This window comes from Narcine bancroftii, chromosome 5 (genome assembly GCF_036971445.1).
Source record: "Narcine bancroftii isolate sNarBan1 chromosome 5, sNarBan1.hap1, whole genome shotgun sequence".
Taxonomy (NCBI): Eukaryota; Metazoa; Chordata; class Chondrichthyes; order Torpediniformes; family Narcinidae; genus Narcine; species Narcine bancroftii.
In genome coordinates, this window is record NC_091473.1 from 131243621 (window position 1) to 131315709 (window position 72089).

At 43.3% G+C, this 72089-nt stretch overlaps 1 long non-coding RNA gene across 1 annotated transcript; it reads right to left on the reverse strand.

Annotated features, from left to right (window-relative positions):
- Window positions 1-20529: 20529 nt before the first annotated feature.
- Window positions 20530-45831, reverse strand: LOC138762808 (uncharacterized). The gene is made up of 3 exons (XR_011357163.1): window positions 45730-45831; window positions 28382-28465; window positions 20530-20781 (listed from the first exon to the last, which is right to left on the reverse strand). It is a non-coding gene; the product is annotated as an uncharacterized lncRNA (long non-coding RNA).
- Between the last annotated feature and the right edge of the window lie 26258 nt (window positions 45832-72089).

A 72089-nucleotide genomic window follows, 5' to 3' on the forward strand; every position in this document is an offset into this window, starting at 1 on the left:
TCCAATTCCTTGGCAGCACCAGAATTATCTGCAGTTGAATATTCTTGTTGGCTTGACGACCATCTCAAGCAGTAAATGAATCGATCACCAGGCATCGAGCAGTCAGTTAAGACCTTCAGTGGTTGCCAACAGTTAAAACTTCAGAAGTTGATTCAGCACCACGCATTCAAATAAATTCTTAAGCCGGAGACAGAGAAAAAAAATTCAAAAGAGTGGCTGAAATACAGAACCATTTATTTTGTTTTGTGTACTATTTGTCCCCAACTTTATTGTGTCTTCACTTATCTATGCAGTGGCTGCCCTGCAACATCACAGCCTTTGAGAAACACAAGGTGCACAGTCAAATGGTTAGATCTCATCCCCACAGCTCAATCTGTCTACCTGACAGCTGTCCCTGTTCAACAGAACAGAGACATGGACCCCAATTGTTTCAGCTCACTATTCTCAATTGTGCTGATCACTGATATAAATGACAGGCAGCACGTCAATAGAGAGAGAGAAAAAAACCTTTCTCAGCTCAATGTTGTTTGTGTCTTTAAATCTCTGGGCCTTATCAGTGGTGTGCAAGTGGCTCATTAAGGGCAGATCAGCAATAGTCCATCTCCCAGCAGCCTCTTGTCAGAGACATCTTCCAGATGCTACAGTATGTTACCTTTTCAAATGTCTTTAAACTCAATATGAGCAAGATTGACCTAACAGATTGTCTTGAGCTGTGATTAAATGTCTATCCTCCAGACCAAGGCAGAAGCCAGCTCAGCTTATTTTTTTACCCACAGCCAGGGATTGTTAAAGGAAAGAATCCCGTTATCACCACATCAATTGGTAAAACTAATAGAAAGATCTCACAGGAGTAAAATGCTAATAACATGTGTACATCATCTGAGTGGTTCTGCCTAAACAGTAAAGAGCCGAGGTATGCAAGCTCTGGTAATGAGAGGGACCTGTGCTTCGAATGAGTATCAAAGGCTGACAATTCATAGTTACAGTTCAATAGCCAAGTTGTCACAATTGCTTATTCCTGGCAGACCTGGATATCAATGCAAATAGTTAGCGTGGAGGCATTAAAATAAATTAGTCTCCTGTGTAAATAAAGTGTACATACTCTACACCAATGGCTCGTTGGTGAGACAGATGGATAATAATACAAAAACACATTACTAATTATTTCATTTTTAATTTTGTTTTTTTCCTCCTCCGGTTTACATTCTTAAAGGAAGATATTTTAGAAGCATTGTGTGATTGTTAAAAATGTTCTGTCGCTAATTGTGTTGCCCAGTACAGAACAAGTAATTTCCCCTCCTTGATTGAGTCGGTGGGGAAGGAAACTTGGTATTGACAGTGTTAGGTCTGCTTTGTTCATGAATGAGTGAGTCAAACACCAGACTGAGTCGAAATCAAGGTTCTTTGTTCTTTATTGCCGGATTGTAACACTTGCAACTAACAGTGTTAGTTGGAGAAGGCGCATTCTGCCGTTATCAGCAAGTGGTTTTTTTTTATACCTCAGGATACATACTTAGTAAATTATCACACCATGACATTGTCCAATGAATAAACTGTTGCTATCCTTCTCTGTTAGTCTGCTGCACATCATTCTTGTTAGTGCAAAGCTTATCTTGAGTGTACAAGGTCACATCTGCATTCTGTTACTCCTTAGTACTGGGTGACTCCTTCTCCGGTCCCATCTCATGATGTTTTTACCTTACAACAGTCAAGGGTCAGTTTAATAGTCATGCAAACTTTCTTTTTCTTTTCAAGTCACGATGATTTGTGTACCATTCCCTCATCCGAATATGCCTCAGTATTAAGGTGGGCCCCATCTCATCTCATGTTGATTCCGCTGCAGTCGCTCCAGGGCAACCATTGCTCAACCTCTGGTTTGTATTAAATCACGCCCCACCCCCCCATCTTCCTCCCCCGCCACCTTTCCTCCAGCTCTATGGCTGTCTCCCTCTCCCTCTCTCTCTTTTTCCCTCTCACTCCTTTCACAGAGCCAAAATCCATTTTCACCCTTCCACTTATCATATCCCATTGGCTCCCCCATCACCACCCCTTCCATTCTTCCCACTTAATCGCTGGACTTCAATTAAGATACCTGCCTGCTTTTTTGTTTTATTGCTTGAAGAAGGCCTCAGGCCTGAAATGTCAGTAATATATCTTTACCTGCTATGGACGCTGCGAGACCAGCTGAGTACCTCCAGCATTTACTGTGCGTTTACTCCAGTTCACTATTGGCTTGTTCACCAAAGAGTACAAGAGAATATAATTTATTTATCTATCCTTTGATATTTATTATTTCTTCCTTTGTTTTGGCCTATAGTGGTAATTGAATTTATGCTATTGTAGCTGACATATTTTACATACGTTGCTGACTGCAGCAAGTACAAATTGCATTGCATCTGTACTTGTACTTATATATATGACAATAAACTATCATTACATCTCATACCCCTCAAATTCTGTGAGCCCGCCGCTGTTATCAAGTGCCTCCCTCCAATAATAAAGATTTCCATTGAGACCCTGGAAACTTGGACCACTTTCAACCTTTAGGGAGCCATCTTTTAACAAAAGGGCAGCACAGTTAGCATGGCGATCAGTGCCATGCTGTTATGGTGTCTGCGACTGGCGTTCAAATCCAGCGGCGCTCTCTGAAAGAGTTTGGACATTCCACCCACGTCTGCATGGGTTTTCTCCAGGTGCTCCAGTTTCCTCCCACCCTTCAAAAGAACATACCAGGGTTGCAGGTCAATTGAGTGTAATTGGGCGGCGCGGGCTCATGGGTTGAGAGGGCCTGATACCATGCTGTACGTCTAAATATAAATTTTAAAAAGTAAACGCTGGTGATGAAATTCGCCACCACCTTCAGTGGGTTAGCACAGCCTTTGGCCGACTGATGAATAAGGGGCTTGGAGATAAAGTTCAGGAAACGGGCATCATGTCATTGATTACTGGTCCCTTAACTACTAATCCCTTGCTCTCCCTTGTGTTCCTGGAAGCACCGTCATTGCTCTGGTTCAGTGATAATACGTCACATTTGTGTCATCAGCCACCTGTAACACATCCCTTGAGACATATATTAACTATATTACATCCTGTTGATTGACTCTTTCTTCTGCTTCTGCCTGTAAATCTTCCTCCCATGACTCTCAGCTCAGCATGCTTACACACCTCTTCTCCAGCAATGTACTATATTAATAGAAATAGTTGCAGATGCAATTTCCCCTTCGTTCTAATTCATCGTATTGCCAACCAATCTCCTGCAGCTTTCTATGGTTTTTTGAAGAGTTTAAGTCAGGTCCCTCCTCAAAAATCACAACTCCAGCAAAATAAAAGGTTTGAACTTCTTAAAGACTTACTGATACCGGATCCCTTCCAATACCCTCATGACTCTACATCGCTGTTCTTCCATCCCGTAAGCCTGAGATCAGCCAGTGTTAATAGTGCAAGGTGATGACAATTGCTGTAATGGTTGGAGCTGCTTCTCTTTTTCATTATGGCAGAGTAGCAACACCTTAAAAATTAACCAAATCTTTTCTCATTAATAGCAGTCGGCCCAATGTTATTACGGTTCCAGTGATCCATGCTAGAATCTGGCACTTTCTGTGAGGAGTCTGTACATTCTCCCCGTATCTACATGGGCTTCCTGCAGGTACTCCAGTTTCCTCCCATCCTCCAACTATGTACAGACTTTGTGGGTTAATTGGGGTATTTGGGCGGCATGGGCTTGTGGGCTAGAAGACCCTGTAACCATGCTGGATCTCTAAATTAAATTAAAAAATAAAACATTTGACCACACGAGATCATTTAACAAACCAAAGGGCTTCACCTGATGGATTATTTGAGGAGATTCTAAACCCATCCCTCCACATTATGAGGAATGCCAATAGCCAAGTGGATTTCAAATCTCCACATTTCTTTTTACTTTGGATTTGCACAACTTCCTCCTCCTTGCCCTTCACTCTTGGCAGAGTTTGACTATGCATCAAACTGTATAGTCAAGCGCTGAAGAGCTGGCTCTGAATGGGCAACTAAAGCGGCATCATCTGCAAAGAGTAGTTCACGGACAAGTTTCTCTTGTGTCTTGGTGTGAGCTTGCAGGCGCCTCAGATTGAAGAGACTGCCATCCGTGCGGTACCGGATGTAAACAGCGTCTTCATTGTTGGGGTCTTTCATGGCTTGGTTCAGCATCATGCTGAAGAAGATTGAAAAGAGGGTTGGTGCGAGAACACAGCCTTGCTTCACGCCATTGTTAATGGAGAAGGGTTCAGAGAGCTCATTGCTGTATCTGACCCGACCTTGTTGGTTTTCGTGCATTCAGAGCCAGCTCTTCAGCGCTTGACGTCCTGCTTTGCGGAAACTGCCAAAATGTTTGGCCTGGAAGTCAGCCTGAAGAAAACTGAGGTCCTCCATCAGCCAGCTCCCCACCATGACTACCAGCCCCCCCACATCTCCATCGGGCACACAAAACTCAAAATGGTCAACCAGTTTACCTATCTCGGCTGCACCATTTCATCAGATGCAAGGATCGACAATGAGATAGACAACAGACTCGCCAAGGCAAATAGCGCCTTTGGAAGACTACACAAAAGAGTCTGGAAAAACAACCAACTGAAAAACCTCACAAAGATAAGCGAATACAGAGCCGTTGTCATACCCACACTCCTGTTCGGCTCCGAATCATGGGTCCTCTACCGGCACCACCTACGGCTCCTAGAACGCTTCCACCAGCGTTGTCTCCGCTCCATCCTCAACATCCATTGGAGCGCTTACACCCCTAACGTCGAAGTACTCGAGATGGCAGAGGTCGACAGCATCGAGTCCACGCTGCTGAAGATCCAGCTGCGCTGGATGGGTCACGTCTCCAGAATGGAGGACCATCGCCTTCCCAAGATCGTGTTATATGGCGAGCTCTCCACTGGCCACCGTGACAGAGGTGCACCAAAGAAAAGGTACAAGGACTGCCTAAAGAAATCTCTTGGTGCCTGCCACATTGACCACCGCCAGTGGGCTGATAACGCCTCAAACCGTGCATCTTGGCGCCTCACAGTTTGGCGGGCAGCAACCTCCTTTGAAGAAGACCGCAGAGCCCACCTCACTGACAAAAGGCAAAGGAGGAAAAACCCAACACCCAACCCCAACCAACAAATTTTCCCTTGCAACCGCTGCAATCGTGTCTGCCTGTCCCGCATCGGACTTGTCAGCCACAAACGAGCCTGCAGCTGACGTGCACTTTTTACCCCCTCCATAAATCTTCATCCGCGAAGCCAAGCCAAAGAAACTGTATAGTGAACAGTTTTCAAATGAGCTGATGGCCTTTCCTACCCTTGTCTTGGTGCACCTCTAAATCTTGGCTATGACTTGATTTGAATAATTAGGTGACCATGACAAAAAAAATTACTATGTTCCAATGGCCAAAGTACAAATTTCATCCTCAATGAACATCATGAAAAATCAATCACAATTGGTAAAGTATTTAATGAACGTGTGAGGATATGAATTTCATATGTGTGTACATGTGTCCACATGTGGGTGTGCATGTGTATGGATATTTCTGAGCATAAATGGAAATACGCATCTTTATATATATGCAAAGTGCATTCTCACCCCTCATTCACACATTCACAACGTGCATATGAGTGGCTTGTACATTTATTATATGTGCAGGTTTATATTTTACATACGTTCCGGGCGAAGGGTAGACGGCGGCGGCCCCGATAAGGGCAGGAGCAAGGGGGAGACGGCGGCCCCGGCCTCGGTCGAGTGAGGCAGGCGGAGGCCCCGGTCCGGGCAGGGAGTGGGAGGCGGCGGCCCCAGTCCGGGCACAGGGAGAGCAGCAGCGGCCCCAGCCCCGGTCCGGGCGAAGGGTAGGCGGCGGCGGCGGCCCCGATCCGGGCAGGAGCAAGGGGGAGATGGCGGCCACGGCCTCGGTCGAGTGGGGCAGGCGGAGGCCCCGATCCGGGCACAGAGTAGGAGGCGGCGGCCCCAGTCCAGGCACAGGGTGAGCTGCGGCGGCCTCGGCCCCGGTCCGGGCAGTATGGACCGACCTAGGAAGGGAGGCAGGCCCCTCCAGCCCGGGTAAGAAACCTGCATAGGAGAAGGCCACTCCGATATAAAACCTACGACCCAAGGACCTCGCTGCCACATCCCAGATTGCTTGGCCACGGCACACGAACCATGGGTGTAAAGGGTGGGGCCAGTACTGCGCACACAGCACTCCACCTAAAAGCTCCTTTGTGCAGGCCAAAGGACAGGTCCACATCCTCCCCCTCCACGTCCTCCCCCTCCACGTCCTCCCCCTCCACGTCCTCCCCCTCCACGTCCTCCCCCTCAAAAGATGCTCACAAACTCAAGCTAGCATGCTGGAACATCAGAACCATGCTAGACAAGGCTGACAGCCACCGACCTGAACGTCGGTTTGCCCTCATTGCACATGAACTCCTTAGACTTGACATCGACATAGCCGCTCTCAGTGAAGTCCGCCTGGCAGATGTAGGCAGCCTCCAAGAACGCGGTGCGGGCTACACACTCTACTGGTCTGGCAAGCCTTCGGATGAACGACGCCTATCTGGTGTAGGCTTCATGGTCAAGAGCTTCATTGCTTCCAAATTCGAAAACCTTCCGACAGGCCTCTCGGACTGAATCATGTCCATGCGACTCCCCCTTCAAAACAAGCGTCACATCACCCTCATCAGTGTCTATGCTCCAACCCTCCAGGCGGAACCAGCAGAAAAGGACAAGTTCTACACCGACCTGCGCAACCTCATCCAACGCACCCCTACAGCCGACAAGATTGTCATCCTGGGCGACTTCAACGCTCGTGTCGGCAAAGACTCAGAAACCTGGCCAGGAATCCTGGGCAAGCATGGCGTCGGCAAGTGCAACGACAATGGGCGCCTCCTGTTGGAGCTCTGCGCAGAACAGCGGCTTGTCATTACAAACACCCTTTTTCAGCAGAGGGACAGCCTTAAGACCACCTGGATGCATCCCCGATCCAAACACTGGCACCTCCTGGACTACATCCTGGTGCGAGAAAGTGACAAACGAGATGTGCTCCACACATGCCTAGCGCGGAATGCCACACTGACCACCGGCTGGTTCGCTGCAAGCTCAACCTTCACTTCAAGCCAAAGCCCAGGAACAATAAAGCCCCCAGAAAGAGGTTCAATGTTAGAAACCTGCAGTCAGATGAAGCGAGAGGAAACTTCCAGGCAAACCTCAAAGCAAAGCTCGACGACGCAACCCGCCTCACGGACCCGTCCCCTGAAATCCTCTGGGATCAGTTGAAGACTACCATACTGCAATCCACTGAAGAGGTACTGGGCTTCTCCTCCAGGAAAAACAAGAACTGGTTTGACGAAAACAGCCAGGAAATCCAGGAGCTGCTGGCAAAGAAGCGAGCTGCCCACCAGGCTCACCTTACAAAGCCGTCCTGTCCAGAGAAGAAACAAGCCTTCCGTCGTGCATGCAGCCATCTTCAGCGCAAACTCCGGGAGATCCAAAATGAGTGGTGGACTAGCCTCGCCAAACGAACCCAGCTCAGCGCGGACATTGGCGACTTCAGGGGTTTCTACGAGGCTCTAAAGGCTGTGTACGGCCCCTCACCCCAAGTCCAAAGCACGCTGCGCAGCTCAGACGGCAAAGTCCTCCTTAGCGAAAAGATCTCCATCCTCAACCGATGGTCAGAACACTTCCAATCTCTTTTCAGTGCCAACCGCTCAGTCCAAGATTCCGCCCTGCTCCAGCTCCCTCAACAGCCCCTAAGGCTAGAGCTGGATGAGGTTCTCACCCTGGATGAGACATATAAGGCAATCGAACAACTGAAAAGTGGCAAAGCAGCAGGTATGGATGGAATCCCCCCAGAGGTCTGGAAGGCTGGCGGCAAAACTCTGAATGCCAAACTGCATGAGTTTTTCAAGCTTTGTTGGGACCAAGGAAAACTGCCTCAGGATCTTCGTGATGCCACCATCATCACCCTGTACAAAAACAAAGGCGAGAAAACAGACTGCTCAAACTACAGGGGAATCACGTTGCTCTCCATTGCAGGCAAAATCTTCGCTAGGATTCTACTAAATAGAATAATACCTAGTGTCGCCGAGAATATTCTCCCGGAATCACAGTGCGGCTTTCGCGCAAACAGAGGAACTACTGACATGGTCTTTGCCCTCAGACAGCTCCAAGAAAAGTGCAGAGAACAAAACAAAGGACTCTACATCACCTTTGTTGACCTCACCAAAGCCTTCGACACCGTGAGCAGGAAAGGGCTTTGGCAAATACTAGAGCGCACCGGATGTCCCCCAAAGTTTCTCAACATGATTATCCAACTGCACGAAAACCAACAAGGTCGGGTCAGATACAGCAATGAGCTCTCTGAACCCTTCTCCATTAACAATGGCGTGAAGCAAGGCTGTGTTCTCGCACCAACCCTCTTTTCAATCTTCTTCAGCATGATGCTGAACCAAGCCATGAAAGACCCCAACAATGAAGACGCTGTTTACATCCTGTACCGCACAGATGGCAGTCTCTTCAATCTGAGGCGCCTGCAAGCTCACACCAAGACACAAGAGAAACTTGTCCGTGAACTACTCTTTGCAGACGATGCCGCGTTAGTTGCCCATTCAGAGCCAGCTCTTCAGCGCTTGACGTCCTGCTTTGCGGAAACTGCCAAAATGTTTGGCCTGGAAGTCAGCCTGAAGAAAACTGAGGTCCTCCATCAGCCAGCTCCCCACCATGACTACCAGCCCCCCCACATCTCCATTGGGCACACAAAACTCAAAACGGTCAACCAGTTTACCTATCTCGGCTGCACCATTTCATCAGATGCAAGGATCGACAACGAGATAGACAACAGACTCGCCAAGGCAAATAGCGCCTTTGGAAGACTACACAAAAGAGTCTGGAAAAACAAGCAACTGAAAAACCTCACAAAGATAAGCGTATACAGAGCCGTTGTCATACCCACACTCCTGTTCGGCTCCGAATCATGGGTCCTCTACCGGCACCACCTACGGTTCCTAGAACGCTTCCACCAGCGTTGTCTCCGCTCCATCCTCAACATCCATTGGAGTGCTTTCATCCCTAACGTCGAAGTACTCGAGATGGCAGAGGTCGACAGCATCGAGTCCACGCTGCTGAAGATCCAGCTGCGCTGGATGGGTCACGTCTCCAGAATGGAGGACCATCGCCTTCCCAAGATCGTGTTATATGGCGAGCTCTCCACTGGCCACCGTGACAGAGGTGCACCAAAGAAAAGGTACAAGGACTGCCTAAAGAAATCTCTTGGTGCCTACCACATTGACCACCGCCAGTGGGCTGATAACGCCTCAAACCGTGCATCTTGGCGCCTCACAGTTTGGCGGGCAGCAACCTCCTTTGAAGAAGACCGCAGAGCCCACCTCACTGACAAAAGGCAAAGGAGGAAAAACCCAACACCCAACCCCAACCAACCAATTTTCCCCTGCAACCGCTGCAACCGTGTCTGCCTGTCCCGCATCGGACTTGTCAGCCACAAACGAGCCTGCAACTGACGTGGACTTTTTACCCCCTCCATAAATCTTCGTCCGCGAAGCCAAGCCAAAGAAAGAGGTTTATATTTGAAATAGAGACTTCTTTTTACAAAATGTTCATCATTAACACAAGAATAATTGAACAAAATATGTTCAGGCATTAAATCAAATGTTGTACTTACAGGATGACTCTTCAGGTCACTAGGCAACAAATATTTTTTTCCCCCACTTTAAACAGAGTGTAAGAGACCAGTAGCCAATAGGTTTCTTTGTAAATGTATTCCCCCCCCCCCCCCACCCCCACTCAAAAGGTAAAAATCAGGACAAAGATCAAATGTGCTCTGCAAAGGATATGCTATAATCCACGTTCTGAAGTCTGGACAGAAGATCCTCCCTGCTTTGAGAGTACAAGTAAAAGATCTCTCATGCATTCATTGAAGAAGAAAATTAAATTGCTAAATAAGAAGGTATGTCCTATTGATAAAGATGTATTATTTGATGGCTGATAATTAGGAATTGCAAAGGATTTGTAAATGGATTATCAAAAGATCATCAATGGAGTATTTGTGAAGATGCGGATGGTAAACTTAAGATGCATAATATTAAAAGAAATAAGACAGCATTGGTGGAAATGTATTGCTTCAGTAATAATTGAAGGATGTTTTTCACAATAGGTGAGCCAGGTTTTGTGGACTGTTTAAAGAGGGATACCATGAATGTGTGGACAGAACACTTGAACATTTTCCTGAAGTAGCAAAACGTGTGAGGAGTCGTACACCATCTACTGGTGGAATTCAGTGGGTCACGCTTCATCAGTGGGAGAAAAATAATGATTGATGTTTTGAGCTCAAATTCTTCACCAGGACTGAGGAAAGTGGACAGGAGCAGTGTGAAGAGGACAGGAGGGGAGGGGCAAGGCCGGTGCACCACATGGGATTGGCCAACCAGGCAGAGGTGGAATATGAGAGGCAGAAGCAATAGATTGGCAAACTAAACGGAGTGGGTGGAAGAAGACAACAGGTGGAAGTGGGTGAATAGAGAGAGAGAGAGGAGGCAGGTAGACAGAATACAGTGGAAGATGGCGCCGGGAGGAGGGGAGAAGAACCAGAGAAAGATCCATGAAACTGGGTACAGGGCTGGTGCAGAAGAGTAAAGGAGTGCAAAAGGAAATAGAGGGACTCATTATCTGAAATTAGAACATTCTATGTTCATACCATTGGGCAGTAGGTTGCCCACAGGGAATATGAGGTGTTGTTCCTCAACTCTGGCAATGGAGAATGTCCAGGATAGATAGATAGGGCAGTGTGGGAATTGGAATGCGAGTTGAAAGAGCATGTATACAGGAGCTCAGGATGAACATTGCAAACAGATATAGATGCTATGCAAAACGCTCCCGAATTCTGCATTTGGTCACACTAATGTAGAGGAGGCTGCATTAAGAGCACCCAATGCACCAGATGAGGTTAGAGGAGGTGCATGCAAACCTTTTCCTCATATTGAAGGGCTGATTGGGACCCTGGATGGATGTGACTATAACCATATAACCATTTACGGAGCGGAAACAGGCCTTTCGAGTCCGCACCGGTTCACTGATTTTGTGCGCCCTCTTACGATGAAGGAGTAAGCTCAAAGGGTTCAAAGAGAGACAATCTCGGACAGGTGTAAGCACCAAATTGTAAACTTTTTTACATGTGGTGGAATACGCAACCACACACACACACACACACACACACACACACACACACACACACACACACACACACACACACACACACGACAGTAATGCACAAAACATGCACATCGGATACAAATTAATGACAGCTCAAGAGAGTTCAGCGAGAGTTAAAACAAACAGTATGTGCTACCCCTTCTCCAACAAGCAGGCAAGGTACACTGATCAGCAAAGAAACAAATAAACTAGCTATAACAGGTGAGACATGACAGAGAAATAGCTCTCACACTTTACAGGCACACACCTTATAATTAGTCCTCCAACATCGCCATTGGCTCACAACCTGGAGTGGAGCTCAGAAATGGTCCAAAGGGGAAAAGGGAGTCAACTACCCCACGTGTTGGGTTTTAATCCTGAAACTGGTCAGGGGGCCGTCCCAGCCTTCAATACGTCAATATTGGTCTATCAGAGATGACATATCATTAGAAAATGGTGTTCTACTGGCTGGATCAAGATAACACCTGAACCAATGCAGGAAGAGACTTTACTTACTGATGCCTTCCACCATGCCAAGAAACTGTTCACACACTTGCATATAAATATACAAATGCCCCACAGTGGAGCAATATGTTACTACAGTAAGACGGGTGTATTCTTACGTGGTTACAAAATAGTTCACATTGTCCTCACTATATAACATCCCTCCTTCTCAAGATAAAGAAAAAGTTAGCGTTCTTTATCACTTTCTTTCCAGTGCAACTCAGGTAACTGAACTAGTACACTAATTTATTTACAAAACTATTTTCTAATTGTTCTTATTGATATCGCACTGGTGGCAGTAGGTTGCTTCGCCATCTTGTGGATTTGGCTGTGACCGTTGGGCTCTGTGTTGCTGGTACACATGTAGATGATGTAGTTTGTCGTGCTTCACCTGATAACTGCTGTGTTGATGTTTCAGTATTAGTGGTTGTGGTCTCTTCACTTGATATCTCAATTGATATTGATGTTGCAGGCTTTGCAGGAATTAAACCTTTCTGCTTTATCACATCTTGTGTCGGCCGGATGTGAATTCTGTTCCTCCTCAGCTGATTGCCAGAGTCTGTCTCGACAATGTAAGATCTTGGTGTCTCAGCTTCTCTCATGACCTTTTCTGGGATCCAGGTTTTCAACATCAGCTCTTGAATATACTTATTCTGTCCTCTGAAGAGTTCTGTCAATGTTTGTCCATGTTTGTTATAATGCTGGTGTCCTTCTTCTTGTGTGTCAGCCAGTCTTCTTCTGGTTTCTTCCTGGTCTTCTGGAGGGTGTATTTTGCTTGGCAGAGTTGTTTTATATCTCCTGCCATTTAGATGTTCTGCTGGAGACTACATGTCAGCCCTTAAAGGTGTTGCATGTAATGATAGAAGAGTGGCTCACCATGAGGCAGGTGAACCAGCCCCACTTGTAAACCACGTGGCAGGGCAGCCGGCCAAAATGGCACCGTCAGGGGGGTTCCCTTCCTTCCAGCATGGGTCTCAGAAACCGCGCTGGGGACCACGTGACGCCCAGGTGACGACAGTGCCCTCCAGGGTGGTTCTCAGCCAGGTCCAGGCTGGGAGCATAAGTGCAGCCCAGCAGCCTGCAATAAACCAGTCTTCTCACTGAGCTCAACCCGTCTGGTTATGTGTGTTATTGCAGGAGCAGAGTAGCCACCGCTCCAACTGGTGACCCCGACTGGTTCAAATGTCTTTGAACCCATCATGAGTGAGCCTGGCATCAGCGCCATAGCCGTAAAGCTGCCTGAATTCTGGGTTCAGGAGCCAAAGACCTAGTTAGGCCATGCGGAGGCCCAGTTTCACCTCCGCCAGATTTCGTCTGACATGACCAAATTCTACTATGTGGTCGCTGCCCTGGACCAGGCCACTGCCAGACGTGTGCTGCACCTTATTCAACACCCACCCACCGAGGACAAAGACGAGACCATCAAGCGAGTGCTTACCGGGTCCCTTGGAATATCCAGATACCTATAGGCTGCTCGGATGCTGCACTTCGATGCCCCGGGGGACAGGTCCCAGATGGAGCTGATGGATGAGATGCTCGCGCTCAAGGGTAGCACTCCAACTGCCCACACTTTGAACGCATCTCCTCGACCATATGCCCAGGGACATCCGGCAGCTGCTGGTCCATGAGAGCTTCACCAACCCGAGGAAGGTTGCCCAGAAGGCCCAAGAGTTATGGCTCGCACGATTCCCGGAGGGCTCAGTGGTCCAGCAGGTCACGAGCACGACCATGAGAAGCCCGCCCCTAGTGCTGCAGTTGAGCAGCCGGCCTCTGCAGGGGCCCTCAAGAGCATAACCAAGGCCACAGCATCCGCTTCAGGCCTCTGCTTCTACCACCAGCGCTGAGGAGCCAAGGCTCAGAAGTGTTGTCAGCCCTGCTCGTTCCAGGGAAACAACCAGGCTGGCCGCTGTTATTGGCAGCAGCGGCTAGCCAAGGACACAGCTTCCTCTACCTGCAGGACTCAGTCAGCAGCCGGCGGTTCCTCGTTGACACTGGAGCCCAGATCAGCGTCATCCCGGCCACGGCTGTCGAGTCCAGGAACCGACCTCGTGGGATCTACCCTCTGTGTGTCCAATGCAATGGCAATCCGAATGTATGGAGACAAGGCAGTCCACTTCCAGATCGGCCAACGGAATTTTACGTGGAGGTTCACCGTCTCGTCCCTCCTGACTGCAATCCTGGGTGCAGACTTCCTCCTCACACACAGGCTTCTGGTGGACATTTGAAGTAGGTGCCTGATGGACCCCCGTACCTTCCAGGCCATTCGCCTCGATGCCTCCCACTCGGAGCAACCGCAGATGGCCACAATCAGCACGCCCAGAGATGAGTTCCAGCGAATCCTGGATGAGTTCCCAACACTCCTCAAGCCACAGTTCTCCGCTGCCTCGCTGCGCCATGAGGTATTCCACCACATTTCCACCAGGGCCCACTGGTTCATGCCAAGGCATGCCAGCTCCCGTCTGACAAGCTCCAGGTAGCGAAGGAGGAGTTTTCGCACCTATTGAAGCTGGGGATCATTCGGCAGTCTGACAGCCCGTGGCCTCACTGCTCCACCTTGTCCCAAAAGCATCCAGCGGCTGGCATCCCTGCAGAGACTATTAACGGCTCAACGAGGCAACTGTTCCTGATCGATACCCTATCCCTCACATCTAAGACATTACGGCCAACCTGCACAGTGTGAGGGTTTTCTCCAAGGTTGACCTGGTGTGCAGATATCACCAGATCCAAGTGCACCCTGAGGACATACCCAAGATGGGAATCATCACCCACTATGGCTTGTTTGAATTCCTGCGCATGCCGTTCGGGCGCACAAATGCCGCACAGACATATCAGCACCTCATGGACTTGGATTTTGTCTTTATTTATTTGGACAACATCCTCATCGCCAGCAAGGACTGGGAGCAACACAAAGCCCACCTATGTGCCCTTTTCTCCCGGATGGCCGACTTCAGCCTTACCATCAACCTGGCCAAGTGCCAGTTCGAGAAAGAGTCCATGCAGTTCCTGGGCCATACCATCATGGCTGAAGGAGCCACACCTGCTGTGTGAAGGTCGCCGCTATTAAGGAGTTCCCACGCCCGGACAGCCTCAAGGGGCCGCAGGAGTTCACGGGTATGGTCATCTTTTACAATCGCTTCATCCCGGGAGCTGTGCACATCACAGGCAAGCACAAGATGCTCACTTGGATACCAAAAGCCTGCACCGCATTCGAGGCCACCAAGGATGCCCTTGTGAAGACCGCCATGCTCGCCAACCCGAACACCGACCTGCATATGGCACTTTCTTTTGATGCCTCTGCCACAGCCGTCAGTGGCTTCCTGGAGCAACAGGTGAATGGACATTGGAAGCCCCTGGCATTCTTCAGCCGCCTGCTCCGCTGGCCAGAATGCAAATATAGTGCCTTCGACCGCGAGTTACTGGGCATGTACCTGCCGGTGCAGGATTTCCGCTATTTTTTGGAGAGGAGGAATTTTACCATTTTCACCAACCACAAACCCATCACCCAGGCGCTTGCGATGGCAAAGGATCCCTGGTCGACCCACCAGCAGCGTCACCTCTCCTTCATGTCGGACATTACCACCGACATTTGGCACAAGGCGGGGAAGGACAATGTGATTGCTGATGCACTCTTGCGACCGGCCATCTGCGCGCTGACACCCGGCCTCGACCGACCAGCTAGCCTGGGACCAGGAATCTGATGAGGAGACGAGGGCCTTCAAGACCGCCATAATGGGCCTGCGGTTCTGAGACCTCCCGACTCTGAGTGGCGAAGGCACCATCCTGTGCAATATCTCCTTGGACACCCCGCAGCCAGTGGTTCCCCAGCAGTGGTGCTGGCAGGTCTTCCGTCACACCCACAACCTTTCACATCCATCCATTCAGGTCGACGGTCCGGATGGTGGCAGAACGGTTCATATAGCATGGGCTGCAGAAGCAGATTGCAGGCTAGGCCAGAACATGCACCCATTGCCAGATGTCCAAGGTGCACAGGCACACCAGGGTGCCTGTACAGGAGTTCGATCACGTCCAGGAACGGTTCAGCCACATTCACATGGACATTGTTGGGGCCTTACCCGTTTTCTGGGGCATTACCTGTTTACGGTGGTGGACCACTCCACTCGCTGACATCCTGATGCCAGACGCCTCCACTGACTCCTGCTCCCGAGCACTGTTGCATGATTGGGTCACCTGGGTTGGCGTCCCGGGTCACCTCACCAGCAATCAGGGTGCCCAGTTCACACCTGCACTCTGGGCACAGCTCGCTAACAGGTTGGGGATCCAGCTACACTGCACCACGGCCTACCCACAGGCCAATGGACTGGTCAAAGGTCTGCACTGCCACCTTAAGTCGGCGCTCATGGCCCGCCTCATCAGACCCGACTGGGTGGACAAACTGCCTTGGATGCTCCTGGGCATCTGCTCCACTCCCAAGGAAGATCTGCAGGCATCATCAACTGAGCTGGTCTACGGTGCGCCGTTGGCACTACCTGGTGAGTTCGTCAACGCACCTCACAATCCCCAGTGGTCGCCGCATGAACTACTTCCTCACCTCAGGGCATGCTTGGACTTTTTCGAACCCCCACTGCTGCCCAGGCATGGCCCCCGCCCATCTCACATTCCCATCAAATTGCTTTCCATGGAGTACATTTTTGTTCGGCGGGGCCCAACCGTGGCACCTCTGCAGCGACCGTACGAGGGGCCGTACAGGGTTGTACAGCATTCCGGCTTGACGTTCACGCTGGACATTGGTGGCAGATGAGAGCTGTTTACCATGGACAGGCTGAAGCCAGCACACCTCGATCCCACCAAGCCTGTGGACGTTGCCCAGCCCAAGAAGCGAGGCTGCCCGGTGATAAAGAACATTGGTGCCGGTTCTGGGGGTGGGGGGTGTTGTGTGGTGGCTTACCACGAGGCAGGCAAACCGGCCCCGCTTGTAAGCCACGCGGCGGGGCAGCTGGCCAAAATGGCGCCGTCGGGGGCTTCCCTTCCTTCTAGCATGGGGCTCAGAAACCCGTGCTGGGGGACCATGTGACACCTGGGTGACGTCAGCGCCCTCCAGCGTGGTTTTCAGCCAGATCCAGGCTGGGAATATAAGTACAGCCCAGCAGCCTGCAATAAACCTGTCTGCTCACTGAGCTCAACCCGTCTGGTTGTGTGTGTTATTGCAAGAGCAGTGTAGCCGCCACTACATGCGACACTTAACTAGTGTGCGTTTCACAGTTTGCATTTGTCTTTCAATTAACCCATGCCCTTTGGGGTAGTATGGAGATGATGAAGTGATAACAAACGCATACTCTGCAGACAGCTCTCTGAATTATTGTGATGTGAACTGTGTTCCTTTGTCACATATTACTTGCTCGGGTATTCCTTGTTCAGCAAGGTGCACTCACATTTCTGAGGTGATAGTTGATGCTCTCAGATCTTTCACCCTTTTGACAAAAGGAAACAGAGTAGTAACAGGCCACTAATAAATACCACTCTTGATTCTCGGTGAACAAGTCTGCTCCCACTGTGTGCCATGGCCTGGAAGGGACTTCTGTGGAAATCATTTCCTCTTTTTGTTGTGTGTTTCTGTTGATCCTTTTGGATATCTTCTTCAACTGGATCTCATAATTGACAGAGATCAACTACAACTCCTGGCAGCTATTCAGACCTAGAATTGCTGGGCCATCTGCATCTACCATGTAGAATGTACAGAGGATGTTCTTTTCCTTATGGCAGTCATTGATTTTCGTTCTCCCTCTCTAGCTCCGAGAACATCTGGCCATAGAGTCTTAGTGGAAGGACAATGCTTTGTGATCCAGTATCCAGCTTCACCATTATGTTAAATATCAGCTTGTTCTGGATTGTTCTCTGTGTTGGGATCCTTCTGTGCAACTCGCTTCCTTCTTTCATCTCACCTGACATCTCGTGAATCTGTATGGATTCTATGTCCAGTAGCCGTGTGTTGGAGACCTTATAGCTGTTTCCTTTTATGTGATGGATCTTCTTCTTGTCTTTTTTCTTCACTGGTATTACTGTTCTCTTCATACTAGACTTGCACATGTTCGCCCAGTGGTTTGCTTCACCACAGGCTCTACATTCAGAACTGTATGCAGGGGATTTGTTTCGGTCTGTTGCACTTCCTGTAGGTCTTGGGGGTTTGCACTTTTCTGATTGTGTTCTTTATAGCATCAACCCTTCCTTCTCTTTGCTGTGGGTGGATCTGCATCTTGTGGCTTTGAAGGCTCTGACTGTGTCTACAGCTTCAAGCTATCCTTCCCTATAGGAGACTTTTGCACATTGGGATGGGCACTCCCCTATATTAGTTGATCAACTAATTTTTCCTCTATATCCTTAAATCTATGATTAGACCTGGGTTCAAGGTGAGAAGCAAACTTTGTAAACATCTGTTCTGGATCATTTTTTCTCCACCTCTGTAAGCTCCCAGCTATTAAATAAGTCAAGGCCTCACTCCCCTGTCCAGAGAAGGAGATAACTGACCTTCTCTGCTGTTGCATTTTTGAAATAGCTTTTGAATGTTAAATTGCACTTCTGGTAAAACTGTTAAAAGATTCAACAATGTCTTCAGCCTCCCAGTCCATCACTGAGTGAACTGTTGTTGCTCCAGCTATTTTTTTTTCAGTAATGTTTTTTTCTCTTCTTCCCCTTCATATTTCAGTGTCTTACAACCAATTGTACGGCTTTATTCTTGTTCTCTTCTACCGCTGCCACCATGTTATTTCTCTATGATACTTGGGAGGCTTCTTAAATAACTTAGAGATGCAAGATTCAAATAACAAAAGAGACTTTACTCACTGATGCCTTTCACCATGTCAGGAAACTGTTCACACATTCGCATATACATGCGCCCCACAGTGGTGCACTACAGTTACTGCAGTGAGAAGGGTGTATTCTTACGCGGTTACAAAATAGTTCACATTATCCTGACTATATAACAGGACCCTTGTAACCTGAGGTGGGGAGAGGAGGCCAATTGGAAGGAAAATGACTGTTCACCTGGGAAAATGGGAAAATGACTGTTGACCTGCCTCTTGTCTGGTTGGTTAGATGACCCTCCAGGTGCAAGCACCTGGAGTCTCCTTCGCTTTCTGACCTGTCAGATATTTGTCTGTCATAGTGAGGGAGGAGGTATAAGAGCAAGTGTTATGCTCCTTGCAGTTGTAGGGGAAAATATGATGAGTCACGGAGAGGTAGGTGGGGAGTGATGAGCGAATAAGGGAATTGTGGAGAGAATGATCCTGTGGAAGGTAGAAAGGGTAGATACGTCTAGTGGTGGGGTAAAGATGCAGCTGCTGGAAATGACGGAGGGTGATGAGCTGAATATATAGGCTGTTATGGTGAAAGGTGATGGTGATGACAAGAGGAACCCTATCCTTGTTTTGTCTGAATGGAGTGGGGTGGGGGGGAACTTCAAGAGATAGGGAAAAATGTATGAAAAGTCATACTTTTTTGTCTTTGTTTGTGAACTATGTACAATAAGGAAAATCCAAGCATTTATTGTCCATCCCTGTTTGTACCTGAACTGAAGAAGTAGTTGAAAGTCAACCACAATGGTTGGCTTGGAGGCACTTGTAAGGCCAACTCAGGAAAAGATGGCAGATCTCCTTCCATACAAGGCACCAGTGAGGAGATATTTTGAAATGTGGCTCTTTTCTCCAATACAAAGAGTTAAGGAGACCATTCACAACCATAAAACACAAGAAAATCTCACAACATTTATCTGGATACTTTTCAGAATGCTAACACCATGCTTAACTTCAATGGTGCCCCTAAAGCAATGTAAAGCTATTCTCTACAGGCGATAGACCCCTCATTGATTGGAGCAATGAGAATTGGGACATCACATTTCTGTCAGCTTGACCATCATTAGAATATAGAAAAGAGCTTTTATCCTCTTTCAGTCTGGAATATTCCCACACCCAATGTAAACACAGTTAGAGTACTGGTTAGTGTAACACTGCTACAGTGCCAACGATCGTGGTTCCTATCGGGTGGTGTCTGCATGGAGTTTGTACGTTCAGCGCATGTCTGCGTGGATTTCCTCCAGGTGATCTGCTTTCCTCCTACTGTTCAAAATATACAGGGGTTGTAAATGAATTGGGTGTAATTGAGCGGCATGGGTTCATGCGCCAAAGGCCCGTTTCTGTGCTGTATGTCAAAATTAAAAATTTTAAAACTGGGTAGAGCTCAAATGAAAAATCTATGTTAGCTAATTAGAAAATATTTCCTCAGATCCTTAGTCCTAAGGGAATATTGCTCTCTTTATGTCAATGAAAATTCCAATATTTTCCTTGAAGTAATCCAAATTTAAAATAGTTCAGAAAATTAAATAACAGAAAATGCTGGAAACATGCAGTAGGTCAGGCTTATCAGTGGGGAAAAACAGAATTCATGTTTCGAGTCAATAACCCATCTGTGGAAGATGGAGTAATGGCTAATGGATGTCTAGTGAACGTCTAAATGCCAAAGATCCTTAACCAACGACTTTAACTCTTTCGACACAAATGCCTGACCTAATATTTCCAACATTTTCCGTTTTCTCCTCACTATAAATATCTTGATTTAATTCAATTGCAAATTGTAAAAGTTGTGGAAGAGCTCAGTTTTACGTTTGAACATATGCAATCTGAATAAGCTATGACCTGACACTTCAGACTACCAAATGCATCTCCTGGCAGCTCACTTCAGTAACTGGAAACATTAGTTCTCTTTCTCTCTCTCTCCAGATGTTGTTTGTTTTCTTGAGAACATTTTCTATTTGTACTTAAGATTTGATAAATCTTATTTTTAGACTCCTAACAATGTCTCCAGGGCATTTGGTTAATTTATTTAGATTTTTTTTACTCCCTCAATCCTCTTGATGTCCAGGTAACCCACAAATGTCTCTCCTCAAAAATGTGTTTTATTCATTCTCAGAGACCCTTGACTCTATGAACTGGCTCTTCATACAGGAAGATGTAACTTCACATCCACAGAAGATGATCACTCCAGTGAGGAGAGCTGCCTCAGCCAGTAACAGCATGGATGGCAGGAGGTGTGACCAGTTGATACTCACTCACTTCCTGCCTGAAAGTAAAAAGGTGACAGCATGCTATCAATTTTTTTTCATATGTTTCTCTTTGATTCTACTAATGTTTCATCTAGGTTTCTGAAAAATGGTTTATTTGACCCGACGACTATGTATTGGAAATAAAAACATAAAATGCAGACAAGTTTACCAGGTCTGCTAATGTTTTAGGTCAAAGACACTTCAAGTCAAGTTTATTGTCATCTGATTGCAACCCAGCGAAACAGCCTTCCCTGGTCCTCGGTGCAAAACATGCAGACACAAAACCAGGCGTAACGCACGTACAAACAATGCATATGCAGAAGTATTTTATATATACAAATAAATAAATAAATTTTGTTTCATGTCTATGAGAGTCGTGGATGGATAGTGTGAGCAGTTCTTTTAGTCGTTCAGCATTCTCACTGCCCTTGGGAAGAAGCTGTTTAAAGCCTGGTGGTGCTGTATCTCTTTCCTGACAGAAACAGCTGAAAAGATGCTGTGAGCAGGGTGGAAGGGGTCCTCAATGATTTTGCGCACCTCTTCGGACAATGATCCCAGTAGATCACATTGAAAGGGGAGAAGGAGACTCCAGTGATCTTCTCTACAGTTCTCTGGATTGACCACCTATCTATTTCCCTGCAGCAACCTTACCACACTGTGATGCAGCCGGCCAAGGTGCTCTCGATAGAGTTCCTATAGAAAGTTGGCATAATGGTGACTGGTAGCCTTGCCTGCCTCAGTCTTCTCAGGAAGTACTTTGTGCCTTCCTGACAAGTGAGGAGATGTTGAGTGTCCATGATAGGTCACTAGTTAGTGAACTCCAAGGAACTTGATGCTCTCCACTCTCTCCACTACATAGTTGTTAATGTGTAGTGGACGATGGTCATTTCTGGTCCTGAAGTGCATGATCATTTCCTTCATCTTTTCCACCAGTTCTCTGTAGTGTCACTAACACTTTGATGGAAGTTCATCAACCAGAAGCATTACCTTTATTCCCCTTTCTACCTGACCTAAAGTCTTAGAGTCCCCAAGTTCTGCAGCATGAAAACAGGCCCTTCAGCCCAACTCATCCATGCTGACCAAGTTGCAAACTGAAGCCAATTTCATTCACCTGTACCTGACCCATATTCCTCAAATGTTTTCCCATCCATGACCCTGTCTAAAGGTCTTTTAGCTGGTAACTGGTAACTGCTGGATAAGTATATTTTCTGGTCTCTTGAGTTTTACTCTTTCAATTACTAACAAAAACTTATCTGCTACCTCATGATCCGCTAATTTCTGCTCATCAGACAAGTCTAATATACAGATTTTTTTCCTTGCCAGTAGCTTGAGGCTGCTGGTTGCTTGACAGTAGTTGTACCTTCCTCTGACAGCTCATTCCACGCATTGCCCACCATCTGTGTGAAATAGATGCCCTCAGTGCCCCTTTAAACCTTGCCTGGCTCAACTTAAACCAATGCAACTAGTTTTAGATTTCCCTACCCTGAGAAAAAAAAAATACTGTTCACCTTATCTATGCATCTTAAGATTTTATACATTTCTACAAGGTCATCCCTCAGCCTCCAATATTCCAGAGAATAAAGACCCAATCTATCCTTATCACTCAGGCTGTTCAATCTCAGGAATTTCTGCACCCTTTCCAGTGAATGACATTTTTCCTACCAGGAAGATTTTAAAACCATAAGATATAGGAGCAGAAATAGGCTATGCAGCCCATCATGTCTCCCCATCATGCAATCATGAACTTATCCATTTTCCCACTCGCCCCTACAGTCAAGCCTTCTCTCCGTAACCTTGAATGCTCTGGCTAACCAAGAACCTGTAAATCTCCTCCTTAAATACACCAATGACTTGGCCTCCACAACCACCTGTGGCAACAAATTCCACAGATTCACCACCTTCTGCCTAACAAAATCCTCCACATGTCTGTCCTGCAATTGAGTCTTCTTGTCCTAGACTCTCACACCACTGGAAACATCTACACTGTCCATACCTTTTAATATTTGAAATGTTTCAATGAGATCTATCTTCATTTTCCGAAATTCCAATGAATATAGGCCAAGAGCTGTCAAACATTCCTCATAGGACAGCGGTTCTCATCCTTTTTCTTTCCACTCACATACCACTTTAAGTATTCCCTATGCCATTGGTGCTCTGTGATTAGTAATGGATTGCTTAAGGTGGTATGTGAGTGGAAAGAAAAAGTTTGAAAACCACTGTTTCAATTGTACCTAATTGACTCATTATGTGCACAGTTTCATAGCTCCAAAGGAAATGGGTCAATAACAATTTTTCTCAAGCAAAGCATTTCAGTAACCATTGAGTCTAGAGCAGTGATTCTCAACCTTCCCTTCCCACTCACTTACCACCTTAAGAAATCCCTTACTAATTACAGAGCACCGATGGCATAGGTGCAGAAGGATATAGACAGATTGGGATTCGAGGCAAAATTATGGCAGATGAGATTTAACATAGAGAAGTGTACATTTGTACAGTTGTACATTATGGCAGTGGAAATAAACAGGCAGAATACTATTTGGATGGGGTGAAAATTCAGACCTCAGATGTGCAAAGGGACCTGGGTGTCCTCGTGCAGGGAAACCTAAAAGTTAATGACCAGGTGAAATTGATAGTGAAGAAAGCGAATGGTATGTTGGCATTCATTTCAAGAGGAATAGTGTACAAGAGTAAAGAGGTGTTGATGAGGCTCTATGGGGCACTGGTGAGTCTTCATTTGGCATACTGTGTGCAGTTTTGGGCCCCTTATCTAAGAAAGAATGTGATATTGTTGGAGAGGGTGCAGAGGAGATTAACTAAGATGATTCTTGGAATGCAAGGGCTAATGAACAAGGAGCGTTTGGCCGCTCTTGGGTTGTATTCATTGGAGTATAGGAGAATGAGAGAAGATCTCATAGAAGCATTTCATATTTTGAAAGGTTTAGATAGGGTGGATGTGGGTATGATCTTTCCCTTGGTGGGTGAATTGAGGACAAGGGGGTCATAGTCTGAAAATTAGAGGTTATCCATATAAAACAGAGATAAGGAAGAACTTCTTTAGCCAGAGGGCCGTGGATCTGTGGAACTCGCTGCCGCATATAGCAGTGGAAGCCAGATCACTGGGAGTATTTAAACAAGAAAAAATGAGGGCATCAAGGGATATCGGGTCAAGGCCGGAAACTGGAACTATCTTAGTGTAGATTTACAGAGCAGACTTGATGGGCCTAGGGGCCTGCTTCCCTTCCTTTGTCTTGTGATCTTGTGAAAGAAAAAGGTTGAGAACCACTATCACCCTTTCAGTCCCAGAATAATCCATGTAAACGTCCTCTAAACCCAACAATACTGCTCACAACACTCCAGGTAAGGTTCGCCATTGCTTTATAAAGCTTCAACATTACATCCCTGCTCTAATAATCTATTCTTCTTGCAATGAATGCCAGCGTTGCATATGCCTCCTTCGTCAGTGACTCAACCGGCTAGTTTACCTTCAGGCTACCCTGCATGAGAACTCACAGTTCTCTTTGCATCTGGATATTTTCAATTTTATCCTGATGTAAAAATAGTCTGCCCATTTATTTTTTTTCTACCTAAGTGCATGACCATACACTTTCCAACATTGCATTTCATTTTGCCACTTCTCTGCCTGTTCTCTGAATCTTCTTAAGACCTTCTGCAGACTCCTTGTTTTCTCAACACTACCTGCTCCTCTACCTACCTTCCTTTCATTGACAAACTTGGTCATAAAGTCATTCAGACCATTATTTAAATCATCAATACACAACATTGAAAAAAGATGCTCCAACACTATCCCTTGTGGTCACAGTTATTACATTTTTCCATTCAAATACTTCCTCTTAATTGCTATCTATTTATCCTACTCCTTCTAAACTCCAGCCATTGCTGCTCTGCCTTCTAGCGCCCCTTCCAATCTATTTTGACCAGTTCCTCTCTCGTGCCACAGTAATTCCATTTACTTCACTGAAATACCGACATGTCTGACTTTATTTCTCGTTAATTTCAAATTGAATTCAATCAATTTGTGATCACTGCACGCCCACCCCACACCAATGGTTCATTTACTCTGGTGCATGACTCAACAATCAATCCAGTCCGCCGATTCCTTTATGGTCTCATTAACAAGCTTCATTAACAAAATTCCCCCATGACTACCATAACATTGCCCTTCTGACACATCTTTTCTATTTGCCGTTGTAATTTGTTGCTCACATCCCAGATTCTGTTTTGAGGTATATAGCTGCCACCAGTGTCATTTTATCTTTTCCATTACTTAACACAACCCAAAATTATCCTATATCTTCTGATCCGATGTCACTTCTTTCTAATAATAGAGCCAAGCCACCCCCTCTGCTTACTTTCCTATCCTTTTGACATACTAATTATGTTTAGACATTCACCCCCCACCCCCCTCCAATAACATCAATCCTTTAGCCACAATTTGTGATGGCCACAATATTATACCTGTCAACCTGGAGCTGTATTGCAAGGTCATCCACTTTATTTCTTATGCAACATACATTTAAATATAAAACCTTTAGGCTTTTATTGGTTACTTTTTTTACCTTTGTGTCTCTGATGTATTGCAACTCATCCCTACGGGTGGAATATCACCCTATCTACCTTTCCTTCCACACAAACTCCCTACCAGTTATTACTATTTGTGTGCCAACCGTCTCTTCCTTTACCTCTTCACTTTGGTTCCCACCCCCCTGCAAATCTAGTATAAATCTTCCCACAACAACATTAGCAAAACTCTCTGCCAGGATATTGGTTCCCTTCCAGTTGAGGTGCAACCCATCTATTTGTGCTGTCTCACCAATATCTTCTACAGTTGTAACATGACATTCCAATTTTCACACTCACTTCCTTGACCGATGAAGCCAAGTATGCCAAATGCCTTTTTTACTAAATTCTCTGCTGCTTTCACCTCTCTCAATGCACTATAAACCGATATACCCAGATCCCTGTTCCACTACACTCCCCAGGGCTCTGCTTTAACTTAAATTGCATCGTATTTCACAGAGTTAGTTTCCAATTCCTATTTCTTAGTCCACTTCCCTGGTTGACCTAGATCTTATTATAATCTGAGTTAACCTGTCCACAATATCAATTTTGATGTCATCTACAAATTTATTAATCGTGCTGACTAAATCCTCATCCACATCATTACTACAAATGACAGAAGACATTTTCCCCCAAACTATTCCTCACAGCACACCACGAGTCGCAGCCTTCTAATCTGAAATACATCTTTCTCCCATCATCCTCTAACTGCTACCAGCAAGCCAATGTTGAATCCAATTGGCTAGCTGGATCCCATGCGACCTAACCTTCCTGATCAGCCGACTATGCAGGTCCTTGTCAAAGGCCTTGCTAAAGTCCATGCAGAAAACATCCTGCACCCTGCCCTTGCCAATTCTCTTGGTCACCTTTTCAAAATAAAAACTCTTATCAAATTTACAAGACACAATTTTCCACATGCCAATCCATCTTGATTATTCCCAAATGCACCTCGTTCCTTTCTGTCAGAATCCTTTCCAGTAACCTCCCCACTATTGATATTTGGCTCTGGCTTCTCCTTTTAGCCCTTCTTGACTGAAGGCACTCCATTAACCAGCCTCCAGTCTTCTGCTACCTCACCACTGGCTAATCACAATACAAGTGTCTCTGCCAGAGCCATGAGATTTCTACTCTATCTTCCCATGAGGTCCTTGGGTACATTTGATTAGAGATTCATGCACTTTAAGACCACCAGAATGTCCTTTCATGTAATGTGATTATCCTTCTATCCATCATGATTGTCTTCCTGAATCCCCTGGCTTCCATGGCCTTCTCCACATAAGATACAGATGAGAAATATTAATTTAAGACCACACCCATTTCCTGCGACTCCACATATACATGAACCTATTCCATCACAAGTTACCCTTTTGTTCTTAATATAGAATCCCTTGAGGTTCTCCTTCCAAAACTATCTCATGTCCTTCTTTTACCCTCTTGAGTTCCATCTTAAGTGTGCTCTTATATCCCTTATACTCCTCAAGGGATTCTCTTGATCCCAGCTGCCGAGACATGGTACACATCTCTCTTTTTTTCTGATCAGAGCCTCAATTTTCCTCTTCAGCCAGAGTTCCCTAATCCTACCAGCTTTTCCCTTCACTCTAATAGAAACACACTGGATGTTCCCCATCCTGTTTTCAAAACCCCCGCTCTTGCCAGACATCTCTTTACCTGCAAACAGCCTCTCTCAATCAACCTTCACAAGTTCTTCTCTAATATCATTGTGGCAATCCACTGTTGCGTGTAATTGTCTGGTCGGGCACATCTATTGGCTGATTGTACCTGTGGTCCCTCCCCACAGGCTCCTGTATAAAGGTGACTGCTCCACAGCCCCCTCCTCAGTGCAGGAGTATGGATGTGACTTTGTTCTTAAGTGAATAAAAGCCTATTGGTTTCTCTACAACACTCTTTCAATTAATTGATGGTGCATCAATCATTAAACTTAGCCTTGCCCAATTTAGGACTTCAGTCCAATCTTTCGTCATAGCATTTTAAAAACAAATCAAATTATGGTCACTGGCCCAAAGAGCTCCCCCACTGACAATTAAGTCACTTTCCATGCCTCATTGCCCAATAGAAGGTCCACTTTTGCCCCCTCTCAAGATGGACCATCCACATATTACTTGCAAAAGCTTTCAAGATATGCTTAATTTCCACCCCATCCAAACCTTTAGCACAATGGTAGTCCCAGTCAATATCAGAGACGTTCGAAACACCATCGATTGGAACACTATATTCTTACAGCTGGAGATGCTCCTCTAATTCCCACTGTCTATTGTAAAATTCCATCAAAGTGATCATTCCTCCTTCTTTCTAAGTTCCACCCGTGGAGCCTCATTGGAGAATCCCCAGGAAAATCATCTCCAAGTTCTGCTATTAAACATAGAAACATAGAAACATAGAAGATAGGAGCAGGAGTAGGTCATTCGACCCTTCGAGCCTGCTCCGCCATTCAACGAGATCACGGCTGATCTTAAAGTTCAGTACCCCGTCCCCGCCTTCTCTCCGTAACCTTTAATACCCTTATACTGAAGAAATAGATCTAATTCCCTCTTAAATAGATTTAATGAACCTGCCTCTACTGCCCTCTGTGGCAATGAATTCCACAGATTCACCACCCTCTGGGTAAAGAAATTCCTGCTCATCTCGGTCCTAAATGGTTTGCCTATTATCCTCAAACCATGGCCCCGGGTTCTGGATTTTCCCATCATTGGAAACATCCCATTTTCTTCCGTATCAAAAACCAAACTGCTGAACATTTTTGGCATTTTCTGATTTTATTTTAAATTTCCAGCGTCTGCAGATGTCTGGATTTGTTGAATTTGTGGTAGAAATGGACAAGCACATGCTATAATGAGGTCTTGCCCATCCAGTCATGTCAAATGCATGGTCTGAAAGCATGTAAATTGCTAACCCAAGTTAAGTTTACTGGGAATAGCTATTCTAACTTTTCAATTCTGCATTAATTTATTTGCTTGAAGTTTGTACTTATAATTTGAAAAGGATCTGTGCCCTGAATTATTATGGGCCAGATGTGCTTACCTTCATTTATTATCCATCATTCCCTGACAGCATGGCTGAGATTCAATACTCAGCTATTTCAGAAGCATGTTAATTAAACACCAACTGGGTAAAAAAAAAGAGTAGGAGAATTTAGCCAAATTGATATCAGAAGCAAACAAGCTATATTTTATAATTCTGCAAGTGGATTACACCACTTTCCATAAAAGACACTAAATGCTCAGAAGAAATAATTAATCTGAGCATTTTGATGAAATATGATTACACACAAATGACCAGCTCTATTGACAAGTGGCATATGTTTGGACAAGACAAATCTTGCTATAGAGCTTGGTCTTAGAATGATAATCGTGGAAAAAAAGCAAATTAAAAAAAGCCAATATTCAACAGGCCAATAGCCAATTAGTGCAGAATTCATTCAGAGGACGTTGAAACTCCAAAGACCTATTGATTTAATTTGTATGAATGATAAATAAATATGCACAAGGTCATCACCTGCTGAGAAACTCTTGTCAAGATAGTAACCATTGCTGAGTTCAATTTGTAAAGAGGAAGACAGATAATTGTGCTGGCTAATGAGAGACGTTAAAAGTTAAGACCTGTGGGAAGCAGATGGCATCCTCAACTTTCATCCTAATCAGAACACAACTGATATGACCCAAACACACTTGGCAATTATCAGTACAAGAGGTTGACCCTTACAATGCAGAATGAATATACCTGTTAACTTCTAGAGGTTCCTATGCTCCCCAGATCTTTAAGCTTAAGCAGGAATTGATTTCTCAACTCAAGAGAGCCAGGGATCCAATGGTGAATTAACCATTAGACTGAGTAAGATGAAGCCTAGGCCCCCAGAAGGTAAGGGGGTCCGTTTCACAACCACTGGTACACCAATGTAACCACTTGTCAATATGGGCTCGCATTAGATCTGGGTCCACCCGTCAATCAAGGCTCACAGAAGTAGCACATTCACCTGACAGTCAGCAACAGGGTCTCGGTCCTATCTATCAATTCAGGCCTGGCCGGTCCTAATGCTACCTGTCAATCAATGCTCGTGTTTGTACGTGTGCCTGAGATTTTTTTAAAAAAAAAGACTCTCCCTTCTCCTGCGTTATTTTGTATTGAAACTGTTATTTTAGAATTGATTTTATTTATCCTTTGTAACTAACAGACTTTTCAAATTATTCAGGGCTGGCAGATGGCTTCTGAAAGGTAAGGTTTTGTTTGATTTTAATGACATTTTTCCTCCCCTCCAACCAAACACCAACTGGTGTCTTCCCAGCAGATAAATTTAGAATATGTGAGGGTTTCACACCCAAAGGATAATAAATGGAACAATTTCACTTTACTCCATTCAATGAAGGTTGGGGGTCGTGTGGCAGGGGAGCAAGGTCGGGGTGGGGGGGGCCTTACTAATCCTCAGCCTTGGTCCCGGGTAATAGTTAATCCACCATTGCAGGGATTACAGTATATTTTCATCTACGGTGGATCATGGCCTGCCCCAGTTAGTCTTTTTAAAGAACTATGGAACACTACAGCAGAGAAATGGGCCCTTCAGCCAATCTAGTCTGTAATGGACTATTATTCTGCCCAGTCTGTACCTGGCCATAGCCCTGCATACCCTTTCCATATCTTTGTACCAATCTAAATTTTTATTAAAGCTCAAAATTGAGCCCACATTCTTCATTTCACCTGACAGCTCATTCCACACTCTCACTACTCTCTACACGAAGAAGCTCCCTCCAAATGTTCCCTTTAAAAATTTCACCCTTCACTCATGTCCTCTAGTTTTTGACTCAACTAATCTCAATTATTTTCCCCAAAATGTTCAAGTGCAACTTTTTATTTCAGATCCTAGCACTGCCCTCTCCTGGGCAGAGGGTCTGTTCACGTCATTCACAACATCACTTGGTATTCAAGAGGGAGCGACTCTAATTGGAAGGTAGAGGAAGTCAGATGGACTTAAATGAACCTTTTCCCCATGTTATCCCAATGACCATCGACATTCCAATAACTCGACTGATCTGTATTTTATAATTATGTACTTTACCGGCATCACCTACGGCTCCTAGAACGCTTCCACCAGCGTTGTCTCCGCTCCATCCTCAACATTCATTGGAGCGACTTCATCTCCAACATCGAAGTACTCGAGATGGCAGAGGCCGACAGCATCGAATCCACGCTGCTGAAGATCAAACTGCGCTGGGTAGGTTATGTCTCCAGAATGGAGGACCATCGCCTTCCCAAGATCGTGCTATATGGCGAGCTCTCCACTGGCCACCGAGACAAAGGTGCACCAAAGAAGAGGTACAAGGACTGCCTAAAGAAATCTCTTGGTGCCTGCCACATTGACCATCGCCAGTGTGCTGATATCGCCTCAAACCGTGCATCTTGGCACCTCACTGTTCGGCAGGCAGCAACCTCATTTGAAGAAGACTGCAGAGCCCACCTCACTGTCAAAAGGCAAAGGAGGAAAAGCCTAACACCCAACCCCAACCAACCAATTTTCCCTTGCAACCGCTGCAACCATGTCTGCCTGTCCCGCATCGGACTTGTCAGCCACAAACAAGCCTGCAGCTGACGTGGACATTACCCCTCCATAAATCTTCATCTGTGAAGCCAAGCCAAAGAAAGAACGTAGATTGCTGAAATCACACTGCCAAATACAACTCCAAAATGTTGGATAAAAATAATTAATCTGAACATTTTGATGAAAATATTTACACAAAAATGACCAGTTAAATTAATATTTGGACAAGACAATCCTTAGTAGAGAGCTTAATGCAGATCCAGTAGCACCTCATGAAGTAAAACACGAAAGTCTGCAGACGCTGTGATTGAACAAAATAAAACACAAGGCTGGAGAAACTCATTAGGTCAAATAGTGTACTTTATGTAGCAAAAATAAAGATATATAACCAATGCTTTGGGCCTGAGCCTATAAGAAAGCTGTAGGCAGGTGCCTGAATAAAAAAGGTGGAGGGAGGGACAGGGGGAGGAGCACAGACCCACAGGCAAGAGGTAATACCCGTAAATTGGAGGAGCAGCACCTGATATTCACTCTCCAACTGGATGGCATTAACATCAACTTCGTCTGTTAGACCACTCCCTCTCTTCCCTGTCCCTCTGTCTGCTTTCCACCAGCTTTTTCTCGACCCTTTCCCTTTTCATTCACAGAGTCATTCCCCCACCCCCCCCCCCCTTGGTTGTGCTTGTGCCCTCCCTTCCTCATCCACCTATTACCTCTTGCCTGTGGGCCTGTGTTCCTCCCTCTGACCCTACCCCACCCAATCATTTTATTCAGGCACCTGCCTAAATTTTTGCTCATGCTTTGATGAAGGGTGCAGGCCCAAAACATTGCTTTAGTATCTTTATCTTTGCTATATAAAGTATGCTGTTTGATCTACTTGAGTTTCTCCAGCACGGTGTTTTTACTGCACCAGGTTGCTGTTCTATCATCTTTGAGTTTCTCCAGCACGGTCTTTTTACTCCACCAGGTTGCTGTTCTATCATCTTTGAGTTTGATTTACTGCAATCCTGAAAATGGCACCCTCAGACACAAGGTTAAATATCAGATATCAGTTGTTGGTTTGATTGTAAGTGATTATGGCTGTTGAATATTACCCATTTACTCTGAAATTCTTACTGTGGCAATTCAAGTTGGTGCATTTGACCAATAAAGCCCAACCTCCAAGATTGGTCCCTGCTGGAATATGTTGCGGGCTGTAGCATTATCGTAGGGTAGGCACAGATTGTGATGTGTCTCACTCCCGTTGCTGGCCTGGCCAAAATCCAGTTCGTGGGTCCCAAATATCTCCTTCACAGGGGCAAGTTAATGTTTCCCTTCACAAAAGTTTTCAATTAAATTGCTAAAATTAAACACCTCCAGCTTTAGGATGCCCTGAATGTAAAGCAGGGGCAAGGAGGCAAATTCCTGAGATATGTTGAAATGCAATTTTCCTGGGGCCATATTTTTACTATCCCCTGAGAAACAAACACCTTCTCACCTCATGCAAACACCCACACTATATTAGAAACAACATCTTAAGTCACAAAAATAATCTGAACGTAAATATCAAATAGCTTCCAGCAGACAAACAATCTTTTTCTTGTGAATTATAGCAACTTTCTATTTCTATGGCAACATGCCCTTTCTATACAATGCAATGAAATGCAGTTGGCTAACAACCAGTTCCTTGATTTACCACACTTTCTATTGTGGCTCTTTCAACTTTGACATTTCACCTTGATTTTTTTTAAAATGTCAAAGCAAATGGAAATGTGTCTCTGAATGTTCATTACCATGTTTTAATTTATTCATCATATTGTTATTTTCCTTAGTTTTCAGAATTCAATATAGTCTCAACTAACTTCCAAATCAGGAACAACATCTCTTCCCACAGCCTAGAAATGGTTAATGCCGATGAAAACCTGGAAATGGAAATAAGAGTCTTGAAAAGAATATCTATATTGGAAATAGGCCAGGGGAGTTTGAAACATCGTAAATTAAGCTTAACCCGTAATTTAAAATATTATAACAGAGGAAACCTAATCAATCCCACCTGAATTAATTCATGTCATCTCATCTCCTTTTACATTTCTTGTTAACAGAATCCACTTTAAAAGCCATGACAATTTTAATTTCAAAAGAAATAACTCGGATTAGAGCTTATCATGAAAGGTGCAAATGTTCCTTTCAATGACTGATTAGAGAATGGAGAATATCAAGACCAGACTGAATTCTGGTGGAAAACGGCTGATAATGAAAACAGCTAAACGCGGGAATTGCTGGATGGGTAGTGAACAGCAATAAGCTTCAAGAAAGTATAGTCAGGTGAATAAAAGTTAAAAAAACACATGCAGCAAATGAAATATAATGCTGAGTAATTCAAAATGCAACACCTTGATGGGAAAATTAGAGGCAATACAAAGTAATATTTTTTTTAAAATAGTACCACAAATAAAGCAGTTTGTATGTTGTGTATCTACAGTGCAAAGACCTGATGAGCAAGTGGTTCAAAAAAAGGGCACACAGGATCATGGGTTTTATAACTACAGTCAAAGAACATGAAAGTCACAATGGACGGTATGGGTGGAAAAGCACAATGTTGTTACAGCGAATGAGACAGGTGTTCAAATCCTGTGCTGTCTGTAAAGAATTTGTATATTTTCCCCATGTCCGCATGGGATTTCTCCGGGGCTCCGGTTTCCTCCCACCATTCAGAACATACCTAGGGTGTAGGTTTATTGGGTGTAAATTGGGCAGCACGGACTCGTGGGCCGAAGTGGCCTGTTACCGTGCTGTATGACTAAATTTAATTGAATATTTGTAACACTGGTTCAGCCACACTGAAGATTCATGTTCCATTCTGGGCACAACATTTTAGAAAAGTTGTGATGTCCAAGTGAGGGTCCACATTAGAGACTCTAGGTAAGATGGGCACAGAAAGGCTGGAGGAACTCACTCAGCCTTGCAGGGTCCTTAGGAGGTAAAGGCGTATTAACAATCTTTCAGGCCTGAGTCCTTTTTCAAGGTACCTCAGGCCTGCAGCATCAGTAATATATCTTTACCTCCTGTGGATGCTGCAAGACCGGCTGAGTTCCTCCAATATTTCTGTTTTGACTACAATCACAGCATCCGCAGACTTTTGTTTTACTCCAGAGAAGAGGGTCTGCAGTTAAATGGATAGAATCTAGAATGGAGGGATCTGATGGAAATATTTAAATTCATGAAGGATATGAGCATAGCAGACTGTGAAATAGTTTCTATTCGTAGAACCTGGGATAAAGAGGAAAAGTGATCAGGAAAATAACCAAAGTGACATGAGGAAAAGCTTTTTCTTAAGAAGAACAAAGCAGGGAGGAGTCACGTGATGGAGTAGTGGCCGGACGGTGAACTCCAGCCCTCTCCAGAAAAGTCGGGAAAAACAAGAGAAAATACAAAGGCACAGAAATACAAGTTAAAGAAAAGTGAATATAAAGGTGGAAAGAAGATGGAGACAAAAGGAGAAAAATCAAAATCAACGGAAAGAAGAGAGGAAGAGAAGACAACGGAGGAAAAAGGTGAAGGCCTTACCTGTCCGAAGAGGCCCGCTGTGGAGAGAAGACCCCACTACCTCAGGTCGGTAGAAAGAGAACTACAACAATGGCTCACAGAGCGGAGTAAAAGTGCGCAACCGCGCATGCGCGACTCCTCGCGCATGCGCGATGCGCATACAAAAAAACACACCGACGGGAGGGGGGACCAGCTGGGGAGTCGATCTCCACAGCCGGCAACGACAGCTGCAGAACACCTGCAGCAAGAAGAGACCACAGAAGACAATAGAAACAAGAAAGAAGAGGAGGAAAGGGCAGCAAAGAAACAACAGATGGTCAACCTAGAGGAAGAAGAAGAGGAAGAGGAAGAGTACAGGGAAATAGAAGAAGAAAAGATAGGCAAGGTAAAGGAGGTACTTGCTCTTGTTAGAGGATACATGGAGTCATTTAAAGAATGGCAAACACAGGAATTCAATGATTTAAGAAGAAGAATAAACAACACAGAAAAGAAAATAAATAAAATGGATATGACCTTAACAGAAATGGGGAAAAAAATGGACAAGATGGAAGAACGGGCAATAGCAGCAGAAATGGAGGTAGAAGACTTAAAAAAGAAATTGGAGGAATCTAATAAAAAAACTAAAGAGACACAAGAATTACTAGCCCAAAAAATAGATATAATGGAAAATTATAACAGAAGAAATAACATAAAGATAGTGGGCCTTAAGGAAGATGTAGAAGGCAAGAATATGAGGGAGTTTATAAAAGAATGGATCCCTAAGGCCCTAGGATGTCCAGAACTACAGCAAGAAATGGAAATAGAAAGAGCACATAGAGCATTGGCCCCTAAACCACAACCACAACAAAAACCAAGATCTATTGTAGTAAAATTCCTAAGATATACTACAAGAGAAAAGGTGCTGGAGAAGACAATGGAAAAAGTAAGAGAGGGCAACAAACCACTGGAGTATAAAGGGCAAAAAATCTTCATTTATCCAGATATAAGCTTTGAACTCCTAAAGAAGAGAAAAGAGTTCAATGCAGCAAAAGCGATTTTATGGAAGAAAGGATATAAATTTACACTGAAGCATCCTGCGGTATTGAAAATATTTATTCCAGGACAACAAAACAGACTATTCTCGGATCCAGAAGAAGCACGAAAATTTGCAGAACAATTACAAAAATAGACTGAGGGATGAAGACGGGTAATGAGAGCAAAAATTATCACGATTGATATGTATGTGGGTAAAGACAAAAATAGACTGAGGGATGAAGACGGGTAAGGAGGGTAAAAATGACCACGATTGATATGTATGCGGGTAAAGAGGTATAAGAGTGAATAGAGACAACGGGCATATGTGAAAGTATCTGTAATTAGAGGAAAACATAGAAAGTATAGACAAGAATTAATAAGGGAAGGTAATGGAATAGAGAGAATAAGGAGGGAACTAAAAGAGTGACCTTTGTGACATATAAAAAACGAAATCTTTTCTGGGGGGGGCTGGGTGGGGGGAAAAGAGCGGTCACTGCAAAATCAGTTGACGCTTGCGAGTGGATTCGCAAATCCAAATGGAGAGGGGAGATGTGGTTGTCCGACAAGGGATAAAGGGCAACTCAGGAGGGGAAGGGGAGATTGGGGATAAAGAAGATAGAAATAGGAGAATAAGGAAAATGTTGGATGTTGTAGGAATGTTGTCTGGTAAAGAGTTGAAAATAAGAAAACAGAAATGGAAAAGGAGGAAAGGTAATGATGGAAAAACGGAAAGAGAAGATAAACAAAATATAAAATGGCTACGCTGAACTATATGACTCTAAATATTAATGGAATACATAACCAAATTAAAAGGAAGAAACTACTAAATTTACTGAAAAAGGAAAAAATAGATATAGCATTTGTCCAAGAAACACATTTAACTGAATTGGAGCACAAGAAATTAAAGAGAGATTGGGTAGGACATGTAACAGCAGCATCGTATAATTCAAAAGCAAGAGGAGTGGCTATATTAATTAGCAAAAATGTGCCATTTAAAATAGAAGAGGAAATAATAGATCCAGCAGGGAGATATGTTATGATAAAATGTCAGATATATTCAGAGCTTTGGAATCTACTTAATATATATTCACCTAACGAAGAAGATCAAAAGTTTATGCAAGATATCTTTTTGAAGGTAGCTAATACGCAAGGGAACATACTAATAGGAGGGGATTTCAATCTGAATTTGGATCCAAATATGGATAAAACGGGGAAAAAAATTAACAGGAAGAACAAAGTAACCAAATTTATAATTAAATCAATGCAAGAAATGAAACTTGTGGACATATGGAGGAAACAAAACCCAAAAGAAAAGGAATACTCATACTACTCGACTAGACATAAAACATACTCAAGGATAGACCTATTCCTGTTATCAGCCCACATACAAGGGAGAGTTAGGAAAACGGAATATAAAGCTAGACTATTATCGGACCACTCACCCCTGTTATTGGCAATAGAGCTAGAAGACATCCCTCCAAGAATGTATAGATGGAGATTAAACCCCATGCTACTTAAAAGACAGGATTTTAGAGAATTTATTGAAAAACAATTAAAAATGTACTTTGAAGTAAATACGGAATCAGTGGAAGATAAGTTTATACTATGGGACGCAATGAAAGTATTCATTAGAGGGCAAATAATAAGTTATGCAACCAAGATGAAGAAGGACTATAATCAGGAAACAGAGCAGTTGGAAAGGGAAATAATAAACATAGAAAAAAAATTAGCAATAAAGGAAGATACAACCAAAAGAAGAGAATTGGCGGATAAAAAAATAAAATATGAAACATTACAAACATATAAGGTGGAGAAGAATATAATGAAGACAAAACAGAAATATTATGAACTAGGGGAAAAAACACACAAAATCCTAGCATGGCAGCTTAAGACAGAGCAAACTAAGAAAATGGTATTGGCAACAAGGAAAAAAGACAAACAAATTACATATAATCCAAAAGAAATTAAGGAAAACTTCAGAGAATTCTATGAACAATTATACCGAACCGAAAACGAAGGGAAAGAAGGGAAAATAGATGAATTTTTGACTAAAATTGAACTACCAAAACTACAAATAGAGGAACAAAATAAATTAACAGAACCATTTGGAACAGTAGAAATACAAGAGATAATAAAAAATTTACCAAATAATAAGACACCAGGAGAGGATGGACTCCCAATAGAATTCTACAAAACATTTAAAGACCTAATAATACCGCCCCTCCTGGATGTAATCAACCAGATTGATGAGACACAAAACTTACCAGATTCATGTAAAACAGCAATAATTACAGTGATACTAAAACAAGGGAAAGATCCACTCTCACCAGCGTCATATAGACCAATATCTTTGCTAAACACAGATTATAAGATAATAGCTAAACTATTAGCGAACAGATTAGCAGAACAGGTACCGAAAATGGTAAATTTAGACCAAACTGGATTTATCAAAAAAAGACGCACAACAGACAATATTTGTAAATTTATTAACTTAATTCATGCAGTAGAAGGAAATAAAGCACCGGCAGTAGCAGTTGCTTTAGACGCAGAGAAGGCCTTCGACAGAGTAGAATGGAATTACTTGTTCAAAGTATTGCAAAAATTCAGTTTACCGGAGAAGTATATTAATTGGATTAAAGCATTATATAAGGGACCGTTAGCGAAAGTGACAGTAAATGGACATGTATCAAAGCAATTTAACTTAAGCAGGTCAACGCGGCAGGGATGCCCACTATCACCATTATTGTTTGCGCTAGCTATAGAACCACTAGCAGAATCGATAAGAAGAGATAATAATATAAAAGGAATAAAAATAAAAGACAGGGAATATAAAATCAGTCTGTTTGCGGATGATGTGATAGTGTACTTAACAGAACCAGAACTATCAATAAAAGAACTATATAAGAAATTGAAGGAATATGGAGAAGTGTCGGGATACAAGATAAACGTAAATAAAAGTGAAGCAATGCCTATGAATAACGCGGATTTCTCAAAATTTAAGGAGGAATCCCCATTCAGATGGCAAACGCAGGCAATAAGATACCTAGGTGTGCAAATAAACAAAAATCTAGGCCAATTATATAAACTCAATTACAATCCACTAATGAAAAAATTACAGGACGATTTAGAGCATTGGAAAGAGCTACCACTAACACTGATAGGAAGGATAAACTGTATTAAAATGAACATTTTTCCAAGGATACTATACTTATTTCAGGCATTGCCAATACAACTGACAGAAAAATTCTTCAAAGAGTTAAAGAAAATAATAAGGAGATTTTTATGGAGAGGGGGGAAACCGAGGATAGCACTAGACAAATTAACAGAATGGTATAAACAAGGAGGCTTACAATTGCCAAACTTCAAAAATTATTATAGAGCCGCACAATTAAGGTACCTATCAGATTTTTATCAAACAAGGGAAAAACCAGACTGGACGAGACTAGAATTAGATAAAATAGGGGAAAAGATACCTGAACACATATTATATAAATGGGACGAAAAATTGGTACAACATAGAACTTCTCCAGCATTACACCATCTCCTCAATATATGGAAGAAGATTCATGTAGAAAGAAATAAAATAAATTACCAAATACCAAAACTAATATTGACGCAAAATAAGCTACTCCCTTTTACAATAGACAACCTTGCCTTTAGAAAATGGGAAAAAAAAGGGATTAAAAGAATAGAAAATTGTTTTTCAGGAAGTAGATTCTTATCCTTTGAACAAATGAGAGATAAGTACAATATAACGGGAGATACAGCGCTGGCATATTACCAACTGAGATCCTACTTGAAAGATAAATTAGGAAGCAACTTGAGTTTACCAGAGGGAAGTAACCTTGAATATGTGATTACAGATACAATGTTAATCAAAAGATTTATAAAAAATATGTATATTAAACTGCAAGAAAAGGAAAATGAGGAAACAAATGGTAAAACTAAACAAAAATGGGAACAAGATTTAAATATAAAGATAAAAAAGGAAACATGGGAGAAGTTATGCTCTGGAACGATGAGAAATACAATAAATACGAGGCTGCGTATGATACAATATAATTGGTTACACAGACTATACATTACACCGCAAAAGTTAAATAAATGGGACCCAACAGTATCTGATAGATGTTTTCGATGTAAAAAAGAAAGGGGCACAACAATTCATGCAATCTGGACATGTGAGAGAGTAGAAAAATTTTGGGATGATCTCAATCAGATATTAAATAAAATAACAGAAAACAATATACCAAAGAATCCAGAGATCTTTCTCCTAAGTAACATAAAAAATAAAGAATTTGGAATTGACTTGGAGGATGCACAAAAAAGATTTGTTAAGATAGCCCTAGCTGTAGCAAAAAAATGTATTATGTCAACCTGGAAATTGGAAGATAATTTGAAAATACAACAATGGTATATAGAAATGAATAAATGTATTCCATTAGAAAAAATAACATATAGTTTAAGAAATAATATTGAAATATTCGAACAAGTATGGGAGCCTTACATTAAATACAATAGCGAAAACCTACCGGGAACAAACATTACCTAAGTTGATGGAAGGAGAAGAGAAGAAAAAAATGGACTCAGTAGAATTTCTGGTGTATTTTTGTTGAATGACAACATTGTCTAACTGAATTAATGCAACCTAGATTGTATAACTAAAATGGATGAGAGGGGGGAGGGATGGGGGGGTGGCTTGGGAGGAGGGAGGGGGGAGGGAGAAAAAGTCACTGTAAATGTGTGGAAAAGAAAAAGTGTATATCATGGCTATTGTGATTTATGGTGTGAAAAATAAAAAATTTAAAAAAAAAACTAAGAAGAACAAAGCAGGTGGCTGGAATCTAGAATGCACTGCCAGCGTGAGCCACCGAGGCAGATTCAACACGACATTCTAAATGACGTTGTGAAGTACATTTTTTAATTTAGACAAACACACAGAACCTGTGTGGTGCGCTGCCGTACAGAAAGCAGACACAAGACTTAAAGACTGATCAACGGGGTTTATTCCACTTAAAGTCCCTGTTGCAATTAGCTGTGGTTAGCTGTGCTGGCCCCGTGTGACTGACCTCGAGGGATTGCATGTGGCTTATAGCCCGGTGGATGATTGGCAGCCGACCGGGTGGGGTTTGGTCAATTCAGGTCGGCTGATTGACAGTCGGCCAGGTGTTGTCTTGGCCTCCAGTGCTCTTCCTGCAGGTACACAGGTCGCCCCCTGCAGTAGGCTAGTGGTGTATCACCACACCCTGTGCTGTGCAATAACACACAATTGACCTACAACCCCATACATTTTGAAGGATGGGAGGAAGCCAGGGCACCTAGAGGAAATCCATGAAGACACGGGGAGAGCGTGCAAACTCCTTACGGACAGTGCCAGATTTAAACCCCGGTCTCGCTAGCACTACAAGAGCATTGCACGAACCTCTATACTACACATACCACCCCAGTAGTTGAAAGATAAATTAAATAACAGGATTCTTAGGGGAGGGCAGAAGAATGTAAATGACCAAATTTCTCCCTGTGGTCTTTTTTCAATGCTCTTGTAGCGGCTACTATGGTAGAGCTACTAAAGTAATGTACACACATGCGAGATTAGTCAACTCAAGACTGACCGCAACACTGTAACCTTTGTGTGGGTGAAGCAAATTTAACCCTTTGGATATCACAGGGGAATGCTGGCAGTTCTGTATAAATCCCACTAAGTTAGACATTATTTTTAGGTTACCCATCGGTAGCCTTTTCCATACAGTTCTCCATAGCTAGAGACGTCACAGTGATCAGGAGTGGAGCATAAAGTTGCAGCAAATTTCCCCAGCACTAATGTCTACAGTACCTGTGCCTGTATATGGCCAGGAACATCCATTCATTAGAATCCAAATTTATTATCATGAATGTGTGTTGTGAAACTCATTGTTTTGTGGAAGCATTACAGATGCAAAATTGCTATAAACTACATTTTTTTTAAAATATGTGCAAAAAAGAGCTTGAGGTCGTGTCTATGATTCATTTTGCATTCAGAAATCTGATGGCGGAGGGGAAGAAGCTGTTTATGCTTTCTTTATTGATTTGTTTTTAATTACATCTTTCATTTTTTTAAAATTTAGACATCCAGCACAGTTACAGGCCCTTCAGGCCCACGTGCCTGTGTCGCCCAAATACCTCAATTAACCTACAACCCCACTATGTGTTGACGTTAAGGGAAATGAAGAAGAACTGAACAAGGAGGAATGAAGCTCATGAAAAGATTCTTGAATTAAATACTAGGTTACATATTTTTTGAATTATTCTTAATTGTTTTTAAGAGTTAGTTTCCTATTAACAATTGTGCTGAAGGGTTGCTGTTCACTGATTTGTGACTACTTAACCAACCTCTGTGTAGTTAATGGTGGGAGCAGTTAATTCAGTGGTTTTACTGGGTAGATCTATTTTTTTTCGAGCATTTCCATGGATTCTACATGATGTCCAGCCCCCCACATCTCCATTGGGCACACAGAACTCAAAATGGTCAACCAGTTTACCTACCTCGGCTGCACCATTTCATCTGATGCAAGGATCGACAGCGAGATAGACCACAGACTCGCCAAGTCAAATAGCGCCTTTGGAAGACTACACAAAAGAGTCTGGAAAAACAACCACCTGAAGAAACACACAAAGATCAGCGTGTACAAAGCCATTGTCATACCCACGCTCCTGTTCGGCTCCGAATCATGGGTCCTCTACCGGCATCACCTACGGCTCCTAGAACGCTTCCATCAGCACTGTCTCCGCTCCATCCTCAACATTCATTGGAGTGACTTCATCACCAACATCGAAGAACTTGAGCTGGCAGAGTCCGCAAGCATCGAATCCACGCTGCTGAAGACCCAACTGTGCTGGGTGGGTCACTTCTCCAGAATGGAGGACCATCGCCTTCCCAAGATCGTGTTCTATGGCGAGCTCTCCACTGGCCACCGAGACAGAGGTGCACCAAAGAAGAGGTACAAGGACTGCTTAAAGAAATCTCTTGGTGCCTGCCACATTGACCACCACCAGTGGGCTGATATCGCCTCCATCTGTGCATCTTGGCACCTCACAGTTCGACGGGCAGCAACCTCCTTTGAAGAAGACCGCAGAGCCCACCTCACTGACAAAAGACAAAGGAGGAAAAGCCCAACACCCAACACCAACCAACCAATTTTCCCTTGCAACCGCTGCAACCGTGCCTGCCTGTCCCACATCAGATTTGTCAGTCACCAACGAGCCTGCAGCAGACGTGGATATAACCCTCCATAAATCTTCGTCCGCGAAGCCAAGCCAAAGAAGAAAGAAGAAAAGAAAAAAGAAGAACATGATGTCCCTGCCACCAAACCATCCAACCAAAGCACCTTGATCCCCCACACCACCAGCCAGACACAATGTCATTTTTGTGCCTTGCCATTGCATTGATGCATCAGATGCATAAAAGATAAGTCTTTAGTTAACACGTACGTCACTGGCTACTGCAGAGAACTTATTGACGCATAGGATCATGCAGGTTCCTAGCCCAGGAGGAGGTCAGTGTTCCTGCACTGGCTCTTTGAATCCTTGCTTTCTGTCGGTAACCTTATAAGATATTTGACACTCTTTCAAAAAACCTTTTTCCATTGGTGGATTTTAAATTCCAATGGCTTTTTCCTGAAAGACTTTGTAGCCATGGCATCTACCCATTGGCCTATATTTTTTTCTGTAGGAATTCCATCATCTTGGCAATCTTAAGTTCAAGTTCAAAGGATGTTAGCGTCCCAGGGAGTGCTGTAGAACAGAGAAGACTTGGGAGGTGCAGATACATAGTTCCATAAAAGAGGCCACACAGGTAAACAGGTTGCGAAGAAAGTGTTTAGCATGCTTCTCTTAGGTCATGATGAGGGGAGCAAGAGCAGCAATATCATATTACAACTGTACGAGTCACTGGTGAGACATTATATGGAGTATTGTGCACAGTTCTTGTCGGGCAGCTCCAGGAAAGACATCAGGTTGCAAAGGATGAAGAAAAGATTCACAGGCATGTTCTCAGAACTGTTAGGCTTGAATTACGAGGAGAGGCTGGACTTTTCTCCTTGGAACGAAGGGACCTTATGGAGATTTATAAAATCACTAGGGGCATGATCACTAAACATTTTCCCCAAAAATTTACTTCCTGAAAAAAATATTGGGGATCATGACTGACAATTTCAAGTTGAACACAAAGATAATTTTGGATTTGCAGTATCATGTTGGAAGTCGAGGAACATTATTTTTACTTTAATTGAATTTAGCATTAATCATACACTCGCCACAAATGTAACAGATTGGATCACAGCTGTTGCGACATTGATGAGACATTTCTGCCGCATTGAATCATCCTGAAGACAGTAAGTATACTCACTATGATATTGCCTGAAGACCATGTGCATCAACATGCATTCAGTCTCTATTAATGTAATGCACAGCATCTCTATATGTGAGCTACTTTTATAGCCTGCCTTTCTCCGACATTTGTATAGTAGCTGCACTGCTTGGATTGACCAGAACAGCTTGCTTTTAGGCAATATACTAGTAGACTTAAAATATGACAGGAAATCACAAAATAGGTTATATCTAAAAAACAGTATGTGATAGGAAATATTTAAGATGATTTTTTTGTGATTAGCAGCCCAAAATCCAAAACAATGCACCCAAAAGTGTTCAGGAAACTTCAATGTCCAGTGTAATTAGTTTTCAGGCTAGGATCATCTAAAACTAGAAGGCATGATTGTAAGGTGAGAGGGGAAAGACTTAAGAGGGATCTGAAAGGTAACTTCTTCACACAAAGAGTGGTCAGTATATGAAACAAACTGCCAGAAGCAGGAACAATGGTAATGTTTAAAAGACATTTAGCCATGTACATGGATAAGAAAGGTTTGAGGGATATGGGATGATCGGTGGAAAATAGAACCATCTTGATTCGACTGTAAAGCCAGTTTCTATGCTATGGAACTCTATAACCTCAGAACACTGGTGCCTCACCCACCCATGGTAGAGACAATCCATCAGCTGCAAAACTATTGATGAAACAAATAACTCCAATCAGTAACATGAAGACTGAATGACTGTCAAACAAAATCTTTACTGCCTTATCCTGAGGTTAAACCAGTCAAAATCTATGAATTCCAAATTTTTCAAAAAAACTGATCTTTTTGCCTGAAGTTCAAAGAGTTGCCTGGAAAAAAAACCATTTTGATTTCTGCTTCACCAATCAAATCTAAAAGGGGTAAAGGTTCCATTGTTGTCAGTGTAATACTCCATTTAGAATCTAATATACATGAAATTCAAGATAAAGAGTTGCCACTTTGTCCAGCGCCCCTCACAGAAAATCTACAAAGGAGTAGAAACACAATGCTGTATTTACAATATAGGTGTGCCAGAAAATAGCTTGTTTATTCCAACTTCAGTGTTCACTTATCATTATGGTAATCCTTAATTACTTCTAAACAAATCCTAGACGCTGAAAATTAAATTTTGTAACAGTAGTGAAGTCTCACTCACATTTCAATTTTTGTTATAGGTTTTCAATTAAATGTATCTTTTACATTTTTCTGTCCTTTTTGATTTATTTCCCATTTTGTTTTTAATACCTAAAATGAACATGAATTAAATATTCGCAAAGGCATAGCTTAGAACAGTGGTTTTCAAAGTGCCTCCCCTAAACTCACATTCCAGATTAAGCAATCCCTGTGCCATAAGTGCTCTGTGATCAGTAAGGGATTGCTTACTGATTGTATGTGGCTGGGAAGGGAAGGTTGAGAACCACTGCTCTAGACCCAATTGTTACTGAAATATTTTGCTTGAGAAAAATTGTCATTGGCCCATTTCCTTTCGAGTTATGAAACCGTGCACATAACGAGTCAATTAGGTACAATTAAAACAGTAGTTTCCAAACCTTTTTCTTTCCATTCATATACCACCTGAAGCAATCCCTTACTAATCACAGAGCACATGGCATTAGATTGCTTCAGGTGGAAGGTGAGTTTAGAGGGTAGTTTGAAAACAACTAGTTTAGATCAAACTCAACATTGGTGACTAAGAATTCTTCAAACCATTCAATATCAGTTTAATTGCTTCATGTAAGGGACACTATGCTGTAGAATAATTATTTAGCAGTTCTGGTGGATGTGGTCTCACCAATGTCCTATACAGTTGTAAAATGACATTCATGATCCTGTACTCAATGCATAAGCATGTCAAACACCTTCTCTACCTGTGATATTAATTTCCTGAAATTATTTTCCTGATTCTGTCTCTTTGATGTACAACATTCCCTTACCATTCACCATACAAGTCCAGCTAAGTCTAAACCTTCAAAAGTATCACTCCTCTCAATTGCCAGCATTAAATTTTCTCTGCGATTGCTTGAAGCACTTTCGCAGTTTACCTAGATTTTGTGGTAATTGTAGAGAACACATTGTCTGCAATGCCACCGATTATGTTGTCATCCACAAACTTCCTAAATATGCTAAGTTCTTTATATAGATGACAAACAACAGTGGAGAGCCACCAATCCCTGTGGTACTCCATTGTTCACAAAGCTCCAATCTGATTAACCACCCTCCATCATCCTCTATCTCCTATTGTCAAGACAAGTTTGTGCCCAATGGACCAGAACACCCTGGAAACCTCATGATATGACATTGTGCCTACTGTGACAGATTATATGTTTTTGGGAGATAAATTAGGGCAGGTTTTTTTAGTGTAGGTCAAATACAAACACTTTAAAACAGATGTTATTTAAAATACTGGGGCTCTGCTCATGCTAGATCCTTTACAAAAGCTTTGCAGAGTATCAAAGAGACTTCACTAATGGATTGTTGTTTTGAAAAGCAACAAATGAAAGAACTCGAAGCAGTAGGTTCGGAGCCGCAGATTGTCTGGGAGTTCTAAGAGAGTCATGTGGTCTTTTGCAAGCAGAGAGAGAGTCAAACAGGTTTTTCTCTGAGAGAGAGAGAGAGAGAGAGAGAGAGAGAGAGAGAGAGAGAGAGAGAGAGAGAGATCAGTTCTGCAATTTTACGGTCAGCAGCAACAGCTAGGAATGGAACAGGACAAGCTGGCAAGCTTGTGGAAAAACCCCATTTGGAAGACAGGTTGTGAGTGCTTAGTTAAGCTTGGTCAAAGCCCTTGTGGTTCATATAAGAGGAGAGGATTGCCTACCTAATGTTTCATTTGAACTAAGAGAAACAAAAAGGAACTCTGTGGTGGCCTGAAAGAAAGAGGTTATCATCTGGAGAACCCTGAAGGGGCAAGTTTCTTCGGCAAGACACTGAAGTGGCTGATTAAAAGGGATCAGTTTGTGTCCAGTGAACAATAAATCTCTCTCTGAAAACCAACAAGAACCTTCCTGAGTGGTAACCATTTACCTTTCAAGCACCAAAGCCTGGTGAAATTCATAAATGTTAAATTCTGTGCACAGTATAAGAATTCCCTGCAACCAGTGAACTTGGATGAATGAGAAGTGAGATTGGACTGTGAATTAAAGAACTTCTCTAAACTTACACACACACATTACATACACATGTGTTTACAATTAGAAGGGGGTTAAGTTAAGTTAATAGTAATAAGTTAAAGTTTGATCCTGTTTTTATGTTTAAAGAAAATTAAAAGTAACTTGTGCTTAAGTAACCATTTGTCTTGGTGAATATCTATTGCTGCTGGGTTTTGGGGTCCTCTGGGCTCATAACACTACCATGGCAAATTATGACAAAGACTTTGCTAAGATCTATGTAGACAATGTCTACCACCCTACCCTCATTAAGCTTCTTCAAAAAACTCAATCAAATTAGTGAGATATGATTTCCATGCTGCCCATTGTGGCCAGAACTGCTGCCATTTTCATACTCCCTTGTTTAATCAGCCTGGAATGCTTTTCATATCAGTCTGATTATTTTATTTTCAAGGACTATTTACCCCTGGATACTTTCTCTTTTTCTGAGGTCAGTCAAACCAGCATCACACGCTTGCTCACCTCAGCTTAAATATTCAAATTCTCCCAATCATTCGTGAAGACATTCCCAAAATATTCATCAAGAAACTTGTCAATGACTTCTGTACACTAAACATCGCTAAGTCTTTATCACTCTTAACAATAATGTTCTCCCTCTGATGCGTCTTCCAGCTGCCCAACTTCATTTCCCAAAACTAAATCTGGACAAGTCTGCAAGATACGTCTCCAACTATCAGGCGACTTTCCCCTTGATATCCATTGACATCAGGCTATTTTGATGCTGTTCTCGGTTAAATGCTGCCTTGATGTTAAGGGGCCATCACTCTCACCTCACTTCTGGAATGCAGCTCTTTGGTCCAAGTTAAGGTCAAATCTGTGATGTGGTCGCGAGACGAGTGGTTTTCAAAAAATCCACATTCTTATTGGTTGTCAATCTTCTGACAATTAAGTGGATGTCCCTGGCTACATCTCCCATTAATTAAATGAAAAAATAAACTGCCCGGCTTTGCGATGTGTGAGTGCAGTTTTAAAGTCTTGCTCATGATCACAGTCTGTTAATTTTAGGCAGGATTTGCAAAGATCATTAGTATATGGCAGTTTGCAGAGAGCGAGGTGCTGAGGGTCAGAAATAGCTCATTAAAAATCAACATCTTCTACACACTGGTTGAAAGTACTGTTTACGGCAGGGGGATTAGAATGTCATGTTACCGGCTTTCTACTGCTCCACTATTTTCACTGTGCAGCCTAATTATTCTGTCCATGTTACCGACAATGAACATTTAAACAAACCTTCTCTTTTGTTTGGTTTTGTGCAGCGCAATTGTACTTTGGGAGAAAAATAATTCAGTCTGGTTTGTACCTGACCAGAATTGTCAACGATATGTGAGGCGACCGAGCTAATCAACTGAGGATTTGACACAGTGATCTCTCAGTGTGCACAAGCATTTCAGTAAACCTTTATGTTGTGTTAAAGCATGGTCTAACAGGGCACAACCTGTGCACAATTATTTCAGTACACTACATCTTTTAGCATGCTGATCTGTCAGAGAGAATTTATTTTCCCTTTAGTTCACTTCTGTGTGCATCTATTTGCATTTGGACATTGTTTGGGACCACCTTGTTACCCTTCAGGAATTTTGTTCATCGCTGTCTGATAAACAACGCGAGAACGCTCAAGCAGATGGATTCCTAGGATGGTGGATTGCTCATGTAAAGAGAGATAAAGTCCGCTGGTTTTTCTTTTAAATCACCAGAGTTTAGAAGAATTAGAGGGGATCCAAATGAGACTCACAAAACTCTCGTCAGACTGCAAGCAAGGAGGATGGTCGCAGTCTCAGACCAAACCAGTAGCACTTATATCAGCAGAGATGAAGTGTTATAAAAGGCTGGTGTTGAAGCAGATCAGTTCTTGTCTGAACAGTTCGCCCATCGTTGCAATGGATCTATGGCGGATGCATCTCACTGGCTCTACACAAAGCCCTGGAACCACTGGAGAGTAAAGATGAATTCATCAGGATGCTCTTTATCGGCAACGGCTTGGCATTAAACACCATCATCCCCTCAAAACTGATCACCAAACTCCAAGAGCTGGGACTCAACACCCCACTGTTGTAATTGGATCATGAATTTCCTCACCTCCAGACTACAGTCAGTGAGCAGTGGTAGGAACATCTCCTCCACAATCTCCATCAATACCAGAGTACCACAGGGTTGTACGACAATAACACCATCTACAAATGTGACCATGATACCACGCTAGAGGGTTGTATAAAAAGGGAAGGATGAGTCAGTATATGGAGGGAGATTGAAAACTTGGCTGAATGGTGCACCAACAACACCCTTGCAACTCAATGTCACCAAAACTAAAGAGATGATCGTTGACTACTGGAAAGGAAAGCCGGAGGAAGGCAATCAAATGATCATTGGGGGATCAGAGGTGGAGAGGGTGAGCAAATTTAGGTTCTTGAGTGTCACTATCTTGGAGGATCTTTTCTGGACCCAAATTACCAATGGCATCATAAAGAAAGCATGTCAGCGCCTTTACTTCTTCAGGAGTTTGCAGAGGTTTGATAGGGCACCATAACCCTGGCAAATTTCTACAGGTGTGTGGTGAATGTTCATCTCAGTATGATATGGGAACACCAATACCCCTGAGCATAAAGCCCTCCAAAAAATAGTATACACAGCCCAGGACATCCCCTCTATCAAGAACATCTACAGGGAACTCTGCCATTGGAGAGTAGCAGCAATTATCAAGGAGCTACCCACCCAGTACAAACTCTGTTCTCACTGCTGCCATCAGGAAAGAGGTACAGGTGCCACAAGACTCGCGCCACCTGGTTCAGGAACAGCTGCTACCCCTCCACCATCAGCTACAAATTCAATCCAACTACAAATTCAATCAGGGGCTCATTTAAGGACTCTTTGCACTTTATTGATTTCTTTAAAAATTCTCCCTGTATTGCAGTTTGCTTACATTCGTTATCTGTTTACAGTTCTTTATTTCTTTACATGTGTACGATGTGCACAGTTTTTTTTCACACTACCAGTAAGTGGCAATTCTGCCTCTCTTGCAGTGAAAAAAAGAATCTCAGAGTTGTATGTGATGTCAAGTATGTACTCGGACAATAAATCTGAAGTCATATCAAACGGCAGAGCAGACTCAAAGGGTCGAATGGGCACTCCTGCTTCCGGACACAAAAGTCATCAGGGCCCATATGGAGCGTAGTGATGTGTAATTACACCACAAGGTCACTGGGATGACCCCTGGTGACCTAGTGGTATAATTACAGAACAGTGTAATCACTAGAACAGTCGTCCATTGAGTCACCGAGGACTATACCACCCACCCCAGAAATCAGGACCCTGGGTACGCCCGCCCCACAAAATATCACCCCCCACTATGCCTTACGAAGAAACAACACTGCAGCCTGTCTGTCCTGAACATAGAACCCCCTCCGCTGTTCACACACCTGACCCCAGAATGCACTCCAGAAAAGAATTGGAGGAGTACTCACAGGACCCTGGGGCTGGGACAAACGTCACACAGCTGGACTCTCTAGCCCCACGAAAAGAAAAGTATGCTGCCTCACAGGAACCCACAGCAGCAGCACACCTTGAGGGTCCCAAGTGCTTTTTCTGTGGACAAAGAAAGCACCCCAGAGCCCTCTGCCCTGCCAGAGAAAATGTCTGTTCCAACTGTGGGAAACGTGGGCATTATGCAAAAGTCTGCAGAAGCCCCAAGGCCACAGCCAAGGCCCATTCTCATGCTAATGAGAGGCGGGAAAGCTCTTCTTTCTCCACAGACAAACAGAAGAAGAAGAATGCCATGTGCAGCCGGCCATCTTGGACAAATGCTACAGAGCAGAGGACACAGTCTTCAGGAGATGAATATGACGCCGAGTACTATCGGATGGAAGGACACGAAGGACACGCTTCCCTACACATGAATCAGGCGAGTCCACACAATTTATCTGATGCCAGTGTGTGCATCAAAATTAATGATGTGAGGGTGAATTGCTTAATAGATAGTGGAAGCACTGAAAGTTTTATTGACCAGGGGTTAGTCAACCGCCTTGCCCTCCCCACACACCCGAGTGAGCACCAGATCCTGTTAGCAGCCAGCAGCCTTGTGGCTGAGGTAAAACAATTTTGCAGGGTTACTCTAGAAATCCAGAGCACAAAATACGAAGGGTTCAAATTGCTAATACTCCCTCACCTCTGTGCCACGGTACTATTGGGGTTAGATTTTCAGTGCCAGTTAGAAAGCATTACAATAGTGCACAACGGGCCTCACCACCCCCCCCCCCCCCCCCCCACCGTCCTTCCCTTGTTTATAAAGCAGTCCAGAGCTACATTCTCATCTTGCAGAGAGACAAGACCTCTTAGTGTACATATTAGTTTATTAAAGCTGTCTTATACTCACACTGCTGGTGTGTTTATTGTCAGTACAGGGAGGGAGCAGCAATACAGCATGGATTGTATGGATGATCATATTGAATAGCAGAGCAGACTCAAAGGGACGAATGGGCCACTCCTGCTCCTAGTTTCAATGTTTCCATAAAACGCAAAAAAGAAAAGCATCTTCCTCCCAGTTGGGAAGAGAGGGGGCAGGGTGGTTGTGAGAGAAGCTGGCTGCAGATAACAAAGCTCATCTCAGTCGCAAAGACAAGCTGCTGCCGATTCTCGTTCTGCATGCTGCCTGAGCAAAGGCAGATATGAGACTGGGCACTGAAGCAGAACCTAAAGCCGGTTCTGCTGGTGCACTCTGTAGATGGTTTCACTTCCCTATCAGACAGCTGTATAAATGGAGGAACGTAATGCTGCAATTACATACAGAAGATTGAACAGGCAAAACTATAAATTCATTTTTTTTTAAATCTAGGCAATAGTTAAAAATATCTATTCTGCACTATAACCAAAATTTTGAACTCAAGAGAAAAATGCAGGGTGCTTTTGTAATTCTCAGAGCCACACCTTCTGCATCTGTAACTCCTGCTACCAAGGACAGCAGGAAATAGGAATCGATCACCACTTCTTTTGTGTCATATACATTCCTTCGCCGAGATTGGGAGAAAAAAATCCTGGAGGTCCCTCTTCAGCGACACTACCGGGGGTACCTTCACCAGAAGGACTGCGGCAGAACAAAAGCAAAGCTTGTCACCGTATTTCCCAGGATCAATAATTGCTCAGGCTGCCAATATCGTCCACGCACTGCAAAGGCAAGAGTGGAAACAAACGTACAGCAGGCCCTTCCCATTAAAGCACAATTTATTGCCCGGAGAATTCATCTTTTCAATCATTCACTTCTAATTTACTTTAGCATGCACCATTTTATTTCTGAATGTAAGCCATAAAATTTTCAGAGTGTTATTGAATTAATTGACCATAATGCTATCCAGAAATAGCCTCTTATTTGTTGCTGAGGTCTGTAAAATTTAAACTTATTCTTCATTAATGCATTAACAGTTTCACTGCATCCATCAGTTAGATACAATTACCTTCAGTCATTTTCATAACTTACATTGAAAGATTCTCGATGCTTCTGCCACAATTTTTAAAGCTTAATAATGAAGAATATGGATATCAAAAAAATATTTTTTGTTTCTTCAAAAAAAAATGTGGCTTCCCTCTACCACCAGCAATTCAGCCCTGATCTACATCTCCTCTATTTCCCACACATCTGCTCTGTCTCCTTCATCCCAAGAGCAACAAAAACAGGATTCTCCTTGTCCTCACCTACTAACCCATCCTTCTCATTTAATATATTATATTCCACAATTTCCATCGCCTACAACGTGACCCCACCGCCAGACGTCTTTCAGCAGGGGTTGCTCCCTCCATGACTCCCTCATCCACTCATCCCTTCATCCCTTCCTACTCATGTCCCTCTTTGAAACTACCCCTGTAACCACTACATGTGCCCACACTGTGGTAAACCACTGTCATGTATAATTATCTAGACAAGCATGTCTATTGGCCAATTGTACCTGTGGCCCCTCCCCACAGGTTCCTGTATATAGGTGGCTGTTCCACAGCCATCTGCAACTCAGTGCCGAACCACCGAACAGTAGGGATATGCTATGTTCTCAAGTGAATTAAAGCCTATTGGTTTCTCCACAATAGTCTCCTGTGTGATTGATTGATGAGGTTTTTTACAATGGAGCAGATCCTCAAACCAGAAAACCTGGAAATTGACCCTGAACCCCCTGAGGCTTCTACCAGCTTTGAACTCTGGCTGCAGAGTTTTGAGGCATTCCTGCAGGCCTCCTCTACCATTGTGTGATCAGAGACCAACAAACTGAAAGTACTGGACTCCTGGGTCAGTACCCTGGTGCACTCCATGATCAGGGATGCCACAACGAACCAGGAGGATGTGGATACTCTCAAAGGTGCACAAGATCAACCTTATCTATGCTAGACACCTTCTAGAGACCAGAAAACAACAGCCTGATGAGTCAAACGCCGAATATCTCCAGGCCCTGCGAGCAATTGGCAGGGCCTGTGAATGCAAAGCCGTGCAAACCGCAGAGAATACAGAGGACCTGATCTGGGACACCTACATCACGGGGATCAGGTTGAACTACATCAGACAGAGACTTTTGGAGCAAGGGGATCTCAGCCTGCAGAGACCAGTCAAGCTGGCAGATATACTGGAGGTGGCTCTCCTGAACATGGATGCCGACTCGACCAACAACTTGGCCACCTCATGGACACCCCAGTCGCAGCCATCCTGGGACTCACTGCCACGCCTCCGCTCCACTAATGACCAGACTACAGCAAGAGTGCTCCACGAAACCCTCCCGACGTTCTCAACGGGCTCTGGTAAGGAACCGACCACAGCTGCGGTGTTCCAGGAACCCCCAAAGTGCTACTTCTGTGGCCTGGGCAAGCATCAGAGGAAACGCTGGCCAGTGAAGGATTCAACCTACTCTGGCTGCCGAAAGATGGGCCACTAGGCCAAAGTCCAAACCCATTCCTAGCAGTGCTGCGTGCAGATTGTGCGGACCATATTCTGTAACATCGCCATCACCCAGGGCCAGCAGCACATTGTGTGATCCATGGGGGCCCTCATCTTGGTCGCCACCTTCAGGACCCAGCTGCGCTGTGTGTGGGCTGCGGTGGTCACCATCTTATGGATCCGGCATCCCCATCTGCCCAGAGGACCACCAGTATTCAGCATTCAAGGTGGATGGCTGTCGCTAACACTTCGTTGCCTTTGGCAACACGAATGGCATCTCAGTCTTCCAGTGAGTCAGAGACTGTACGAGTTGCGGACCACTTTCTCGTATCTCGACAACGTCACCATCTGCGGCCACAACCTGCAGGACCATGATGCCAATCTTCAGAGATTTCTTGAGACAGCCAAGCTCTGATGTAAAACAAGGCCAAGTGTGTGTGTTCCACACAACTCACCTGGCCATCCTTTACTGTATTGTGGAGAATGGCATCATTGCCATGTACCCAGACCGCATACAACCACTCCTCGAGCTTCCCCTCCCACACAGCCTCAAAGTCCTGAAGAGATGTCTTGGGTTTTTCTCCTATTATGCTCAGTGGGTCCCCAATTATGCAAACAAGGGCCGCCCCCTTATCGAAGCTACATCATTCCCCTCCCCGGCGGAGGAGGCTCATGAAGCCTTCAGCCACATCAAGTCTGACATCCCCAAGGTCATGATGCGCGCTCTGGATGAATCCACCCCTTTCCAGGTGGAAAGTGACGTGTCAGACTTCGCCCTGGCAGCTACCCTTAATCAGGTTGGCAGGCCAGTTGCATTTTTTTCACAGCACCCTGCAGGCCCCAAGATTCGACACTCCTCAGTCGAAAAAGAGGTCCAAGCCATTGTTGAGGCGGTATGTGAAATGCCAGTTAATAAAGAAGACGAAAGCTGTGTAGTTAACCAAGAATCATAGCTTTTATTAGCAGAAACTAGTGGTACAATAATGAAAGACAATCGGTGCATACACAGTTATACCCAAGGGGAGTGTCTTTAGTGGTAGAGATAAATCACATCCAATGTCAGTAAAGCACAGCGAGAGACTGACAGCACAACACAGATTCACCACAGTCTTCCCCCAGCAGAAGTAGGGTTAAAATTAAAGGACAGCTGCTAAAGTAACATTCAAGCAGACAAGCAAAACTACTGAAAGCATAATACAACAATAAAATAAGTGGCATTGAGAATTTGCTGACATACCCAAAACAAGACTAGTAACTATCAGAGCAATCAGAAAATAATGAGATGTTTATGAATACTGGAACCTCTTGGGTTGTTTACGAATGTGAGAAGACCTTCTTATCGGAACAGGTGGTAGTTTTGCAGGAGTGGCAACCTTGGGAACTGACAATGATGATACAGTTCCCTGGTCTGTAGTGTGAGATGGCAGGACTTCTGAACCCGCTCCAGAATCACCAGCATGAGGCAGTGGGGCCTCAGCATGGTCATCTGAATGCTTACTAGGGGTCACAGGCTGGGATGGTGTGTCCAACCTCTCAGGATCACTGTGAGTAGGGGTATCCAGAAGGGGTGAACCAGACAGGGCCAGATTTCTTAGGAGTACAGTTTTGGTGCTCCCGTCTGGGAATTTAACGTGGACATAATTGGGATTAGTGTGCAGTCGTTGAACTGGCTGGACTAGGGTGCCCGTTTTACACGTCCGAATGTGTATCTTCAGCAGCACGGTTCCAGGCTCAGATAGACAGGCTGGCCAGTCCATCACAGTTCCTGATTTCCTAGGAAAAGCAAACACATGTTCATGAGGTGTTTGATTTGTGGTTGTAACTAACAGAGACCAACTCGAATGTAGCGCCTCGGGCAGCACCTCCTGCCACCGAGTAACAGGGTAACCATGTGTCTTTAACGCGAGGTTAACAGTCTTCCCGACTGTGGTGTTAGCCCTTTTGATCTGCCCATTGCCATAGGGGTTGCAGTTCATGGTGTGGCTGGTGGCAATCCCCTTGCATAACAGAACTTGGTGCAGCTCTGTGCTCATGAATGTCTGTATGAATGTAACTGGGAAAACCAAAAATACTGAAAATTCTGTCAAGTGCCTTAATGACAGTCATTGTTGAGATGTCAGGGCAGGGTATCGCGAAGGGAAACCTTGAATATTCGTCGATTACAGTAAGGAAAAATACATTTTTGATGTTAGAAGGTAACGGTCCTTTGAAATCTAAACTGACCCTCTCAAAAGTTTGGGTTGCTTTGATGAGAGTGGCCTCAGGAGCCTTAAAATACAGCGGTTTGCATTCCACACAAACAGGACAGCTTTTTGTGAGTTTTCTGACCTCTTTGAGGAAGTAAGGAAGGTTGTTAGCCCTTATATGGTGCAAGAATCTTGTGACCCCTAGGGTGGCACAGTCTGCTATGGATCTCCTTTAGTCCTCCAAGCTGAGCATCGGCAGCAACTCGTGACAATGTGGCAGAGGGATCATTTAATTTGCCAGGTCTGTACAGGATCTCACAGTTGTAACTTGAGAGTTATATTCGCCAGCGTGCCATCTTATCGTTTTTAATTTTACTTTTGTGTTTAGTATTAAACATGTAGGCTACAGATTTCTGATCAGTGATCAGGGTGAATTTTCTGCCAGCTAGAAAGTGTCTCCAGTAGCAAACAGCTTCAATGATAGCCTGAGCTTCTTTTTCAATGGCTGGATGCGTAAATTGAGGTCCGCGTAGCATGCGGGAGAAAAATGCCACTCGTTTGCCCCTTTGGTTAAGGGGTCCTGCTAAGGCACAATCTGAGGCATTGGTTTCCACTTGGAATGGGACATCCTCGACGATGAATGAGAGTGCAGCTTTGGCAATCTCAGATTTAATTCTCTCAAAAGCTTTTAGAGTGCTGGAGAGAGAGGGAAAGATATAGTGTCAAACAGAGGGCGTGCTTTCGTAGCATAGTCACCTACCCATTTGCAGTAGTAGGAAAAGAATCCCATACACCTCATAAGGGCTTTTGCTGAGTCTGAGGGTGGCAACTTCTTAAGGGATCCATTCTTTCATGATTGGGGAGGATTTCGCCCTCGCGAACAATGTAGCCCAGGACCATGACAAAGAACTTCAACCAGCCAGACAGGGCACAATTTATTAAAGCCACTCACCCCTTCGAGTGACTCAGTGTTGACTTTAAAGGACTCTGCCCTCCACCGACCATAACATGAACTTCCTTAACATCATAGACAAATACTCCCGCTTTCCATTTGTCATCCCCTGCTCGGACATGACGGCTGCCACAGACATCAAGACTATGTGCAGCCTCTTCACTCTATTTGGCTTCTCCAGTTATATCAACAGCAACCGGGGACCTTCCTTTACGAGTGACGAGCTGCTCCAGTATCTGTTGGCCAGAGGCATTGCCACGAGCAGGAGCACCAGTTACAATTCCCGGGGTAACGGGCAAGTGGAGAGGGAGAATGCTACGGTCTGGAAGCTGGTCCTCCTGACCGTCCAGGACTCCGCTACGACAGTCCCAGCAAACAACCAGACTGCCTGATAGGCTGAACTTATGACATTCAAATTGTAAACGTGTAACTTTGTAAGTTCCGCTTCACCCTGTGAGACTCTTTTATTTAAAAAATCAAGAAGTGAGTGTGGTAAACCACTGTAATGTATAATTATCTGGTCAAACCTGCCTATCAGCCAGTTGTACCTGTGGTCCCTCCCCACAGGCTGTTCCACAGGCCCCTGTAACTCAGTGCAGGACAGCCGAACAATAGGGATATGCTATGTTCTCAAGTGAATTAAAGCCTATTGATTTTTCCACAATAATCTCCTGATTGATAGTGTATCGTACACCTCCTCCCTTTCCACCATTTGGGGCTCCAAACAAGTCCTTCCAAATGAAGCAACACTTCACTTGTGAATCTGCAAGGTCATCTGCTGGATCTGGTGCTCCCATTATGGCCTCCTCTACATTAGAGAGTCTGGACGAAGACCGGAAGATCGTTTCCTTGAGAATTACACTGCAATTACAGAAGCCTGCCATTTTAATTCCACACTCAACTCCCACACTGTCTGGTCTATCCATGATGTCATGCACTGTCAAACCGAGGCTCCCAGCAAATTGGAGGAACAACACCTAAAGTTCTGCATGGGTACTCTCCAACCAAAGATAATTAGCATTGATTTCTCCAGTTTCTGTTAAACCCCTCCTCCCTCTCTCTCCTGATCCCTCTCTATCCTTTCCTCCAGCTCGTCAACCCCCTCCCTTCCCTCTCCATTCAGAGAGCTATATCTTCCCCTATCACCTCTCAGCTTTTTTTCTCTTCTAGCCTCCCACCTAGATCCACTTATGACCGCTTGCCTGTTAAGCTATACTCCTTCACCTGCCCCTTCATCCCTCTCTACTCTCCTTCCCCCACCCCCCTCCCTTTTTATTCAGGCACCTGCTGCTTTTTGCTCCCGCTTTGATGAGGGGCTCAGACACAAAACACTTGTTACCTTTTTCTTCAGCACCTCTGCATATTGCACTACAACCACAACATTTGCAGACTTTCCTGTCTAACTCACCTGATCATATTTTGTACTGATTTTATGCTCTGGTACTGAAAAGGACCAAACTCTCTTAACCGCCAAGTCAACTTGTCATCTGAAGTGTCTCTTCAGATTGGTGCTAAAAATTTTGTTTTTTTTTAATGGTCTTGTAAACTTAGACAACATCTAAGGTTTCCAATGGGAACCAATGCTCTTCTAATTCCCTTTCACCCAAATGCCAATATTGGGAAGGGAAATAAAGGTTTATTCAGTGAATTAATAAGAATATTATCGGCAGTCAGAAAGAATCCCAACTTTCCAATACGGATGTTGTGCCATGGCCCCATTAATAAGGAAGCAAGTGATCATTTAAAAAGTCACATTTATTGCAAAACTACAGTCTTGAAAAAGAGTTTCGACCAGAAATGTCAACTGTCCATTTCCCTCCATCAGTTTGTTTTTTTGCTCTAGATTCCAGCATCTCCATTCTTTTTTTTAAAAAAACACCTATAATTTGACATTTCATTCGTGTCAGGCAATTGTGGATATATCTAATAAACACTTGTTATCATTCTGGCAGTTTACTATTTTGTCCAAACTCCTCTTTCTGCACAGAAGCTTTTAAATTAATTTTTGTCTGAGTATCATAAGGTTCTATGGTTCTGAAGGGACCTCGCTGCTGAATCAGGCACTTCATTAGCGCATTCTGTCATTTCACTTCTAATATTCGACAGTAACCATTGCCTCCTCTAATGTGGAGATGCATAGAGCTAATGTCCTCTGGATATTGCAGCCAAGGATACTCCAGACTGACTGATGCAAGTCGTCAAGTCAAATTTGATGTCATCTGAATGAACAAGAAAAACCCGACAAAACAGTGTTCCGCGGTCCTCGTTCCAAACCCCGCAGACATACATGCAGACAAATAATACCAAATGCAGGACAAGTATTTAATTTCTACAAATAAATAAATAGATTTTGTTTCATGAATATTGAGTCTCGAATGGTTAGTGTGAGCAGTTCCAGCAAGACAGCGCTTGGTGAACTTACCTGATGGCTGGTCAGAAATGAGAACTGGAACGCCTTGAGCTGAATCCCAATGTGCACGTCCTGCTCCCATCTTACCCCTTTTATGTCCCGCCCACAGCTGGTAAGCAGCCGCTGAGTGCATTTGCCGCAGTATTCGGCTGATCGAGTCTCCACCAACTCCCATGGCATTCCCTTCAATCCCGTTCTCCAATTTGCTGAAAATCTTCACTGTGTCTCTGTACACATGGCAATAAACGACTCGATTCAACTCAAGAGACTCAGGTTCAATCCTATCTTTCATTATGAAACATTGGTAAGTAAGTATTCAAAGCAACCATGGCTCCCAATCTATTACAAAGGAATAGCTGACTTTTGTTAACTGTTGTTTGTTTTTGTTCTAATTCAGTAATTCTAATTATTTCAAATCAAGTCATTTTAATGAATTGGTAAATCAACAAAAGTTTTATTCAAACATTGAAAGCTATAGCTATATCACACTATTCTTTGTTTAATCACAAATCAAATGTTAAACCCCCATAACTTCTTATGTAGTTCCCTAATGTGGAACAATATTCAGAACCAGCCATTCTCAACGGAGGCATACAGTTCCCCCATGGGACCCTCAGCACAATTAAGGGGGGGGGGGGGTGGACTGAAATTGTGATTTTTTTTTCTGTGTAGACAGTAGGAGAGAAGGTCAGAGGAAACCAACTCAACTTGACTGCTTAAGAGGGAAGGAGGCCCGTAAATCTTGAGTGGACTCCTAAGGGAGGCATAGCAAAAGAAAAGGTGGAGAATGGCTGGTCTAAACTGCATTCACATTGATAAAAATGTAATTCAGAATATCAATGAAGACCAAAAGCAATGATTATTGCAGTAAAAAGAACGAATTCAACTGCCATTGAAATAATTTACTTCACAATACTTAAATATTTAAGTACACTTGTTGAATTCAGGACATTATATGACATTTAACAGATCTTGGTGCTTCTATTCTTATTCATCAGGGGAGTCAGTTAATATCTTATTTCCTCCCCAACTTCATTGCCTATCACTTAGGTTGTTGAGGGGAGGCATGAAATATGTTGGTGAGTTTTGCCATTTTACGTTAACAGGCATTTAGACAGTCAGGAATAATCCATAAACCAGTTTTGAGGATCATTAAAGCAGAACAAAAGTTATTAAATGCTTGGAGGCTGGGCATCTTAAAACAATCACAGCCCAAGATAGGTTGAGCAAAAGGTTCCAATTGAATATGCAGCAAACATCAACTGAATCGTTGGTGAGTAAGGGACCAGAGACTGTTCAATGCTTCCCCACAGGTTACCATTTCAATTTCCATAACACATACAAATCTAAAAGATTGAACCTGACAGTTACAATGAATTTACGTTGATTTCCAGCACAAGTTAGAAAATGTATTTTTAAGGTTGAACTTTTAACCTTTTGAGAGGATTTTTGATACATGCTTTTCTTTCTTTTTACTTTGCTTGAAATTCACTGTTATGGCTAAGTTGTTATGCTTGTAGAACTGCAAGATTAATTCTGGTGGTTAAACACGGGAGACCAATCAAGAGACCTATCTTTGGTAGCTATAGAAAAGCAGATTCTGTGTACTCAGTCCGCCATTGTACCAAGTTATATTTCCATTGGCATCAAAGAAATAAACGTCAGGAAGATATTAAACTGGACAAACAAAAACGTTATGTTCTTCAGTGCGGGCAACTAGAGGAATATTTCCACTTCTAACGAATCTTAACAAGCTGCTATAGTAGAGCTGCAAAGGGGAAAATGGAGTGGATCTGCACACTGACAACACTGAGGCAATAAACAGCAAAGATTGAGCTTGAAAGGGTAGCATTGCCACTGCAAGTATAAATGCAAATACATGAAATAACCTGAGGACTGCTGTAGCTAAGTCAAACTTCTGTATGTGAAGGGAATGCAGTCTTACCAGACAGATCCAGAAACTATCCGGAAATAGCAGCAGATTTGTCCACTGCCAACAAATGAACTGAAAGTAAATTTATCAAAACCAGTGGCAAAATCACTAAGGTGGTCAGCTCGAAAAAAAGCAAACTTAAAGATGCGTTATTGGAATAAACGTACAGCATCTGGCACCTATGGGGACTGGTAGAAGTCGAATAAGTGTATTTTCTGATTTGTTGAGAATTGCTCTTGCAATGGCTAACTAATGCACCTGAATTAAGAACGAACAGTTTAAAAGACAAAAATACTACACTCTACTTACTGGACAAGCTTCACTTGCATAAATAAACAAACCTTAAAGCATTTTACTTTATTTTCAGTCACATTCTTTGAAAACATTTAACCGGTGCTGCATCTGCAGGTTCCTCCCCCTCCATGGAGCTGCTCAAAACATGAAAAATAGCATTATAGATAATTAACCCCCGCTCCCGCGAGTTTACAGATCAAGCCTCTGACCAGGGTGACTCTTACTAAGCAGGAATAAGGAAATACTTTCAGAAAGTCACCCCAATGGCAAGCTACATCAACTAGTCCTTCTCCCTGGGCAACATAATTGGTGTTTCACACAATTTTACTCAGCACTGTATAATTGCTATCATTTTCACCAAAGGTTTGTGCGTTCTGAGACTTCACTTTTACAATTTAAACTTGCATATATTTAACCTATTATTTTATTCTTATTTATTTTAATTTTTTAAATTTATTTTCCTCATTTTTTTTGCCAGTTGTTTGAGGCTGTGGTTACTTTAATTCTGGATACTAGGGTTTTACTGTATTTCCATTTATTCATTGAAATAAAATAAATCAGAAAATATTTCCATTTTGAAAACAGAAAAGAACATGAATAATTTATCTTTTTTGCCAAAATAAAAAAAAAGACTTAATTGCTGTTTAATTTCCTAACCCAGAATTTGTTGAATAATATCTCACCTGAAGTACCTTGACATATCCAAGCTCAAGAGATATTTTAAATAATTAATAATTTAATAATTCACTACATCTACACACAATATCATTTCTCTGGTTTCACAACATGCAATTGCTGCATTGGCATGTGCGCCAAATTGTGTGGCCAATTCAATGATAAATAATGAGTATCTATTTGTAATAGCTTTATTTGTTATGTGATGTAAAATGCACTTTCCATATTGGCATTATGTAAAGTGTGATACACAGATGCTGCTGTACTGTGATGTCCACTTGGCTGTGATCTGTCAATATAATGGGGAAGGGGGTCCTTGAGAACGATGTGCTTGCTGCAGTGAGGTGACTAGATTCAGTGATACAACCTTCACTGACAGCTTATTGCCTATATCCACCCCCTCTGTGCGATAAACCTCCCCCTCAGATCCCCTTTAAATATTTCCCATCTTACCTTAAGCCGAAGCTTAATGTGAGGTGACTTAAAAGAGCATCTATGTTAATCATAATGAAAACAACCACCTCTTTCCCCGGGCAACAATGGCCAATACCAGAGAACACCCTTTCGTGGTGAGTGGAAGAGAATTCAGGAAATATTTCATCGGTCGGTGTATTTATTGGGTTTTTTTTCTTTATCGTACATAGAGTGTTGGGTACTTGGAATGTGCTGCAAGGGATTGCGGTTAAGGCCAATAGGGATATTTAAGAGACACATACATGTCAGAAAAAAAATGGGGGTAATGGACTGTGTGGGAGGAACATTAGATTGATAGTGGAGTAGGTTTATGTAGTCAGCCTGCACTGTGCTATAGTCTAAAGTAACATATAAAAGAGAAGTGATGTAGGATTGGGAATGGCAGAACTTTGATTACAGTCTTGATTCTGCCAGTGATTTTGGAGGTCAGCAAAATTACTCTAAAAAGGCTAGGAAACGAACCTGGAAATTGCAGGCCTATCAGTCTACTGCTAGGACTGGGAAAGCACCAGGTATCATTGGTCAAAAACAACGTTAATTCTCTTTTGGGGAAATGAGAATTAAAACACAGCACAGATTAGTTTACAATCAATTAATCAGAGTTTAATGACAAAGTGGCAGCAAGTGTTGACAAGGGTGACACAGTAGCTGTTTTGTACAAGGGCTTTCAAAAGACATTTAGTAAAGTATCACTCAAAAATCTCATTTAGAAAATAGAGGCATCCAGGATTAAGGAAAGTGGTAAATTGTGTCTGTAAATGCCTATGGGATAGTGGAAAGTGTAAGGTAAAACATCATGAGATGGGAATGTGTAAGGAGTTACCCTGTACAGGGCTGTAACAAGAAGGGGAGGTGTCCTTGTACTCCTGTTAGGTAAAACATCATGAGATGGGAATGTGTAAGGAGTTACCCTGTACAGGGCTGTAACAAGATGTGAATGCATCCTTGTACTTACAAGATAAGAAAGACATTGATGGATTGAGAGGCAGGAAGCTAGCAGGGAAAGGATAGCAACAGTTTTAGTCATTGGACAAGTAATGATATGATGATGTTCTAAGCACGTATCCAAGGGTATAAAAAATCACCATTTTGCTGATAACGGCAGAATGCATTCTCCGACTAACATGGTTAGTTGCAAGTGTTACAATCCGGTAATAAAGAACAAAGAACCCTGATTTTGACTCAGTCTGGTGTTTGTCTCACTCATTCATGAACAAAGCAGACCTAACAAAAGGAACCTGAGAATTGTGATGAACAGACTTCTACATCAGGGAGACTGGATGCAGACTGGGAGATCATTTTGTTGAGCACCTTTGCTCCAACTGCTACAACAGCAAGGACCTCCCAATGGCCAACCATTTTAATTCTACCTACCATCGCCACACTGGCATGTCCGTCCATGCCCTCACGTATTGTCAAACCAAGGCCAGCCACAAGTTGGAGGAATAACACCGTACATTCTGTCTCGGCAGTCTGTAACTGGACAGCATTAATATTGACCAATTTCCATTAAAACCCTCCCGCAATCTCTGTCTTTCCTGACCCCTCTGTCTCCTTTCTTCCAGCTTCCTACCTCCTTCTCTTCCCCTATCAGAGAGCTACCCTTCTTAGTCCTCTATCACTTCTCAGCTCCTTTCTCTTCTACCCTCCCACTTGTCTCCACCTATTACCTCCGATCTGTGATCCTTCCACTGATCCTCCCTCCTCTCTTGCTCCCCCAACCTAGATTTTTATTCCGGCCCCGCCTGTTTTTTCACATGAATTACTTCCTATGAATGATGCATGACCTGCTGAATTTCTCCAGCACTTTGTGTATTGCACTAGACCCCAGAATCTGCAGATTTTCTTGATTACGACCTTTTTTCTGACTCAACAGTAATTTTTCACATTGCATTAAGATCAATGCATTTCTTGCTTGATATTAATTGGCCTGAGTTTTGATATAATAGTACCTTTTGGATGGTCAAATTTGGGTAATATAATAAGTAGGAATGAAGATAATGGTGGATTCAGAAGGAGAGAAATATTCCAGTAAATGGGCAGACAAATAGCAGATGTAATTTCATGGAAACAAGTAAAAAAAAATGATGCACTTTGTAAAGAAAAGAATAGCAAGGCAGTAGAAACCAAATTACATTTTGAAAGAGGCAAAAGTGTAGATGGAACTAGATGCTACACATTTGCAAATCTACAAGGATGATAAAGAATGTTATTGATGGATGTGGCTGGTAGACTTTGCTTTATAAACAGGTGCACTGAATACAGATAAAGAAATCACATTGGACTTGTTAATTAGGTTCCAGATTAATCACATTGTATAGTTTAGCATTCAAGTTTTAACATGGATGCCAGGGTTTGAAAAGAATATAAACATTAATTTAATTGTTGAAAGAATTTCAGATACATGTAGAAATTAGAATAACTGAGGGAAGGCAAATTTAAGGGAAAACTTAATGGAATTGTTCAATACCATAAGATGTTCTGATGGAATACAAGGAGAACTGGAGACACAGAACGTCTGCAGACACCGTGATTGAAGTAAAAACACAATGCTGCTGTGATACGACCATCAGCCTACTGCAGGGGGCGATCTCTGTACCTGTAGGAAGACCACCTAAGGGGCTGACTCCACCTGGCCGACTGTCAATCGGCTGACCTGAATATAAACCTGAGCTGGCCCCTCCTGAGCCAGTCAAACAGGGAGCCACCAAGGCATGAACTGGTGCCTAGACTTTTATTGGTGCCTGTTGTCCAGTCTTTTGAGCTTGTGCTTGCTTGCTGCTACCTCAGTGCCCCACAAAAGCTGGAGAAATTCAGCAGGTCAAAACTGTGTACTTTATATAGCAAAGGTAAAATTATAAAGATATAGTCATTCCAAGTGAAGTAACACTTCACTCATGTAATGGCAGGAGTCATCTACTGCATCTGGTGCTCCCATTGTGTCCTTCTCTACATCAAAGACTGGACACAGACTGGGAGAGCACCTTTGTTGAGCACCTTTGCTCAGTCCGCAACAGTGAAGGGGATCTCCCAGTGGCAAACTGTTTCAATTCTACACCCCACTCCTGTGCTGACATGACCATCCATGGCCTCTCTCACTTCTCCATCCCTTGGTTTTCAACTTTCCACCCCTTCTCTCTTCATTTACAGAGCTATCTCCCTTCCCCTTGTTTGCTGGTGTGCCCTCTTTCTCTCATCCACCTGTAACCTCCTGCCTGTGGGACTTTGCCCCTCCCCCACCATTTTGTTTCGGCAGCTACCCACATTTTGTCCACACATTGATGACGATCTCAAGCCCAAAACATTGGTTATGCATCTTCATCTTTGCCGTAAAAAAGTAAATTTGGCCTGTTCAGTTTGTCCTGCATTGTGTTCCTCAGACAAATGGGTAAATAAGTGTAAACTCCTTTATTTTGATCGATGTTCACTGTTACCATCAAATAATTTAATTTAATTAGTCAGACATTATTTCCAATTAATAAATCCATGCCATTCTCAGGAAAAGGTATTATGAGGACTGTTTCAACCTGTTTTCTTCATTGTGTTTCATACTATAACATTTGTTTGCTTCATTTACCAATTTAATGTCATCTTCTGGATTTGTAAGTAGTGGTCTCTTTCCTGTAGTCACCATGTTTTATCCCTCAGTGATTCTACTTCCAGTCTGCGTTCTGATTTAGTGTTTTGGTGAAAGCTGCCCGCAATCCATCACAATTGTGAACAATCCCTAGACTCTCGAGACCTTTGTAGCAAATGCCACCTTGGAGATGCTGTTTTTACATTCAGTCTGAGTAGAGTGAGACTGGAAAGTGACACGATTACCAAGTACACAGCTGTAGTTTTTAAACTATTTTTAGAAATATGTTCATCCTCATAATCTGTTGAATAAGAGACAAAATAAATAATAAATGTACAGCAAAATTCCCCTTATCCAGAATTCAAACAGCTGGCAGCCTCAAGCAACTGGCAAAAAATTTCAGCTATCACGCAACATTCACTCTCAAGCAACCGGGAAATGCACTTATCCGGTATCTACCAATCCCCAGAATCAAAAATATTGGCACTTATTTCTGAAATTACAATTCCCTATCTACTAAAAAGATATATTAAAGAAGAACTAATAAAAAGTGTCTGAAAGAAATATGCTAATACTTTAAATTATTGTTCCCAATAGTCACTTTGGTGGTACACCACTGGCCAACTGGAAGGGGCAACCTCTATACCTGCAGGAGTGTTCCGCTGGCCTACTGCAGGGGGCAACCTCTGTACCTGCAGAAGTGCAAGGGGACAGGACAATACCTGGCCAGCTGTCAATCAGTCAGGCTGAATGGATCAAGCCCTACCCGGTCGGGTGTCAATCACCCTCCGGGATATAAGCCTTTGCTAGCCTCCCAAAGTCTCACTCAGAGTTACTGCAGCTACAGCCAGCCTGGCTCTGTGGAAGTCTTTGTGGATTAAATTGTGGTGTGCTGTGCCCTCCCTGTGAGGTAGGGTCCCGTTAGGAATGACTGGGTTAGATTTCCCCTACTGTGGGGAAACAAGACTATGACCTAATTTTTGCCCTTCAGAACTTGGATGGAGTTGTTGGAGATAGGGCCACCTCAGTGAAAGGGCCTCTTCTTCTCCCCTCCACAACCCCCCTCAATTTCCTTTGCATTTTCTAACATCCAAATTTTGAACAGACCTCTCATTGTTAAAAGATAATGCCCAATTGCTATTTAAGTGTTCTTTTCTCCCTACCCTGCATCAAAGGTAATGATGGGGTGGGGAAGGGGGGAGGGATAGGGGGAAAGTCAGGTAGTGGGTCTGTGTGGAAAATGGATTCATGTCAGGGCAGACTTGATGGATTGAATAGCCTATTTCTGCTCCTATGTCTAGAGGTCTGTGGTCTTGAACCCAATAACACGACACTCTGTATCTGGTTTAATTATTGCACTACCTGGCGCACTTAAGTAAGACTTGCCCTAGAGCTCCTAAGAACAATTCAACATCTCTTGACCTTTTCTGTTTATCTTTCCCATCACTTTGAATCCTCTGGTTTTGCTCCTGTACATGGAACTGAGAAGAATGAAGAGTTATACAGTAAGGAAATTCTAGGCAGTTGTTAGGGTAGGTTAGTAGGTCTGCACAACACTATGGGCTTAAGGGCATATAGTGTGCTGTAGATTTTGATGTTCCAACTTTAACATGGATTATTACTGTTGGACTATTTGGAAATTGTTGGAGCCAGCATGAAATCCATGTGCATGGAAACAGGCCCTTTCATCCAAGTTGCCAACCTGATCTGTTTCCATTTGATTCACGTTCTCATTGCGCCTGTCTCTGGCACCTCCCCTGGCAGCTTGTTCCATAAACCTGCCACCCTATGTGTATGGAATAACTCCCCTTTCATGTCACCTTTAAATTTTCACCCTCTTAAGTCAATGTTCTCTAGTTTTAGACTTCCCTACTCTCGAAGGGAGATTTTGACTATCCACCTTCTCTATGTCCCTTGTGATTTTATAAACCTCTACATAGTCAACCCTCAGCTCCCTTCGCCACAGTGAAAGCAGTCCCACAATATTCAATATCTCACAACTTGAGCTATGTCCTTATGAATCATTTTTGCACCACTTCTAACTTAAACAGATCCTTTCTCTAGTATGGTGACTGGAATAGTATGGTGAATGGAAACTTTTAGAGATGTGTGATGAGAAGTGTGCTTGCCAGCTGCGTCGTGGTCTGGATTGGGAGAACCTCTGAGTGTAAAACCCTACAAAATATAGTGGACATAACCTAGTACATCACAAGGGAAATATCTGTCCACTATCGAGGACATCTGCATGGAACGCTGCTGTTGGAGAGCAGCAGCGATCATCATGGATCCATTCTATGCAGGACATGCTCTGTTCTCGCTGCTGCCATCAGGAAAGAGGTAGAGGTGCCACAAGACTCGCACCACCAGGTTCAGGAACAGTTGCTACCCCCCACCACTATCAAACTCTTCAATTACAAACTCAATCAGGACATTATTACTGAACTTATTATTTTCTGTATTGCACAGTTTGTTTTAATTTCTTTGTTTATCTATCTCTCTTCTGTATATGTACCTTTCCTTGAGTGCAGTTTTTTGCACTAGCTTTAAATCAAAATCCTGCCTGGCCAGCAGGAAAAGGAATCTCAGGGTTGTATGTGATGTATGTACTCTGACAATAAATCTGAACTTTGAAGTGGAATTGCACAGAATGTTCCAGACGCAGCCTCACTGATATCCTATACAATGGTATCGTGATGTCCCATCTCTTGTATTCGATGGCCAGTCCAATACCAGTCTTGTACATGATGCCCCATCATATGCCTTCTTCACCACTCTTGGGTACTTCCGTTGGCACTTTCAGTGAACCATTTCTAAACTGTATGATTGTGACTGATCGCATTTCCAGTGACATGATGCACTGTTCCCTTCCACACAGACGATGGGTGATTTGAAAATATCCCAAACTTCAATTATGGAGCTTGAACCTGAGGATAATTGTTAAGACTTGAATCTATAAATACTGTAAATATCAGTACAAGAACAAAATGCAGAATCATTTTGTTGCAGAATTCTGTGACTGTGGTGGTACACCATCGGCCTACTGCAGGGGGCTACCTCTGTACCTGCAGGAGTGTAAGGGGGACAGGACAACACCTGGCCAGCTGTCAATCAGTCCACCTGAAAGGATCAAGCCCCACCCAGTCGCGTGGCAATCACCCTCCAGGATACAAGCCTTCGTTGGCCTCCCGAAGTCTCATTCAGAGTTACTGCAGCTTCAGCCAGCTGTGGAAGTCTTTGTGGATTAAATTGTGGTGCACTGTTAGTCAGAATCAGACACACACAAGTTAAAGACTGTACAACAGGCTTTAATCCACAAAGACTTCCGCTACCTGACTTTCTCCCTACCCCTCCTCCCCTTCCCCAACCCCATCATTACCTTTGATGCAGGGTAGGGAGAAAAGAACACTTAAATAGCAATTGGGCATTATCTTTTACCAATGAGGGGTCTGTTCAAAAGTCGGATGTTAGAAAGTGCAAAGAAAATTGAGGCGGGGGGGTGGAGGGGAGGAGAAGAGGCCCTTTCACTGAGATGGCCCGATCTCCAACAACTCCATACAAGTTCTGAAGGGCAAAAATTAGGTCATAGTCATGTTTCCCCACAGTAGGGGAAATCCAATCCAGCCATTCCCAACAGGGGCCCTACCTCACAGGGAGGGCACAGCACACTCAAGTAAAACGCTTGTTTTTTTTCACATCATGTGACACAAGTAGATTTTTTTATGTAGTTGGTAGAAGTATGGAAGAAGCTAAATCTTGACAGTTTCATAGGGAAGGGGCCCAAAAACTTTGAGCAGACTCCTATGCAGGGGGGCATAACCGAAAAAAGGCTGAGGATGATCTAAACCAAGGAAGGTAAGGAAGGAAAGATTTAAAAAGGACCAGAGGGGAAATCTTTCCCACACGGAGGATGGTAGGTGTATGGAAAAAGCTACTAGAGGAAGCAAGTAAAATGATGATGTTTAAAAAACTTCCACAGAGATGGGAAAGGTTTAGAGGAGTACAAACCTCAATGCTCAGGTAGATAATTTGGTTAGCAAAGGACAATTCAGGGTTACAAGGCTTGTTTCTGTTAAACAAGAAGTCTGCAGATGATGGGGTCGAGTGCAGCACATAAATGTGTTGGATGAACTCAGCAGGTCATGCAATATCCATAGAAAGGAAAGAGTAACCAACGCCTGGGCACAAAACTTTGGTTACCTTTTACATCCTACGGATGCTCCATGACCTACTGAGTTTCTCCTGCATGTTTGTACTTGGAGCTTATTTCTATGCTACATAGCTCTAGGATTCTAAAATAGATAAGAGATGGAAAGTCTGACAGAAAAAGCAACAAAAAAAGAGAAATAAAGTAATCTTGTGTTATTATGAAAGGTTTTGAGAATGATTAGAGGTGTGCACCTTTTTTGCAGAGAGGAGCAGATTGATAATCTGTCACAGTTAGATGAAACATATTTTATTTTAACTATGTATAATCAGACAGTGATATTTTTAGTGACATTTTTGAAGTTCTAATTGCTCGTGTTTATACACAGTCTACTTTCTGTACACGTTGCCATCAAACAACAAGCCAGAAGTAATGTCCTTATTTTAAATGCAAAGAATTATGACTGGTGTTATTTTGTGCGTCTGACAGTATAATTTGCTTGACATGATTGTACATACAAGACTATTAAGGAATTGGATACACTAGAGGAAGGAAACATGTTCCCGATGTTGGGGGGAGCCCAGAACCAGAGGCCACAGTTTAAGAATAAGGGGTGGGTCATTTAGGACGGAGTTGAGGAAAAGTCTTTTCACCCAGAGAATGGTGGATCTGTGGAATGCTCTGCCTCAGAAGATAGTGGAGGCCAATTCTCTGGATGTTTTCAAGAAAGAGTTAGATAGAGCTCTTAAAGAGAGTGGAGTCAAGGGACATCGGAGAGAAAGGCAGGAAGGAGGTCCTGATTGTGGATGATCAGCCATGATCACAGTGAATGGCAGTGCTGACTCGAAGGGCCGAATGGGCTTCTCCTGCACCTACTGTCTAATCAGTCCCAGGGATTCAATGACAGTTGCTTTTTTTTTAAATCTTTCCAGCAACTCGTTACTGATTTTAAAATATTTATGGCTTTATAAATTAAATTTTAATTATTAAATCAATACAAATTTGGCAATTTGTATTGTAAAAATATTGACTACAATGGAAATTGTTATTGTTTTGCTCTCTGGATCATTTTCCCCCCCAGAATTTCTTTGACGGCCCTCTAAATCCATGATCACACCACATTAAGATTTCCGTCCCCTTTTCAATCTATAAATTACAATGCCACCAAACCTTTGGCCTCAACATGAGCAGCATACCATCTCCAAAGGTTTTCCCCCATTATCTGCTTAATCCCCGGTTACTGACTATTTCAACACTGCCCAATTCTTTCTGCTCTGTCAAATTTTTAACTTTAAATTTTAACAATTCAGCACAGTAGGAAGGCCCTTCTGGCCCACGAAACCCCACTTGGACCAATTAACCTACCACCATAGAAAACCTATTTAGGTCATGGGGGGAACTTCGAAGTTCTTTCCCGACCGTGGCGGATACGAACCCGGGTCTTGGGTGCTGCAATAGCATTGCACTAACTGCTATGCTAATCGTGCCATAAGATGATGGTTTACTGTCAAACAATCTGCCACAAATCAAGCAGTATGAAGCTCCAACATGCAAATTGTCCAAGTTTCATTGGGAGTTTGGGAT